Source organism: Helianthus annuus, chromosome 7, assembly GCF_002127325.2.
Source record: "Helianthus annuus cultivar XRQ/B chromosome 7, HanXRQr2.0-SUNRISE, whole genome shotgun sequence".
Taxonomy (NCBI): Eukaryota; Viridiplantae; Streptophyta; class Magnoliopsida; order Asterales; family Asteraceae; genus Helianthus; species Helianthus annuus.
This window is the reverse complement of record NC_035439.2, coordinates 24476831-24548919: the sequence shown is the minus strand read 5'-3', so window position 1 is coordinate 24548919 and position 72089 is coordinate 24476831. Positions and strand designations below refer to the sequence as shown.

At 39.1% G+C, this 72089-nt stretch overlaps 1 protein-coding gene and 2 long non-coding RNA genes across 8 annotated transcripts; all 3 read left to right on the top strand.

The window, feature by feature from the left end:
- Positions 1-7157: 7157 nt before the first annotated feature.
- Positions 7158-7843, top strand: LOC110866603. The gene is made up of 2 exons (XM_022115746.1): positions 7158-7547; positions 7625-7843. The coding sequence occupies exons 1-2, from the start codon at positions 7158-7160 to the stop codon at positions 7841-7843; spliced, it is 609 nt and encodes a 202-aa protein (XP_021971438.1).
- Positions 7844-35618: 27775 nt separating this feature from the next.
- Positions 35619-41077, top strand: LOC110867981. 6 transcript variants are annotated; one of them, XR_004862045.1, is made up of 7 exons: positions 35619-35732; positions 35963-36215; positions 36326-37619; positions 37762-37863; positions 38693-38793; positions 38931-40253; positions 40879-40943. It is a non-coding gene; the product is annotated as an uncharacterized LOC110867981 (long non-coding RNA). The 6 variants fall into 6 exon arrangements; XR_004862048.1 differs by having other exon boundaries at positions 35648-35732; positions 35949-36215; positions 40879-40945; XR_004862047.1 differs by having other exon boundaries at positions 35657-35732; positions 35938-36215; positions 40879-40945.
- Positions 41078-44471: 3394 nt separating this feature from the next.
- LOC110867980 lies at positions 44472-46508 on the top strand. Its single transcript, XR_002552053.2, has 5 exons — positions 44472-44574; positions 44755-44910; positions 45392-45584; positions 45679-45759; positions 46156-46508. It is a non-coding gene; the product is annotated as an uncharacterized LOC110867980 (long non-coding RNA).
- Positions 46509-72089: the final 25581 nt, after the last annotated feature.

Below are 72089 nucleotides of genomic sequence, written 5' to 3'. Positions count from 1 at the left end.
TACTTAGGGTTTACCGTGGTGTCACTCGGAAGCTTTCCCATGCTTCCCCTCATTTGAGTCATCTCCTCCGCTAGTTGGCCTACTTGCTTCGCCAATGCCTCATGTGCTTTGTCCCAAATCTCGTTTGTCTTCTTTATCTCCTTAATATCATTGTGAGATTCTTTTTGCATATTTAGTAAAGCATCCATTTTGGCACTCAAATCGTCGCCACCCGTTTGATTATTCGACCCGCTTCCATTACCGCCTTGATTGTTGTAGTTCCTTTGGTACCCACCTTGGTAATTATTGTCCCTGCCTTGGTACCCTTGATTGTAATTACGTTGGTACCCCCTTGGTTACCACCTTGGCGATTTTGATATGATGACCTGCTTTGATTACCCGGTTGAAAGTTCGGGTTCATTTGATTCGCGGCATTCCCATATCGGAAGTTGGGATGGTTTCTCAATCCGGGATGGTAAGTGTTCGAATTCATGTCATTATTCTTTCTATCCCCGAACACTTGGTTGACTTCCTCGGTGTACTCACCCGGCCCTGTTGGACATTGATCGGTCCTATGGCCAATATCTCCACAATCCTCACATACCGCGAATTGGACCGCATTCACCTCTTTCTTTTTCATACGAGCTATTTCCCATTCTAAAGTGGAAATCCGATCCTTAGAATCAAGATCGGGTAGTGATCGGGAAACGGGATGTTTCTTGGCTCGGTCGGCCGATTCCTTTTCCTTTGACTGTTTGCAATCCGCTCAAGAAATTCCCAATCGTCATCTTCATGATTGCTCAAAAGAGTCCCGTTGCTCGTCGACTCGAGACGATTCCATGTCGCGTCATCCAAACCACGTACAAAGTACTTCACCAATTCCCACTTTTCTATTTGGTGATGTGGGCATCTCCTCATCAATTCTTTAAATCGAGTGAACGCTTCATGCAATGGTTCACTCGATAGTTGCCTAAACGACCTTATTTCATCCCTAGCGTCGTCGGTCTTCGCCACCGAATAGTATTCGTCTAAAAAGGCTTGTTGCATTTCACCCCATGTCCGGATGCTATTCGCTGGAAGTGTGAGAAACCATTGCTTTGCCTTGTCTTTCAACGAAAATTGGAACAAGCGAAGTTTGACCTCCTCTAATGCGAAGTTGTGCCCCCCAATCGTGTTACACATCGACGAAAATTCCGCCAAGTGTGTATAAGGTTCATCATTAGACCTCCCATTGAAATGTGGAAGTATATTGATGTAATGCGGCTTACAATCGAACATTCTTCTCTCGCAAACAATCGGTGAATCATTTTAGGTGACCACCAGTCGAAAGCGGTCATTCACTCCCCATGGAGGTTGTTGACGACGTTGTGGACCGTTAACCTCTTGATCGACCGGCCTTCGGTTGTCCCTTCGATCACCGCCCCTATCACCTCTTCTATCATCTCTTCGATTTCCACCTTGGTTACCCCTTTGGTTACCCCCTCGCACGAAACGAGGAATCCGATTAGGGTTAGCATTGTTGTTGTTGTTGTAAAACCCGTCATTTTGGTTCCTTTGGTTGTTTCATGGTTGGCGGTTATTTTCGTAACCATCATTCCTTCTATTCCCATACCCGTAGTCTTCATCCCCAACATAGTTGGCGTTTTGGTAGCCAAATTCCTCATTTTCATACCCTCTTGCATTGTAGCCATTACCCCGATTCACGTACCCCCAATCTTCGTCATCATTCGCCCGATCATCATAATATCCTCCATCATCCGAATTTTTCGTATGAACACTTACATGCTCCGGCGATTGATAACCGAGAACACTATATGGTTCGTCATCGGGGATGGCGTTCCTCAAGTCGTCTATGTTGAAAAATGGGTCTTCGTTCGCGGGATTGCCACGATCTCGGTTGCCTCGACGGTCGGAATTGACATTCCGGTCATCAAGGTTGAAGGGTAAGGAGGTTTGTCGATGAAGGTTTTGTTGTTGGGGTGTTCTTTGGTTGTTGTTGGGATTTTGGTTTTGGAAAGGTGGTGTAGGTAGTCCAGTATTGTTGTTACCACCCGGTCGCTGTTGATGTATAGGTTGAACATTTTGGGCGGGATTGAAGTTGCTTCGGTATTGGAATTGATTCTGGTTTTGGTTTTGGGTGGAATTTTGGTTCGCCATTGAATCGGTTTCAATGATCGGTGTGAATTGTGGTGTTTGGTTTGTTTGATTAGAAGCAAGTGTTGCTTCTAACCGGCTTGCTAAATTTCTCCTTGTAACTCTTTCAATTTCCGGTTCGTAGACTAAAGGTGAAGTCCTCCCGGAGTTCCGCGTATGCATGCACTACCTGTAACCTGCACAAGTAACACACCCCGCGTAACAAGGAAAAAGACAAGATACAAGAAAAGAAATTATGCAATTTAAACAGTTAATCACACAAATTCAAACAATATCCAAACACAAAGCGCACGCACTCCCCGGCAACGGCGCCAAAATTTGATCGGAATGTCATGCTCCGGTCAAAGATAATATTTATATTCCCTATTTACCCTTAACAAATAGCTAGTGGTAGCAAGGGGTCAAACCACGAAGAGTATGTGGTTTGTGTGTGGATTCGATTGAATTAAAACAAATGTCACAATTTATGAAGCTTACTAGAATGTTTTTGTATTTTTGTTTAACTGAGAGATGTGAATTTAATCTAAAGAAATTGGTGTGATTGAATGACAACTAAAAATTAACGATTGCACAAAAATTTGATTAATAAACAATAATGAGAAAAAGGGTTCACACCCGGTTTCGATAATTGTCAACCTAGGGTTTCTACAAGTTTTTAGATCCAACTCAATTGCATACGATTAGCGGATTTAGTGTACCGTGACTTAGGTGCCAATAACTATCAACGTCCCGAAGAACGGACAAGAATGTACTTTATAATCAACACAAGTAAAACCTAACCACGATAATGCACAATTACATAAAACCATTTTGTAAAGTCATAACTTTTAACATCGTTTGACAATTTATGAATTCGCAACAAATGTAACACTATTATCAACGGTTTCAAAAATCAAACACAATTTGTCACAAAGTTGAAGCAATAAACAATTCGAAACCCTAAATTAAACAACTACCTGCGCCGGGGTGAAACCGAGATGATTAACCGCTCATGGTTGAAGAAGCTTGATCACCGGATGAATGGAATGCGAATTGAATCATCTTGAATCTTGTGAAATGGTAGAAGGATGAGGATTAGGGTTTTGGTGGATGATGATGGTGAAAGAATGATGGTGGAAGGATTAGGGTTATGGATGAATTATTGGTGAGATGGTGATGATCTTCGGTTCTTGATGATTCGGATTATGGTGATGATAGCCAATGGAATGGTGATGATTGGTTAGTGATAAGTGGCTCCAAGATTCAAGTTAAAAACCAAGAAATATTGTAACTCCCGACTTGAATGACCCCCCACCAATAGAAATCGAATTCTACCAACAAAACACAAAAATTCGCGCAGCAAGAAAGTACTGCCCGTCGCCGACGGGTCTATACCCGTCGCCGACGGGTTCGTCTGATGTTCTTTTCTTCCGACGCTCTATGTTGCTGGATACGGGATTTGTGGCCGACGGGACTTTCTGGGGCCTGTCCGGGACGGGTGTACCCCCGTCGCCGACGGCCTCTAGAGTACCAATTCTCCAAACTTCGATTCTTGCACTCCTGGTTGATCCATAACGAGTCCTGGTGCTCCGGTTTTCGACCCGGTGACCCGTAAAGCTCCCGAAAAGCTCCTTAAACTTCGTTAAACCTGCATAAACACAAATCTAATTAAAAGTAGGCCATTCAAGATTAAAACTCATATAAAAACATAAAGTTACACAGTAACGAACACCGGTTTTCAACCACGCATCAGTGTCTTAGGCTTTTCGACTTTAGAATCAACAGAACCATGGGGCGAATCCGAGTTGGTTTGGATCCTACTAACTATGTCAGGTATAACTCGGGCCATCTGGTCTGCCATTTGTTCAGCGATGAGACCTACGAGTTCTTTCTTGGAGATGGAACTAGTGAGGGAACTCTTCTTGGACTTGGGCTTTTCGAATGAGCTTGAAGATGCCATCTAGAAATTCGAAAGAAAAGGAAAGGACGAGACTTGATCATAATTCAAAATAAGGTTTTGCATGTATAAGCATGTAAGCGTTCATGTATCACGTATAATTCACACAAAGCGTAAGTTTTCAACATGTATTCACAAGTATAATCACGTAAGAATGCGTACAAAGAGTATAAATTTAGTTTGTTCACGAGAATTATTATTGTTTTTGATTGCGAGAGACATGCGAATCATGTAACAGTTTTGAAATGAACGATGTAACAAGTATAAAAATCACATATAAAATGAATCAACATAAAAGAGAGGCTCATAAAACATTGGATTGTTTCGGGTTGAGAAACGTCGACTATACCAAAGTGAATCGAAAGTCCTTTCAAATTAGAGAAACGTGCTTTGGCCTATAGGTAGGATACTCTCGTCAAGAAGTGATTGACGGTATCTTACCCTTCCAGTTACTACACATCTCTAATCGATTAAAGCAATCGAAACTTTGGCGAGATTGAAAATCGAGGAATGGGACTTAATCGACAAGATGCGGGTTTCACCCCTAACTTAGCGACTTCGTACCCTAATGTGGTTGGTACTCGTCAGGTCAAAATATAATTTCGACACTTTAATGAGGGCCCACCAGAGTTGAATTGGAAATTTACCATTAAGATGTGGATTTCACTCCTAACTTAATGGCGTAATTTCGTGCAAAATAAATAATAAGCGGAATGAGAGTCGTTTACCAAATTGTGGGTTTCACGCCTATTTTGGTAAACTTGTCTCGTTTGTATTACGAGTGTCTTCAAGTCTTCAAGTGTATTGGTGAAATGTCTTAGGAAAGACGCATTGTAAGTATTAAGACCAAAGGAAGAGAAAGAGGCAAAGTAGGAAGAATAACATTTTAAGCATGAAACAAGAATGGTAAAAAATGAGGTACCTACTATAGACTAGGTCGAACATGGTAATTCTACCTAATTCCCTATAGTTATGGCCCTGATCCCAATCTGTCACACCCCAACCAATGGCGGAATCATCGGAGTGGGACGAAGAAAGATTGCTCATCACACATAACGCTAATTGTGACAATAATTAAATCAAAACCGTTTTCATTTCATAATTCAAATTGTCATTACAATACATGGAATTCAAATAACAACAAATAAAAGACAAATACGACAAGTTCAACATAACATAAATATTCAAATCTAGTGATTTCTTGGGCGTGTTTCTAGTCATCCCTACTAGATTTCATACGATCATCATCTTCAACCTGTAACATGTTTAAAATAAAGTTCAATGCAAAAGCAAAGGCGAGTATACAGGTTTTCATACATAGCATAAAAATAAGTTTAAACAATTCCACATGGCAAGCTAGTCGAACACGATAAACATAATCAAACCAAGATGAAACGCAATAAACTCTTAACATAACCCAACGTTCACAGGCGGTATGTTAATCCTATAGCGCTATATATGTCAAGAAGAAAATTGAAGTGGAAGTGAGTTAAAACTCACTTTTTGTAGCTGGAACTTTCCGAATTCTTGCTGAAAACTCAGCTATGTTTGAGTGGGTTTTTGAGAGTGTTTAAGGATTGAAAAAGTGGTAAGAAGGCTGAGATTAAGTTGTATTTATAGGGGGAAGGATTAGGGTTAAGTTGGTTGCAATTAATAGGATTAGTTGGTTGTTAAACAATAAAAAAAACAACAAACACAGCCAAGGCTACGTTGGGATCTGCCTTGGGCAGATTGTACTTTTTTATTCTTTTTAATTAGTGACATTAATATAGGTTCTATTTGTTACATTTAAAAGCAAAATAACTACATAAGGTAGTTAGATGTCACAAGGTTGTTAAAACTAAATAAATAGGAAAAACAAAACAATTACATTCATACATATATTTGCGGCCGTAGGCTGTTGTCAGCATCAATTTCTCTCTCTCTTTTTTTTTACCATTAGTATGTTAGGTATTATATAATAGGTTAGATAAATTTATCACATGACATCCATTAATCAAATGAAACATTAAGTGGAAGGTTACATTTAAAACAAGACACAATTACTTTTAATAAGTTTGGCAGTCTGATCGCTGCCTTTTTTTTTGTTTTAACATATATAAGGTGTATAATTAATGTATAATATGTATTTTAAATGTACTAATGTTTACATAACAAATAACAAGTCCTAACATGTGTCTTGAACCATGAATTCAAGTGTTTAAAAGCATTCAAGTAGGATTTAGTGTTTGAAGTATTGTTAAGTATATAATTTAGTATCAAAAAAATTTTATAAAACATAGAGTTATATCTCGTAATTGAATAATGAAATGCCTTGTATGAACGGAACGTTTAAGAATCACGAATTCACAATGATTGTTTACGAGTTTAACTTATGTTTACGAGAATCACGAATCAAGTATCAAACAATGTATGTATTAATGTATAAACAATGTATAAATGATGTATATTTCACATAAAAAAAATTCATTTCATCATGATCAAAGTATAGGATTTACAATGGTTTGAAATGAAAAACTATTACAAAGGAAAAGAGTTTCTGAAAACAGAAATACGATACGGACTTTCTAAAAACGAAAAGTTACGAAAAGCAGGGCGTTACAGTTAGTAGCAGTGAAGGCAGGACTGGAAACAAAGGAGGGGGAGCATGACATGTTCAAGATTGCAAAAGCTAGAGAGCGTAGAAGGTAGGACTTAGGAGCATTGAAGTTTTTAAAGGGAGAGGACGGATGCGTTTTGGTCAAAGAACACGACATTAAGATGAGTTGGCAAGCGTACTTCTACAATCTTTTCAATGGCGGGAGAGATTACCAACCAGAAAATGAAGAAAATTATGATTCACCTACTCAAAGGCGACTACGGAATAACGGCTACTGTCGACGTATCACATGGGATGAGGTGAAAACAACCCTTATAAAGACGGGAAGGGCTAAGGCAGTTGGGCCAGATAACATACCGATTGAGGTATGGAAATGCTTGGGAGAGAAGGAGTACATTGGCTAACTATTTTATTCAATCTTATTTTCAAATATGGGAAAATGCCAAATCAATGGAGGAATAGTGTAGTAGTACCTGTGTATAAGAACAAATGGGACGCCAATGTTGTGGGAATTACAAAGGGATTAAGTTGCTAGGACACATTATGAAATCATGGGAGAGAATAATTGAGATGAGAATTCGAAGAGAAACTCAAGTCACCGTAAACCAATTTGGTTTCATGCCAGGGCGCTTGACTACGGAAGCAATACATATTCTAAGGAGATTGATGAAGAAATATAGGGAGAAAAAACGGGACCTACACATGGTGTTCATTGATCTTGAAAAGGCCTATGGCAGTGTGCCACGTAGACTGATTTGGGATAGTTTGGAGAGTAGAGGGGTTTCTGGGAAGTATATAGACTTAATTAGGGATATGTATGTTAGGACTGAGACTAGTGTCCTAGCGCCTGTAGGGGATACTGATTCTTTCCCGGTGGAGGTAGGACTTCACCAAGGGTCTGCTTTGAGCCCTTTCTATTTGCAGTTATCCTAGATAAGTTGACAAAGTTAATTCAGGAGGCTCTTCCGTGGTGCCTGCTTTTTGCAGATGATATTGTGTTAGTTGTTGATAGTAAACAAAGCCTGAATGCAAGGTTAGAAGAGTGGCGAGCAACTTTAGAGGACAGAGGTTTAAGGATTAGTCGATCTAAGACTGAGTACTTGTATTGTGACTTTAGTGGAGTAGACAACGATGAGGACATTCAGGTCACCATTGACGGTCAAGTGGTTCCGTAGGTGACTAAGTTCAAGTATCTAGGATCGTTTGTTCAGAGGGATGGGGAGATAGATAGTGACGTTGCCCACCGCGTCCAGGTTGGATGGTGTAGGTGGAAAGCTGCCACTGGAGTATTGTACGATAGGAGGTTCCCAACAAAATTGAAAGGGAAATTTTATAGGGTTGCAATTAGACCTGCTATGTTATACGGAACCGACTGTTGGGCCATTAAGGAAATACAAGCACGCAAGATGGAGGTGGCAGAGATGATAATGCTAAGATGGATGTGTGGGAGGAGGAGTAGAGGCAAACCCAAAAATTACTTGGAATGAGCGGATTAGGCAGGATTTGCAAAGATTACACCTCTCTGAGAACATGGCTCATGATAGGAGCTCGTGGAGACGTAGGATTAAGGTTAAGGATTTCTAGGAGAGGGTATAATTGTGTTTTTAGGTGCAGTGTATGGTCGTAGATATGTAACTATGTGTATAGGTTGTTTTGTGTTGTTATATTTGTCTTATTTACCATGCACTCTTTCACCACTCATGTTACATTGGTAGCTTCATACACACACACACCTCATGTTCTATTTATTTCTTTCCTGGGTGTTTTGGAGCCAAGGGTCTCTCTGGAAGCAGTCTCTCTATCCCTAGGGGTAGAGGTAAGGTGTGCCTACATCCCACCCTCCCCATACCCTACAAATAGCTTTGCTATTTGTGGGATTTTACTGGGTATGCTTGATTGATTGAGAAGAGGTTACATTCCTTGTGGAATGCTCCATTCCATCACAACTTATAATCAACATTTTTCTTTTCATTCCATTAAAATGATCTATCCCACTTCACCTTCTATTCCTTCGTACCAAACGCTACGTGAGAATTTAGGGGGTGTAGGAATATAATAACGCTTCATATATGCAAAAATATTTCGTATCTTTGAACACTTTTTTTTAACTATTTGGTTGGGTTTTACATGATCATCTATTCTACATCCAACTTCACCAAAACTAAAATTTCTTATAAAATTTCTAAGTTTTGTTTTCTAAGCTACTCAATTTTTCCCACATGTATATTAAGGCACTTGGCGTGGATATTATTGTATATAGTCGATTAACTTATTTATATTTCAAACTTCTCAGTTTGAATGAGTCGAGATTGGGAATTGATTTGTGCATATAAACAAAGCTAATGTCAAACTACTCCACCCTATTTATTTCACCTTCCCCACAGAAGTAATATAAACTATACAAAGAGTCACTCTACATGTTCATATAATATGTATCAAATCATTAAGCAAATTAAAATTAAATATATGATTACGACTGCAATTTGTGTGTATGATTATACCGATTTAATTACACAACACCACATATCATCCACCCTCATGAGGCGTTTGGTTTACCTAAGGTCTTTGGGTATACTTTAACTCATCTTAATATCACCTAAGTGCCACATTAACCTTTTTCTCTCCATTTTCACTCTGACTCACTCCAGGAAATGGTTTAATCCCGTTAACTTCATCTAATCTAATATTTAGAGGTATTTGGTTTTAAAAAGAAAAGAATAATTAATTTAATCATCTGGTTAACATGTTAACATGTAACCCCTTTTAATGCCCTTTAACACAAGGAGGGAATTATATGCAATATCGGTTAACATGCCATGTCATCGTTAACAACTAAATGTTCCCATGGCTTATTATTGTTAAATAATCTGGAATGCAGGGGCGGTTCTTAGAAGGGCTGTGGCAGGGGCAGGGCCACAGCCCGGGCAAGTTTTTCGGCCGTAGTGTTAATTTTTCGTATTTCGGTCGAAATTTTTTATATATACTATGTTTGGCCCGGGCTTGCCCGGGCTTTTTTTAATGCCCGTGTTGAAGGGGTATGGTCCTAGATCTCGCACCAACATGGCCGCGAGTGACCATTACCCTTATCAAAAACCCCCACCGGCAAGAACTTATCTGTGTCCGTGCGGGCACGCGCGAACACAACGGTGGAATCCAATCTGTCAAGTGATGGGAAGACTTACCTTGTGTATGAAAATGGGTGTTACACATAGCGATGCGGCTTAGCACTGCATCCTATGAACATTTTCGTCACGATAAGGGATCTAGGTAACAGCAACAATCACCACAAGTGGCGATGCGGCCTAGCACTGGCGTCCTGCACGTGTCTTGACCAGGGCAAGGACGCGGAAACAACAGCAGTTACCGCAAGCAGCGATGCGGCCCAGCACCGCATCTTGCCCACGAAGCAAGTGGGACTGACACCACAGAGCAAGTGGCGCCAATGACAGTTGCATGTTAGCCCACACGTAAGCAACAGACTGACACCGCAGCAGGACGTGGCTTCACCTCCATGACCGACAAGCCTGACACACCTGCATAGGGGCTGCGCGTTGTCAGTCTAGCCACTTAATTACCCTCCTTCACTCCTCGGCTGTAAATACCCATCCCAGACCAGGTTTGAGGTATCATTTATCAACTCTCTCACTACTACTACTACTATCACAAACTTTGCTTCTTAAGAAAATTATTGATTCTCACGTCGGAGGGTGGTAACAAAGTGCACCACCCACCTCATCCTCCTTGTTACGAGTCACGGTGTGTTTACCTTGTGCAGGAGACAGATCAGCGGACGATCCAGCCATCGATCCTCGAAAAGAAGAAATTAACCCTACTTGACGAGACCAGTGAATTAACCTCTCTTGATTAACCACTGTTTCATCATTGGCGCCCACCGCTACTCTTAGCACTTAGATCCATCCCACTCTTTTCTCAAAGATCATGTCTGATCGTCAAAACAATACTACCGGAGAAAACCTCAACCCCGCAAACTTGGTACCTACGGGGAACATCACCCCAACATAACCAATCGGCCACATAGGCACATCCGCACAGGGGGGCTCTCCCCCAGTGTTCATGCCAGATTTTTCACAGTACGGTTCTGTGATACCCCCAGCAATGGATCTCCATACCTGGTTCTACCAACAAAAGACTGCCCTTGCGGCAGCCTACAACAAAGCTTGCATAGAGGCGCAAACACCTGGAGGACCCACCCCCGCACCATACACACATGCGGCTCGTATCTTGCAATACGAGGGTAGGGAACCCGCAAACCCGGCCTCCCGGGATAGAGGCGAGGAACACGGATCCTCCTATTGCAGCGTCCGCGCGCTCGAAGAGGACGACTCCACATATGGGTCCTGCCGTAGGGGCCCAATACAAAGCCGTATGGGCCCACATGGTGAAAACCGGCGGCAATCAACAACCCGCCGCGGCTCCGGCATTCATAGCCGTCTGGGACCACAACCCCACAACGAGGGGTATAATTTCACCGACACAGATGACCGTACATACGGCGGGGAATCCCACTCGGCTAATAGCCCACAAGGAGGGTACAATTACATCCCTCCCACTCAACCCCGCACTACATACGTCCGCACTGCAAAGCGCAACCAAGCCCAACCCTACAAGCCAAGGTCCGCGGCCGAAAACTTCAAATTCGTACCAGAGATCGCCCACGCCAAACTCATTACAAACAAACTTCCACCCACGATTGGGAAATACGGTGTTTCGTCCGATCCGGACGACCATATGAATGTTTTTACCGGCGCTGGGTGCATGGGCAATTGGAACGAGGCTACATGGTGCCATTTTTCCCCCAGAACCTCACTGGATTAACGAGGGCCTGGTTTGATTCTTTGCTAGTTGGATCGCTGCCTTCATTTGAACAATTGCAAGCAAAATTTCTTTCTTATTTTAGCCAACAACAACGTCACAAACGCGATTCAATAGATGTCATGAACATCTGGCACGGAGAAAACAAAAGCTTGGAATCTTTCGTTATCCGATACAACAAAGAGTGACTCGAGATTGGCGGGATAGCAGATCAGATGGCCCGCAACCATTTCATCCAGGCCGTCAAAGACGATGAAATGGTCATGACCATCTCAGGCAAGGAGGGCTTGCTAGAGAAATGGGACAACGTCATAGCGGCGGTCAAGACATACGCCCAGACACAGCGGTCTCTCAAACCGCACACTTTCAAAACACAGCCCCAGACGGAAGGTCAATCCTCCCACCAAGACCCCAAACGCAACAACAAGCGCAAACAGGATACATGGAACCGTGGCAACGATTCCGAACCATACGTCCCGCACGGATATTAGCTCGACACAAGGGCAACGATTAATGCCCAACGCGAACAGTGGGCATCGAAGAAGGAATCTCGGGACCGCAATTGGACCAAGATCAACAAGTCTCCAAGAGACGTCCTTCTTACGGACGCACAATTCTTGCAACCGGCCCAACTGATGAAGTTTAAGAAGAACCAGGATCTAACTCTTTACTGTGAGTACCATAAAGACTCGGGCTACTCAACCAACAATTGCATCAGTCTCCGGTTGGAGATTGAGCAAGCTCTAAAAGAGGGGTAACTACAACACCTGTTGTCAACTGTGCAGAAGCAAACCAAGCGCATCACCCCCCACGACGAGGGCACCTACACAGGCAAAAAGACCATTTATGTGGCCGCAACCCACATGATGCATGGGGCCGTGGAAGGCCGCGCAAGGCGGCAAGAAGAGGGGATAATGACTGTAAGGACGAACAGGTCGTTTTCCCCAAATTCTGAGGCGGACCGCGTGACAGGCGCGCCGTCGTCATCACCAGCTACCTAGCTTATTACTGCACGGAGCGGTTGTTCATCGACCTGGGCAGTACCTCCGACATTATCTATGAGCAATGTTTCAACCAATTCGATTAAGAAGATAAAGATCGGTTGCAGCCGGTAGACTACCCGTTGGCCGGATTCGCTGGTGAAACCATATCCCACCTGGGCCAAATCACATTCCCCGTGCGCCTTACCAACGGTAAGCACACGCGGATCGAGGAGGTAAATTTCATGGTTTTACCCCACACCTCCTGATACGACGTACTTCTCGGGTGGGAATCTGAGGGCGATTTTAACATGATCACGTCCGTCCCCCACTCTGCCATCGGTTTCCCAACCGAGGCGGGGGTCAGGATAATTTATGCCCGCAGAGAAGTAATGTCCACGGACGAACTGCGTCCGACCAAGACGGCAAGGCTCACCCCAACACCGAACCAGAAAAATGGGTACTTAACGCAAGGTACCCCGAACAGACGGTGACATTGGGTCACGCCTTGTCTAATAGCACAAGAGCGTGCCTGAAGCAACTCCTTTTCAGGAATCAAGACATCTTCGCATGGACATCCACCGATATGACAGGTGTCCCACGTGAAGTCGCACAGCATTTCTTGAATACCCTACCAGGTATCAAGTCGGTGATACAAGGCCAACGCCACCTTGGATCCGCAAAGAAAGAGGCGATGAACGAGCAGGTCAAAGAACTGCTCTCCGCAGGCATCCTGCAGGAGGTCAAATACCAAACTTGGTTATCCAACCCAGTCATGGTAGAAAAAGCGACCGGGGGCTGACGCATGTGCGTCGACTACAAAGATCTCAACAAAGCCTGCCCAAAGATTGCTACGCACTTCCGGAGATCGACGAGAAAGTCGATAACCTCGCCCCATTCCGATGGAAGTGTTTCCTCAATTATTATAAAGGCTATAACTAAGTGCAGATGGCAATCGAGGACGAAAACAAAACGACATTCCGCACCTCTACGGGGAATTACTGTTATACAAAAATGCCGTTTGGGTTGCACAACGCGGGCGCAACTTATCAAAGATTGATGAACGACACCTTTGGTAATCAAATCAGCAAAAGTGTCGAGATCTACATGGACGACCTAGTCGTCATGAGCATGGAAGAAGATACCATGCTCAAAGATATTGAAAGAACATTCCAAACTCTACGAAGCGTCAACATGAAGCTCAACCTAGAGAAATGCCCGTTTGGAATGGAAGAAGGAAAATTCCTTGGATTCATAGTCACCAAAGACGGATTTAAGGTCAACCCGGAAAAGGTACAGGCGATCGAGCGCATGCCATCGCCTTCCACAATAAAGGAGATGCAACGACTAGCCGGCCGATTAGCAACGTTAAACAGATTCTTAGCCAACTACGCGGCTAAATCTTACCCCTTTATCAGTACTCTGTGCAACTGCTTAAAAAAGGAACAGTTCCAATGGACCGCAGAGGCAGAGAACGCTTTCCGGGAAATGAAAGAGTGTTTGATCCAACTCCCAACTCTCACTGCACCACGCAAAAAAGAGCCACTTATCTTGTTGCTATCTGCCGCAGACAATGCGTTGGGCGCGGTACTCATAGTGGAATGAGAGGGAGTTCAAACACCAATCTATTATGTCAGCAAAATGCTTAACGATCGAGAAACAAGATACTCCATCATGGAGAGGTTGGTACTCGCACTAGTACACGCATCCAGACGGCTACGCTGTTACTTTGCAGATCATGTCATCACCGTGTTAACCAACTATAGGATCGGGCAAATCCTCTCCAAGCCCAAAATCTCTGGGAGACTAGCAAAATGGGCCATGAACTGGGCACGCACACATTGATTTACAAATCGCGTCCAGCAATCAAAGGCCAGGTTTTAGCTGACTTCGCCGCGGAAGTACCGGCGAACCGCATTCAAGAATGCGAAGATGAACAGACCCCTACACCTCCACCGTCCTCATCAGACATCTGGGCACTATACACCGATGGTGCGTCCAACGAGGACGGTGCAGGTGCAGGTCTGCGACTCGTAAGCCCTGATGGTCAAGAGCTTACTTATGCCATCCGCCTCGATTTCAAAAGTACAAATAACGAGGAAGAGTACGAGGCTTTACTAGCTGGGCTGTGCTTGGCAGTCAAGCTCGGCGTCCAACGCTTGGAAGCACACGTTGACTCATTACTAGTTGCGGGGCAAGTCCGCGGTTACTATGCCGTGAAAGGGGATGTCATGATCCTCTTCCTTGAGCAAGCCAAGCAACTGAAATCACGATTCACCTCCTTCAATATTCGCCATATCAATAGGAGTGAGAACAAGTCCGCAGATGCACTTTCAAAACTCGCATCCACCAGCTTCCAACATCTGGCAAAGGAAATACGTATTGAGATCCTGCAGAATCCCTCAGTACCCTTGCGCCAAGTTAACGTCATCCAATACGGTGTAACGTCATGGATGACGCCAATCATCGCATACCTACAATCAGGTGTTACCCCCGAGAGCAAAGGAGAGGCACGCAAGATACAATATAAGGCGTGTCATTATCAGATGGGGGACGATATTTTATACCGCAAGTTATACTTGGGGCCACTCCTGCGATGCGTCGACCCTCAAGATGCCACATATCTTATCAGAGAGATACACGAAGAAATATGCGGCATACACGCGGGACCGCGCATGGTAGTGGCCAAAATCATGAACGCTGGGTATTACTGGCCCGACATGCACCTGGACGCGGTCAAAATCTTGCGTAAATGTTTCAATTATCAATGAAACGCACCAAAAACTTTGCGCCCAAAGAACAACCTGGTCCCCGTCACCACCGCATGGCCCTTCTAAAAGTGGGCAATCGACGTGGTGGGACCCTTTCCAAACGCACAAGGTGCGGTGAAGTTTATCACAGTGGCTGTCGACTACTTCACCAAATGGGTAGAAGCAAAACCACTAGCCTCTACCACCGCTGTGATAACAAGGAAGTTTGTCTGGGAACACATCATCTGCCGTTTCGGTCTACCAATGTGCATCGTAACCGACAACGGCACCAACTTTGCTGCCGATGATTTCCAAAACTGGCTGAAGGAACTAAACATTGAACACGTCTTCTCATCAGTAGCGCATCCGCAAGCGAATGGCCAAGTTGAGAGCATCAACAAAAGTTTAGTCGAAAGCATAAAGGCACGGTTGGGAACAGCCAGGCGCGACTGGGTCGATGAACTCCCAAGTATCCTATGGGCTCATAGGACTAACCCGAAGACAAGCCACGATGAGACACCCTTCAGCCTAGTCTATGGCTCCGAGGCGGTGATCCCCGCTGAAATGGGTCTCCCTTCACCTCGAATGTTAGCTGTCAACAAAATTGACAACAGCGACGAGCACAGGCTTGACTTGAACCTCTTGGAAGAAAGGCGTGAAAACGCAACAATCAATGAGGCCAAGTACAAAACAAAACTTGAAAAATACTACAACGCGCGTGTCCACATTTGCACATTCAATCCGGGAGATTATGTCCTTCGCGACAATGAGGCTTCGAACACGGAACGCCCGGGGAAACTTGCCCCCAAATGGGAAGAACCCTATCTCATCCAAGAGGTATTGGGCAAGGGCGCGTGCAAGCCACAAACATTGGAAGGAGACCCTATCGCAAGAACATGGAATGCACAGCAACTGCGACGCTATAACATGTAAGCCACGTTTACATTTTCTATGTAACCTACTGGCCCACAGGCCATTTGTCAATAAATAAATGAACAATTTAATGCAATATTGTTTACTCTTTCTATTACAAATGCGTGTTCCACTTTGCGGTATCTACAAAAACAGATTAGCAAAATCTTCATTTGTGATACCCATAAAAAGTGGCAACCACACACAAATATTGTAATAGGCCATCAAAGGCACAACATCGATGTTTATCCGGCCGGATACGTACATGCGGTTTTCTCAAAAACCTAAAAACAATTCTTAGGCCCTAACGGGATATAAACGGGAATTGACTGCTACTTACACGACAAAGGTGTACAATGTACTCAACCGCGCTCTACAGCCAACAAAGTCATTCATATACTTGCATATCACCTAGACATGTAAATGGCAAATAATGACTTAGTATTATTTACATGCGCCTGAAACATTGGCCTTAAATAAACACTATTTCACTCGCGCTCACACAAAGACAAAGTAAATATTCTTTATTTATACACTTTGAGCCACGCGTACTTGCATGTCACCTAGACATGCAAATCGCAAATTTGGACTTAATGTTATTCACAAATGGCCTTAAACATTGGCCTTATAAAACATTAACTCGCATACGTTCAAAAGCAAGAAGTAAAAACACTTGTACACATTGAGCAAAAGGATAAAACTTTATATCCAAAAGATTTCTATACCTATGCGGTGCATAAGAAATTCTACATGAGTTTTTCTTTAACATTTACATTAAAAAGGCAAAAGAAGGCACGCAGGCCCAACCTAATCTGCTTTTGTACCACTGGTGCCCGCATCATCCTTTGCACCACCAGCGGCTTCATCCTCCTCCTCTGGTTGGTCAAACAACAACCGCAAACGGTCCACATAATCTTCCGCCTCCAAACATTTCTCAATATCTTCAATGGCGGAAATGGACAAGTTATTGTATGCATCAACCGTTGCGGCATAAACAGCTTCAATATCTATGCCATGGAACCCCGATCTTTCATCAGTAAATCTACTCTTAAAAAATTGGTTCACATGGGAAAGGCACTCGTTTTAGCCAGCCTTAAACCCAGCCTGCCGTGCACGATCTTTAACCTCATTAACGGCAGTCGCGTTCTCAGGCGCATCAAGAATGGTTCCTATAATCTGCAAAAATACGAGTGACAATGTTAACACAGGCAAACCTAAGGATGAGAAAGGCACCAGGTACTTACATGCCCAATACCGTGGTCACGCATCCAATCACGATCTGCCTTAAGCAGATTTAGAGAGGTACTCAAACCATCTCTGACCTCCGCAGCTTCCTTTGCCCGCGCTTCAGCTTTACTCGCGCGAGCAGTCACCTCTTCAAGGATGGTCACCCGGTTCTGCACTTCTACCTATCAACAACAAGCGTAGACAAGTATAAGCAGACAAACAATTACACTTAAGAAACAAAGAAACAACTCAAGTATAGTCACAGTTTATACCTTGAGTTACTCGACAGCTTTGTTCAGCTTACTTCGGTTAGCATCCGCCTCTTCAAGCACCTTGGCACCGTGTGCCTCCGCCTCTTTTACAGCCGCTTCAGCTGCGGCCTTCTCCTTTACCAAACCAACGTTTGCGTCCTTGAGATTGTTCAACTCCTTGTGAACACGAAAAAGTTTTTCATTCTCTCGAGCACAAGCTTCCCTCCAACCCTTGCGCTCATCAGAAAGCAATTTTGCAAGAGAACGGACCTGTTTAAGGCTGGCGGTTGCGGCCTAAGTCTCAGTCTGCTTCAACTTCTCAAAAGCAGCTCTATCTTTTTTTCAACTGCTCTGCACCCTCCCGAGCAGCCTTCACCATCGCCCCAGCTCCAGCCCGCAGCCGAGTAGTTTCCTCCTCCCCGCGAGCTAAGACTTTGTAGTCTTCCATAATTGCATTCGCAATTATGGAACTTCCAACAAGCATGGAAGACAACTGGTTTATCCGGTTCTCACGAGGCAAACCACGGGCGTGAAGAGTCTCACGAGGCATAACATTCCAAGGGGGCGGTGGAAATCCAAACCCCGGTTTACCACATAGGAGCAGTAATAAAACGTCAATTCAATCTCCTCAGGCTGAATGGAAGGTTGATCTTCAACCCCCATACCTGCAGCAGTCAAACCGGATGGCTTCTCAGCAGCAGGAGACTTCGGCTTCTCAGCAACAGGGGACTTCGGTTTCTCACCCCCTGGCTTTCAGCATCATGCGGATCAATTAAGTTGTTGGACGAATCCAACGTATCCGCACTAGTTTCACCCGCGGTCTTCTTCGTGGTGTCCTCTGCTTGAACATATGGCGGAGTAACCATCTCAATAGAAGGACTTCTCCTATCCTCCTTCTGGACTTCCACGTTCGCCGCTTTCGGAGAAGACGGAGGGGTAGCAAACAAATGGACCGGTTCTTTCCGGGTTTCTACACAAAACAAAGAACATCTATCAATTACAACTGGGACAACAACACTTGTATAAATAATAGATCAACTTACCAGTTGTAACCGCAGGTGTTGACTTCGGGATCGCGGTCCCTCGAGTTCTTCTCAACTTAGGAGCTTTTTGCCCACCGGCAACAGGGGCATCTCCTTTCCTTTTCTTATCATCAACGGGTTTAGTACCCGCTGACGATCCACCCGCAGCCGCAGCACCACCTGGAACACCCAAACCTTCAAGGGTGTCAGACACTACCACGTAATCGTCGTATTTGCGTAAACGAGTACGAGAGATACCTGCCACCTCCGGCAACAAAGGAGGAACAACAACCGGCTTGTGCGGTTTCTTTGATTTACGAAACCGCTTATCACCAATCTTCTGCACGGGCTGTTTGGGAACACCCGCGGCAGCAGGGTCTCCTAGGGCCCCCAGATCTCCTGCGTGTTTCCATCCAAAAACAATCATCAAGGATAAGTTGTCTAAAAACAATAAAGGAGGAATAAATCAGTATACCTTTGCCTTTCGGCAGCTCCGCCTCCAGCGCGTCCCGTTCAGGCAACCGGAAATTATCACAAATGGTGCGGTTGAACCCTTCCTCACCATCCGCACAAGCTACCACCACGACTTCGCCCTTGAAGTCAGGGCAAAACATTCTCCACAGCGGAGCATCCTCTGACAACACATTTGCAAAGCACAGTAACAAAAAAAAGGAGGAAAGTAAGAAACCGCACAAGGAAAGGGACACTTACCACCACTTTTTTCCCGCACCACAGGCCTTGCTTTCCTGCTCATCCTGCCTAACAACATCCGCAGCACCCACAGCCTCCAACTTAGACCAACCAATGATCCACAGATTTGAAAACCAGTCCACCGTATCTGCTCGGGGGACACTAATGTTCTCAGTTATGATCGTCCCCGTCACATTTCGAAACTGCAACTTTGCAGCAATAGCAGCTGCTTTAACATAGAAGAACTTTGTCTTCCACTTCGTCATACCCTTCGGAGGGACTATCAACTTGGGGGTACCCTCCCGTTGACGGAAAGAGAAGAAGCCCAGTGACACAGACAACTAATAAAATTGCCGGAAATCTCCGACGATGGGTTCTATACCAAGAGCACGAAACTTGTACTCGAAGTTTCGAACTCTTGTCATCCCTAATGGACTGAGTTGAGATATATGGAGTTTGTAGTACTCCAAAACTTCAGCCACAAAATTGGTCAAAGGCAACCGGAGATTACAATCTCCAAAGAAATCGGAAAACATGGTGACATACCCGCCGGAGCATCACCGGCGGTGTCACCTTCTGGGGGATAGGTAGCCCCATGCTCTGGAGGCATTTAGATATCCTTCATCAAAGTCTCGAATGTCGACCTTGACCACCTCAAAAATGGCAAACTCTTGCCCGGAGCATTAACCTCAACCTCCTCCTCCTCCTCCTCCTCCTCCTCCTCCTCCTCCGTCGCCACCGGCGACGATGGTTCAGGGTTTTCCGCCGAAGCAGATAATGGGTTCGATGGTTCAGCCATTGAGAAGAAGAAGAAAGAAAATAAACAAAGGAGTGCAAGAAACTCAGAAATCTCAACGAAAAATCAAAGAGTTTGATCGGAAAAGACGAAGGAACCAACTTTCTCTCATCGGAAAAATTTTTGAAATTTCGAACAAATGAGAGGAAACCCCAAACAGTTTCCCCTTTTATACTCATCGCAATAAATGCACCACGGAAACCGAACAGACGTGCACAAAAGAAGCCAGTTATGCGGCGCCATGTGTCCAGCAACGGTTTCTCTGATGGTTACCACGCGCGCGTGGCCGCCCACGTGCCTGACATTACTAGACTTTTACACTTCTGCTACAGTGCAATAATTACCTTGGGCAGTGCAAACGTCCTTTCGTTTCAGCACATGCCAGGTAAATCCCACCAACTTCTACCAACCCGCACGTGCGGTCTACAACGTTTACAAACAGCGACAAGTGAAGAAAATCTCATGTACGCAGCATGCGGTTTTTATGGTTTCTTAAACCATAACGTAGACCGCATGTTGTTTTTTACATACCCCTCAAAATAGAAAAATATATATATACACTATGTAAAGGGGAATAACCAACACCTTCATAAATCCACACCCACACGTGGAATATGCGGAGGTGACACTCACGAGCCCGCATAGGTTTGTCAGATACTCAGAACCAACAATGTTCTTTGGACTGCGAAAACCGCTTCTCAGGAACAGGCAAACCGCATTACCTTAAAGCTTCTTCAAGCTTCAAATCCCTCGTGTCCGGTTCACAACCACAGAGGGGACGCAAACAGCTTCTCCATAGGGAAAAGGATAAGTATGATGAGCGACCGCACATTAGCAACCCAGACTCCTGATCCTTCAAGAGCTACATCCAAGTGGCACGCTCCTTTAAAATGAGTCTTTTGTTACAAACCGCAGACACTCATGAGTCACTGCGGCTGCATGTAACTATGCTAACGGTAGCTACGGAAGAGCCACGACTAAGTCATCACACGGATGAGCAAAGCTACTTCAAAGAAAACTGCTCTACAACTCCGTGTGAAGGAAAATGGCTACAGAACGAATGCGGACGAGTTTCACCTAGATTCCTAACTACCCGGGGTGATCTCATTGAGCAACAAACCAAGTAACAGTGGTAACAAGTCTGCTTCTGACTTTGTTTGCCCACCTATGGGCCGCATAGAATAAATAATGGTGGGCACTAACATGCCTATGACCATGTTTATTCGCCCATAGTTCAACTGAACGATTCACATTGTTCGACCAAACACGGCCAACAATGACACAAACTCCCCCACATTGTTCGACCAAACATGGCCAACGATACAAGGGAACGAGGTAACCGCAAAGTACGTGCAGTTACTTGAGAGCTAAACTGGAAGAAAACGAACACCCCACAAAATAGGGATCATCGTTCCATGTCCAGTTGATGAACATAAAGCGCCAGCAAGGCACTTAAAGCATTGCATCCGCAACCGCAAAGGTTACACCTAGAGTTGCAGACACTGACATCTTCAGTCACCGTCTCAAAGGTTGGTTCGGCACACCAACAGGTGGCAACCAAACCTTATAACATCAGAAAAAGGTAGACCACACTACCGGATCAAAATTCTCGGCTGAGAATTCCGCATCAGACAGAAAATACTCACCGGTACGAAAGAGACGTCACACGACTCTACCAGATCCCCAGCTTGATTTACTTGAAGCAGGAGCCACCGGTCTGGCCTAGAATCTTCTCCACTCCAACTTCCACAGTACCCACTCGACCTCATAGTCCAGTATTCCTCCCACATGCAACTTGCATGAGGAAACAACACTAGACTGGGGGACTTGAAGGGGTATGGTCCCAGATCTCGCACCAACATGGCCGCGAGTGACCATTACCCTTATAAAAAACCCCCCACTGGCAAGAACTTATCTATGTCCGTGCGGGCACGCGCGAACACAGCGGTCGAATCCAATCTGTCAAGTGATGGGAAGACTTACCTTGTGTATGAAAATGGGTGTTACACATAGCGATGCGACTTAGCACCGCAACCTATGAACATTTTCGTCACGACAAGGGATCTAGGTAACAACAACAGTCACCACAAGTGGCGATGCGGCCTAGCACCGCATCCCGCACGTGTCTTGACCAGGGCAAGGATGCGGAAACAACAGCAGTTACCGCGAGCAGCGATGCGGCCCATCACTTCATCCTGCCCACAAGGCAAGTGAGACTGACACCACAGAGCAAGTGGCGCCGATGACAGTTGCCTGTCAGCCCACACGTAAGCAACAGACTGACACCGCAGTAGGACGTGGCTTCACCTCCGTGACCGACAAGCCTGACACACCTGCATAGGGGCTGCGCGTTGTCAGTCTAGCCACTCAATTACCCTCCTTCACTCCTCGGCTATAAATAACCATCCAGACCAGGTTTGAGGTATCGCTTGTCAACTCTTTCACTACTACTATTATAGTACTATTACACACTTTGCTTCTCAAGCAAATTATTGATTCTCACGCCGGAGAGTGGTAACAAGGAGCACCACCCACCCCATCCTCCTTGTTACGAGTCACGGTGTGTTTCCCTTGTCAGTAGACAGATCAGCAGACGATCCAGCCACCGATCCTCGGAAAGAAGGGATTAACCCTACTTGACGAGACCAGTGAATTAACCTCTCTTGATTAACCACTGTTTCATAACGTTTCTTTCGGCCCTGGCACGTTCAACGGGCAAGATCCGCCACTGCTGGAATGTGGCAAAGAATTGAAATATAAATGAATTGGAATGAAAAATTTGGTTTGGTTTATAAACTTATAAGAGGATTTAGAGTTAAAAAAAAAATTACTCCTTTAACTAATTAACTCCCCCTTCCACATTCACTCACTTTGTCTCCCTAAAAGTTGCTTAACTTGAATCTCTCCTACTCTATCCTAATCATAATAGCATTTGTTAAAGCACAATTAAACGGAAAAGGAAACATGATCCCAAGTGTCAAGATGAAATTAGGTGTCAAGACCAAAGTAGATGTCGAGACAAAAGCATGATCGTTAATGCACATCAAAGTAGACGTAGAGACCAAACCAGTTGTCATTCAAAGCAAAGAAAGATGTACCACCTCTACTCTTGCCCATAAATGTGAACCAATACATGTATGTGCCCTCTGTCATTCATTATTTTCAAAGAGATAATATATCACCAAATTTATTATTTTCAAAGAGATAATATATCGCCCTCTGTCATTTATTATTTTCAAGGAGATAATAAATCACCAAATTTATTATTTTCAGAGAGATAATATATCACCAAAATTGAGTACAGGTGCAAAAAATATTCAGTACGGGACCGGTAGGTATCGGTATTTAAAGGTAAAAATCGGTAAAGGTACCATACCGGTACCAAAATCGCTAAAAAGTGTGTACCAAATCAGTACCGAATATAATTTGGTAGGGGAAATTCAGTACCGGTACGGTACCTGGCATTAAATGCTCATCCCTAGTGAATGTCGTTGGTTTGCTAGATTTCACCAAAGGGCAAGGTCACCAAAGATTTAGAAACTCTGACTACTTGGTGTGGAGGAGGGTAGTCCTCAAAGGATACCCCGCCACGTAGGCGTCTACGTAAGTGGGTGCGAGGATGGGCCTATAGGGGATAGACTTAGGGTGTAGAGGATAGGCCTCAAATATATATATATATATAAATATATATATATATATATATATATATATATATATGGTAAGGATAAATTGAAAACCCGGTTGAGTTAACTAAACCCTGAAAACCTATTAATCACCATTGATCAAACTAAATGAATAGGTGAGATTAAGTTTGAGCCATGTCCTTCTTTAGTTCCACTTTTCAGTATTTTTTTAATACACTGATTGTACGTTAAGGGTAATATGGGAAACATATTTTCACCTCTTACAAGAAAGACAAAAAGACTTCAGACCTCTCAAGATGTCATTTCCCAATGTAAGATAATATCAAAAAAAGGTAAAAAGTACAAATTCATCTTTCCCTAGAACTTGAAAAACAATCTCTTTCTCTCTCATAGTTGTTTTCAAACCTACACCATAATTCATCTTTCCTACTCTCTCTCTCTCTCTAGTATCGACCCTTTTTGTTTTCATTTTCAAATATATATGTAACACTTAATTCAAAATTTAATACCTACTGCATTTATTTTATATACATAATAAAAACTTGAACTATATATGTAAATAATTACAAGCAATAAAGTCATTTTTATCCAATGTTTGCAAGAATCTTGATCGGTATCTTCATAATCACTTACATCACTACACTCACATTATTTTTGTAACACAAAAAATGTAACAGTGTATATGACAATATATTTTTGTAACATATTTTTTTTGGTTTTGTTACATGTGTTACAAAGAAACGTAACATATAATTTTTCAATAATCAAATGTTACATAGAAACGTAACATATAATTATATTTTTTATGTAACACAAAAAATGTAACATGCATTTTTTCTTTAATTGTTACATTTTTTATGTAACACAAAAAAATGTAACAGGCATTTTTGCTTTGATTGTTACAAAAAAAAATGTAACGGGCATTATTTATGTAACACAAAAAAACGTAACTGGCATTATTTATGTAACACGAAAATGTGTAACAATGCACTTTATTTTCAGTAACATACATTATTTATGTAACACGAAAAAATGTAAAATGCATTTTTTTCTTTGATTGTTACATTACGTAACTAAGATGCAAAGAATTGTTACATCCAACAACACTAGATTTTTTAGATTCAACCATAAAATCAGCAATAAAAAAACAACATATCCAGAAAACAAGAACTTAATAACATTAATCTTCTTAAACAAGAAAATAAAAAAAAGTTGCAAATCTACAAAACACAAAAAATTGCAAATCTGGATGACCTTTTAGATCTGGAACACAAAAAAAATTCAAATCTGAAAATTACAAAAAAGTGAAGGATCTACAAAACACAAAAAAATGAAGATCTACAAAAACACAAACATACTTATGGATCCGGAGGATCTTATAGATCTGGAACATCATGTTCAACATCAAACATCTTTTGGATCATCTTCAACATCAAACCGTCATCTGAAACATCATCGAACATCTTCAACCGGATCTGGAGCATCCTTTGGATCTGGTAGCATCTTCCCGGAGCATCTTCAACCGAAGCATCTGGAGCATCTTCAACCGGAGCATCTGGAGCATCTTTTTTTATTCGGATCATCTTTTTTGTTAGGAGCATCTGGAGTTTTGGTGGTTGATTATGAAGGATTTTGATAAGAAAAAGAATTTTTTTTTGTTTCAGATCTTAGATCTGGAAAATGGTTATCTATAGAGAGAGAGAAGTGTGTGGGATGAGATAGAGAAATGTGAGAGTGATGAAGGTTTCTTTTTTTCACTCCACTCTCTGGTTCGAATAAATGAGATGTGAGATGATAGATATGAATATCTAAAAAGAACAAAAGAGAAGATATTAGAAAGATGTGAGAGATACACAAACAATTAATTAAAAGCATGAGAAGAAAAAGCAAAGTTGAAAAGTCTGCATGTGCAGACACATCACATGATCTCAAAAGGTAAGAAAGAAAATGACGATCATGCCCTTATTTCCTCTCAATCTAAATTCAAACGTGGATCAATCTTAGCCACATGTGAGAGTTTTCAGGGTTTACTCAACTGGAGTGAGTTTTCTCATTATAGTTAGCCTATATATATATAGGGGAAGGTTCAAATGAAAACCACTAGTTATTGTGAAAACTCGAAAACTAATTAAAAAAAGCCTAAAAAACATACAAAAAAAAATTTTTTTTAATTATTTTTTTTTGCAATCAAAATTTCGCAGGTTTTTTAATATAAAAAAAAAAAATTTGTGTAGTGCACATGTGTAATACTGCACATATGTATGTGTACTACACATGTGTATTATTACACATGTGCACTACACAATTTTTTTTTTTTTAAAAAAAGTTTTTTTTATATATAAAAACTAGCGATTTTTATAAAAAAAATTGAAAAAAAAATTTTGTGTGTTTTTTAGGCTTTTTTTAGTTAGTTTTCGAGTTTTCACAATAAAAGTGGTTTTCATTTGAACCATCCCCTATATATATATATATATATATATATATATATATATATATAGGGTAAGGTTCATGCGAGAACCACCCTTATTGCGAGAACCGCGAGAACCAATGTGAACACAAAATAAAATCTAAAAAAAATCAAAAAAGCACTCAAAAATTTTTTTTTATTTTTTTAATATTTTTTAACAAAAAATCGCTATATTTCGTTCCATAAAAAAAAACTTTTTTTTTTCGAGTAACAGTTATCCATGCACATGTGCATATGTATCATTACTTCAACAAATTCGGTAATACATTATCAGGAATAGACAATTGCACTTTAATTTACAATACCATTAGTAATACACTACTTTTTACATTACCAATATTCAAAATGCACATGTGCATAATTAGGTATAACCATGATATAACGTGTTTTGGTACAAAAAGTTTGTGATTTTGAATGGAGAAGTAGACCCATATACATGTTTTTTGGTTAGTTATATCTAGTGGTTGATGGTTTGGTTATAGTTGTCAATTTTTTATGTAATATGTTGATTGGATGGTATAAATGGTGTTTACATACATGTAATAAAGTGAAAATATTGTTAATGGTATTGTATTATGGATGGTAGGAGGTAATGGTATTGTATTATGGATGGTAGGAGGTAATGGTAGTGTATTATGGATGGTATGATAGATGAAAGGGAAAGTGTATTCAAAGTGGTGTACCAAAACACCTTATTTCATATTGATACATATAATGCACATGTGCATTTCTAATATTGGTAATGTAAAAAGTAGTGTATTACATATGGTAGTGTAAATGAAAGTGCAATTGTCTAATATATGTAATGAATTACGGAATTTGTCAAAGAAATGACAGAAATGCACATGTGCATGCTTGTGTATTATGGATGGAATGATAGATGAAAGAGAAAGTAGTGTACCAAAACACCTTATTTCCTGTTGATACATATAGATGCACATGTGCATTTCTAACATTGGTAATGTAAAAGATAGTGTATTACACGTAGTAGTGTAAATGAAAGTGCAATTGACTATTATTTGTAATGAATTACGGAATTTGACAAAGAAACGACACATATGCACATGTGCATGGATAACTGTTACTCGAATTTTTTTTTTTATTTATTTTTTTTATTAACAAAATATAGCGATTTTTTCAAAAAAAATAGTAAAAAAATAAAAAAATTTTTTTTTGGGTTTTTTAGATTTTTTTAGGAATTACTGTTTGTGTTCACACTGGTTCTCGCTGTTCTCGCAATAAGGGGTGGTTCCTAACGGATCTTTGTCCTATATATATATATATATATATATATATATATATATATATATATATATATATATATAGCGGAGGGTTCAAATGAGAAGAATTTTTTTGTAAGAAGAAAAAAAAAAGAAGTTTCAACCAATAACAATGCTTCATTTTAATTCATTTAATATTTGCATTTAATTTTAATATAAGAGTATATTGGTAAACTTACATAAATTATTAATTTGTATTCTTCCTCTTTAATAACTAACTAAATTAAATTTGTAACTCCTTTTCGAAATATATACTTTTTCCAAATTAAAAAAATAACTTAATTTAAAGTGTAGAATAAATTACTAGTTGTGTAGGATAAATTACGAGTTGTGTAGCATATATTTCGGGGCGGTAGGATAAATTTCGACTATGTAGGATAAAATTTTATAATGTGTAGGATATATGTAGGAAAATTTTGATGTGTGTAGGTTTGTAGATTATATGTAGGATAATTAATGATTAGTTAACTAATTAATTAAAGAGAGAAAAATTAATTATATGAGTTATAAATGAAATAGTATTTTACTGATATACCCTTTCTTCTTTTTCTTCTCACATTAAATTTCTTCTCAAATGAACCTTTCCCTATATATATATAGGGGGGATCGCTAAAATGAAAACCACCTCTAGTTGTAAGAACCATGGGAACCACTTTCTGGCCCTTAGATCAACTAGATGGATGGATGTGATTAAAAGTAGTTAATATTAATATTAAAAGTTTTTTGTCTTATTATGTCTTTAATATTATAATCCAAAAGGGTATTTAAGTAAAATCACTCTATTTTGTCTTTTTATATATATTAATTTTAAATTACCTTTTTTGTCCTATTCATTAATTAGTTTTTTAACTTAATTATTTTTTATTTATAAACAGATTTTTTTTTGTAAAACAATTTTTTGAAATCAAATTTTTATTATAATTTTTTTAATTTTTAAGATTTTTACGCCCGGCCTTTTCACGCCTCGTTTTTTGACGCGCCGTTTTTTCGCCCGGCTTTTTCACGTGTCGTTTTTTCAACACGCCGTTTTTACGTTTTACGCCCCGGTTTTTTACGTTAACGTTTTTTACACGCGCCGGTTTTTTACGTTAACGTTATTTACGTTTTACGCTCTGGTTTTTTGCGTTTTACGTCGCGGTTTTTTACGTCAACGTTTTTTTACGTTAACGTTTTTTTACGTTTTACGCGCCGGTTTTTTACGTTAACGTTATTTACGTTTTACGCGCCGGTTTTTTGCGTTTAACGCCCCAGTTTTTTACGTTTTACGCGCCGGTTTTTTGCGTTTAACGCCCCGGTTTTTTACGTTACCTTTCTTTACGTTTTACGCGCCGGTTTTTTACGTTTTTACGTTTTACTAAAAAAAATTTACGTTTTACGATTTACCTAAAATCTTTTAACGTTTCACGGAAAACTTTTTACGCTTTACGTAAAAACTTTTTACGTTTTACGTTTTTACGTTAAAAAGTTTACGGTTTAACTTTTTTTTTTTACACAAACGTTTTTTTTCGTAAAACTTTTTACGTTTTACGTTTTTTCGTTTTACGTTTTACGATTTTACGTTAAAAAAGTTTACGTTTTTACGTTTTAAGTTAAACTTTTTACGTTTTACGTTAAAAAAGTTTACGTTTTACGTTAAAAAGTTTACGGGTTTAACATTTTTTTTTACAAAAACTTTTTGACGCAACACGAACACACCCAGAAAACGCAAACTCGGTAGGTGTCTCAGATAGATTGTTATCGTCATCGACTAGGGAAAAAAAATATAAAAAAACCAACAACATCAAAACAAAGTGTATCTCGAAAAAAAACGCGGTTTGGCTCAGATTTTCCGATTATCAAAAAGGCTGCAAAGTGGGGTTGCAGGTTCAAAAACCTACCCTCCGCCGTCCTTGCCGCGCCATCGTGATCAAAATATACAGTTTTTTTTTTGCATCATCGCCACCCTATCGATCATATCAAAAAACCATCAGATTCAACACATCAAACCCACATAGTTTACTGTTCAAAATCACCATAGAATCAAGAACACATATCAAACACCCACCATTTTTCATAGAGAGAGAAACACATATCAACTACCAAAAAATCAAAACCCTATCATCAAAGATTCAAAAAAGCACCAGCAAGCCATTTTTTAACAGATCAAACCCTATCAACTGCCACAAAATTTCAAAATGAGCCCAAAAAATTCAAGAACACCCACCAAAAGAACACCCACAAAATTTCAAAATCAGCCACAAAATTTCAAAATCAGCCCAAAAGACATCAACAAATCCAGCAAAAAACAAGCAGAAAGCTTAACACTAGCTTATCCGTCAATCCTCACCACCACCACCACCGTCTCCGTCAATCCTCCACACCACCACCGTCGCCGTCCCCTTTCTCTCCACCACTGCCACAGTCGCCGTCGAAGTTGCAGGTGGGGTTTGTACCCACCGCCGTCTTCCGTTGCAGGTGGGGTCTGTGGGGGGCCGGAGTTGCAGGTGGGGTTTATACCCACCACCGTACAGCTCCGGCGATTACTGTATAGAGGGGGGGTGTTTGGCTGGTGGTTGTCGCCGGAAAACAGGGGGCACCGATGAGATAGATGAAAAATATGAGATGTAGTTGAATTTTAAAGAGATGAGATGTTTTGTTGACGTCGCTGACCGGATCAGAGCTCTCCGATCTCCTTCTCCGATCTTTCTCTCATCGAGATGGTGGATTTGAAGAGAGAGAATATGGAGAGATTTAAAAATGTCTGGTATCATAAATGGAGTTTTATAAGGAGATATAATAAAGTTTTGAAGAGAGAGAATATAGAGAGATTTAAAATGTCAGGTATCATTAATGGAAGAGAGAGAGGGGGATTTGATGTTTTGGGTAAATGACCAATATACCCTTTCTGTTGGCATATTCTGATTGGTTGAAAGTTGTTCTCGCGGTTCTTACAACTGAGAGTGATTCTTATTTTAGCGGCTCCCTATATAGGGGTAAGATCAAATAAAAAGTTTATTTTGCCTAAGTAGGATGAGAAGGAATCTTAACCATTAATTTTTCAAATCAATGGCTAAGATGAAAGTGTAGAAGAAAGGAGGAGTGCAAAGGTATCTTGGGAAAATCCTATTTATGAACTTTCTCTCTCCACATGCATATTCCACCCCCATTTTTTAAACGTTCATAACTTTTTTATACGACATTATTTTTTCATAAAAATTTCACCGTAAAATCGAGCGTCTTTTTATCTTTAATTTGAGTACCATATTGCTATATAAAATATGAAGACTAAAAAACTCATTAAAATGTGTTGTATTTCTATGTCGTATAACATTTTTTTATGCTGGATTTTTGTACTATATTTTTGTACTAAATTTTTTGTGCTGGATTTTTTTGTCTTAATTTTTTTTTCAATTTTTTGTGCTGGATTTTTTTGTACTACATTTTTTTGCTGAATTTTTTCGTGTTATATTTTTTGTACTAGGTTTTTTTGTGCTATATTTTTTTGCACTACATTTTTTGTGCTATATTTTTTTGTACTAGATTTTTTTTGTTGTATTTCTAAAAAACAAAAGAGGTGCCAAATGTCATTTTCACACCTATTTATAAGGACTAAAATGCCCTTTGTTCCTACTTATTAGGAGTGCCACATGTCATCATCACAATCCTTCTTAGACTACTTAGGCAAAATCCACTTTTTAGTGGATCTTTCCCATATATATGTATATATATTTATATATATATATATATATATATATAGGGGATCGTTAAAATGAAAACCACCTCTAGTTATAAGAACCATGGGAACCACTTTCTGGCCCTCAGATCAACTAGATGGATGGATGTGATTAAAAGTAGATAATATTAATATTAAAAGCTTTTTGTCTTATTATGTCTTTAATATTATAATACAAAAGGGTATTTAAGTAAAATCACTCTATTTTGTCTTTTTATATATATTAATTTTAAATTACCTTTTTTGTCCTATTCATTAATTAGTTTTTTGACTTAATTATTTTTTATTTATAAACAGATTTTTTATGTAAATCAATTTTTTGAAATCAAATTTTTGTTATAATTTTTTAATTTTTAAGATTTTTACGCCCGACCTTTTCACGCCTCGTTTTTTGACGCGCCGGTTTTTCGCCCGGCTTTTTCACGCGTCGTTTTTGCGTTTTACGCTCCGGTTTTTTACGTTAACGTTATTTACGTTTTACGCGCCGGTTTTTTGCGTTTTACGTCCCGGTTTTTTACGTTAACGTTATTTACGTTTTACGTGCCGGTTTTTTGCGTTTTACGTCCCGGTTTTTACGTCAACGTTTTTTTGCGTTTTACTCACCGGTTTTTTACGTTAACGCTTTTTTACGTTTTACGCGCCGTTTTTTACGTTAACGTTATTTACGTTTTACACGCCGGTTTTTTGCGTTTTACGCACCGGTTTTTTACGTTAACGTTTTTTTACGTTTTACGCACCGGTTTTTTACGTCAACATTTTTTTTGCGTTTTACGCACCGGTTTTTTACGTTAACGTTTTTTTACGTTTTACGCGCCGGTTTTTTACGTTAACATTATTTACGTTTTACACGCCGATTTTTTGCGTTTTACGCATCGGTTTTTTACGTCAACGTTTTGTTACGTTTTACGCGCCGGTTTTTTTACGTTTTACGCACTGGTTTTTTTACGTTTTGCACGCCGGTTTTCTTACGTTTTACGCACAGGTTTTTTTACGTTTTACGCACCGGTTTTTTTACGTTTTACGCACCGGTTTTTTACGTCAACGTTTTTTTTACTTTTTATGTTTTTAAATTTTACGTTTTATGTAAAACTTTTTACGTTTTAAGTTTTACGTTAAACTTTTTACGTTTTACTTTTTTAAGTTTTACGGTAAACTTTTTACGTTTTACGTAAAAGTTTACGGTTGAACTTTTTTTCCACAAAAACTTTTTTACACGAAAACTTGTTTACGCAAAGACGAACGCACCTATAAATCGCAAAGTCGGTAGGTGTCTCGGATATATTTTTATTGTCATCGACGGGGGAAAAGAATATAAAAAACCAACAACACCAAAAAAACAAAAGTGTATCTCGAAAAAAAAAGGGTTTGGCTCAGATTTTTTCCGATAATTAAAAGGCTGCAAAGTGGGGTTGCGGGTTCAAAAATCTACCCTCCACCATCCTTGCCGTGCCATCGTCATAAAAAAATACGTTTTTTTTTGCATCATCACTGCCAAGAACGATCGTCAATATCAAATGTCGGCGAAAAAAAGTTTCAGTCGGCACAACGGGGCACCCCCGGCACCAGCGGGCACCACGGGGCACCACCGGGCACTATCGGCAACCGCTGTACAGACCCATCATGTGAACATAATCAAAACAAACAACTGTCCAGGTACCACCGACATCGATCCAACAGAAACAATCAAAGAAAAACCCAACAAAAACATAATCAAAACAAAACAAGCTGTACATACCATAGCTCCAACAGAAACAACACAAGAAGTCTGGCCAGTAGCCACCACCCAAACAACACAAGAAGTTCGACCAGTAGCCACCACCCCTAAACAAACACCCTCTTCCTCCACCCCCCCCCCCCCAAACCGACATCGATCGCACCATCGACACCTCCCACCACAATCAAGAACACCAAACTTTTGGAATCAAAGAAACCCAATCAGGAACACCAACCACCTCCCACCACAATCAAAGAACCACAATCAAGAATCACAAAAACCCAAAATTCAAGAACACCATCTTTCGCCGCCACCACCGCCGACCAACCACCTCCCACCACCGTCTTCCGCCGCCGACCAACCTCCCACCAATCGTCAGTATCACAGTCACACCACCATCAAAAAACACAAATAAAGAATCCCAAAACCAACATAATCAGAATCAGAGAATCAAAGCATACCAAACCATCATAATCAGAATCAAAGAAACCCCAAACCCAATCAACCCCCAACATACCAAAAAAACCCAGCAAGGCCGCAAAAGAGTGACCGGAGAGATGGTGCTGAACGGTGGCGGAGGAGACGGTGACAGTGGCGGATGAGACGGCGGCGACGACGACCAAGGTTTTATCAGATCTGAGCAAGGTAACTGCCATCGTTGAGGGTGCTGGACTGTGGTGGTTGTTGGTAATCGGTGGAGGGGGACGCTTCTGCCGGAGAAACAACGGGGGTCGGTGACCGGCTGTGTTTCTTGGCCGTGAAAACGAGAGAGAAGGGTGCATGAAATGGTTGTGCGTGTGGCTGAGGGAGGAGGAGGATTTGTGCAGAGGATTTTTGGGGGTCTTTATTTGTGCAGAGAAAATATTGAAGAAGAAGAGATTTAAATGAAATATGAGAGAGGAGAGAGGAGAGAGGAGAGAGGAGAGAGGAGAGAGGAGAGAGGAGAGAGGTATATTAAATGAAGAGAGAGGAAAGATATGACATTTGGGGTAAAAGACTAAAATACCCTTTATGTTGGCGTAATATGATTGGCTAAGAGTGGTTCTCGCGGTTCTTACAACTGGAGGTGGTTTTCATTTTAGCGGCTCCCTATATATATGTGTGTGTGTGTGTGTGTGTGTATAGGTGTGTGTGTAAAGAAGAAAGAGGTGGCCCGTCTTGGGCGTCGAGGGGCTGCCGGTGAAGACGGGGACGGACCTAGGGGCGGTGTGCGGGGTGTCGCCGGCCCTAGGCCACCCCCATACCGTCTAGTTTTAGAGGAACGAATGTAGAAGGTTGGAACAAATAAAAGGGTTTTTGATGTTGAGAGTGGGGGGTAACGAGAGAATTTCTAGGGTTTTGTTTGTCAAAGTACATAAATTCTATTTGAACTTAAACATTCCATTGAGTTTGTGAATAACCTTTAGGGGCTGTTTGGCAATTTTTGAATGGTTAAGTGCTGAACCAGTAAGAGATCTGAACCATTAAGTGCTGAACCATTAAGAGGCAGTATAATGCTTAACCGTTTAGAGGCAAATGTCTGACCAATTCAGATTAGTGGTCTTAACCATTCAGACTTAGGGGCTGTTTGGTAGCCTCTGAATGGTCATTAAGAGGCTACCTCTTAATGGAACCATTAAGAATTTTACCAATGAGAAGGTAGAAGAATGTGACATATGATGATTTACCATTCAGAGGTTACCTCTTAACCATTCAGACTTGAGGTTACCTCTTATTCATTCAGAGGTTTTAAACCATTAAGAGGTAGCATCTGAATGGTCATTAAGAGGCTACCAAACAGCCCCTTAGTACAATGCTTAACCATTCAGAGGCAAATGTCTGAACTATTCAGACATATACTCGCGAAACAAACAGTGTAAACCATTAAATGCTAAACCATTAAGATTTTTGAACCATTAAAAACCTCATTAAGAAGTAAACAAACGGCCCCGTAAATTCCTTATGTTTATGAAGCTGCAAGGAATTAAAATCCTAATTGTAATTTCAGTTCCAAATTTCTCTTTAACCAACGAAGCATGTTTTTTTTCAATTTCAATTTCGTTGAATTTCACGTGCCTAATTAGCATAATCAATGAGATTGAGAATTCACGTGTGTGTTGGGTACTATGCCTATGTACCTTACTAGTTTCACATCTAATTTTTTTTTTTAACGGCCGTCGGCCGATAGAAAAATTTATTCATTGTAACAAGACGCTACACACCATAATTACAAGAAAACATTCACCAAATCAGATACGAGATTACATAGCTTTTAGCCAAAAAAAACCTAAACCGACACCACTCTTCTCATGTTATTACCATCTCCTTTGACCGACTTTTAACCCACAAGTATGCCATTGACTTCACCTCGTCCAGAACTTTTGTGGTGCTTGGTAATCCTTGCCCGAATGTAACCTCATTTTTCATCCTCCAACTACACCAAAGTGCAACCAAAACAATCTATATATATTAATAAATGAGATGATGTGGGCTATGTGTCTTTGAATGGTGAAACGATTTTGATGATGTGGCAACCATTGATTTAGTGGAGATTGATTTTGGGAGGGAATTGATGTAATTCTCTATAAACAAACCAATTTTGACAAAACACAAACCAGAACCAATGTTGGACGCGGGATCCGGGAGAGTTTGGGTCGGATATATGGGTTTTTATTGCACCGACTCACATTAAATTCGGATACTATATATTGTTTTTAACAAACCCTAATGCCTTCACAGCCACAGTTTTTGCTCATCGCTCTGTTCTTCTCCCACCGATTCAAACCCTAATTCCGATTGAAGATCAGGTTATCAATCATTCTCTAATGTTTCTTCTTCCTTTTATCAATCTATTTAAGGTTTTTCTTTCTTCTGGAGGTTTCTTTTTCGTTAGTGTTTCCTTCTGAACGAAGATGTTTGAGGTTTTTTCATTCATACATAATTTGATTGGGTTTTATTTCATCTTTTGTGACAAATGATCTAATTCAATGACTCAATTTTGTTATGATTTAGGGTTTTTTAAGTCTCTTTTTTACAGGATTCGTCGGTGGATGATTGGGGGCTCATCACCAGACGCCGAAACCCTAAGAGGGTGCCATCAACTCCGCCGCCGAATAGCCATTGTTGAGCAGGGAATGCAGTCTTCAAGATTAAATAATAATAGTTTAATGATCGGCTACAATGTTGTGAACTAAGGACGGGCCATTGTTAAACTAAGGACGGGCCAGTAGATTCTTCTGGACAAGTTATGTATACAAAAGGATATGCGGATCCTAAATATATTAAAACAGGTAACACTATTATAACTTCAGTATTCAAGATTCAATAATAATAGTTTAATGATCGGCTACAATGTTGTGAACCAACTGATGTAACAAATGATTTACCTAATGAACTGAAGGTCACTTCACCAAAAGCAGCAACATATACAGTTTCGGCGTGGTGCTTCTGGAACTCTTGACGGGGCAGCGGTGCATTGACAAGAACGGTCCAGAGGGTGAGCGAATACTGGTGGAGTTTGCTAAGCCTTTTCGGAACTCTAACGACGCTTGCAAGGAATGCAGTGGCAACAAATGTGATTTCGCTGGTTTTAATTCATGGAAACGACGACGGCTTCATGCATATTAGTGTTCTGTTTGGTTTCTCAGACAGATATAAAGGACGCAATGACTCGATCCGGTGAACAGGTGAAGGTGGCGCCAACTAAACTCAGGGTTACTACTGTCCTTACAGTCTTTATATAATGTTAAATGATTTATTGTTTTAGTTTCAAAAGACTCTTACAGAATAAATATATTCTCTACTCATATTCCAGTGAAAATATGTCTCATGCAATCTAAAGGTGAAGCTTCTATTGTTGTTAACGACGGTGTGCGGCACTTTGTCGGTTTCCAGTCAGTTAACCACCTCGAAAACCAAAAGCCCGAGACCAGGACGCAGACAAACATCCTTAACCGATCAATCTCGGGTCAAAATTTAAGACAACATGCAAGACTTCAAAGAGCATACTCCGACCACAATCTTTGTTATTCTGCTAATAATGTTCAGGCGTCGATGAATCAACCGAAGTTGAAAAAACAGCCGTTCAATGGGGGTTTTCAACTTGAAACCGTGAAGCTCGATTGTTGGTTATAATATTTGATGTTAGTTATGTTTAAACCCATTTACTTGAATGGGTCAATGTTAGTTATGTTTCAACTCAAACAGGTCAAGTTAAAAACATACGAGTTTGTCGGCTTTACGGTGTGCCATTTTCATGTTTCTTTGATTTTTGGTCTGGTTTGTTCTTGGATTTGAGCTTTATGTATCTGAATTTGATTTTATTGCTGGGTTTCTATATAATTATTGAGTTCGATGGAATGCTTTTGCTGTAACGGATTTGTATTTAGCCTCAGATTGATGTTTTTTTTTCTTCTTACTCATCTTATTTTGATTTTATTGGTGTCTTTTGGTTATATTAGGATTCCGGCGAACTGATTGGAGGTAAAACTGGCCAAACATCAGGACGAAAAATGACATTTTACTCTAATTTTCATAGATAAATGTTATTTATTTGTACCTTCCAGGTTGCTGGATTGTTGAACAAAATGTAGTTGCATGCGGAACAATCTGTCTCTGAAGATAACGAATGCACTTTTATTGTGTCGGTTCCCCCTACCAGAAGTGACGTTCTTCATGCATGTGATGTAGCAGAGGTATCGAGTGGAAGTACATTTATTATTACTAATAATGTTGTCGTGTTGTTTAAATCTTTGTATGATATTCAAGCACCAATAACAATGCCTCTTTTTTAATATAACTGACGTAAAATTTGTTTTATTGTAACAAACTCCAAAGGACGTGGCGATTGCTTATGGTTTCAATAAAATTCCAAAGCGGATGCCTGCATCTTTGAAGCCCTTGCTGCTGAATCAGTTCAGTGACCTTATTAGAACAGAGGTACATATTTTGCGTTAGTCGCGTTACATCGTTCGTTTAATCCAGTTCGACACGTTTTGCCATGTTCACATAGCTCAGGTGCTGATAGGTGTTAAGGGCTCGATTCAACGATTAAGTTATATAAAAAATTTTGTTCTAATTTTTCAAGAGCTAACAAATGAATTTTGGCGGTAGTAAATCATTTTCATAGTTAAGTAGTCAGAATTTTATATAGCTGGTCTTCACAGCCGCCTTCGGTAGGCCTTTAATCAGCAGTTAGGTTTAACAGTAGTAAATCATTTTCATATGGTTTTGCTATTAGGGTTAACGAACAAATGGTGAAAGGTAATTGGTTTGGTTTCACTAGGTTATTGTTTTAAGTTTTGATGTATTCCATTCGTTTGCTGAATGAAGTTATCTTATAATAGCATTATGCACTGAAACTTTGTTAATAAACAACCAACATAGCGTGATTACGTGAAAGGATACTCAATCTTTTGGAATATTGTATTGCGTTCATCTGTTTAAACAAAGAATATATTTCCTTTGTTCTGAAGAATAAAGATAAGCAGGGCCATTTTTTCAGTTCTAAAAGATGCATGTGTTCATCGATTGGGAATTGGGAATTTGGGATAATAATACTCTAACATAAAATTAATCTTTGTTTTTATTCTTTTCTTTTCAGAAACTGTTAGGTTGATTAAAAAAAAATAATGCTCATGATGTTTTACTAGGATTCATATCTTCCCCTGTCCCACATTGTTAACTATTGTTATCTTTTCCCTTTATGAGTTCTTGGTCATAGCGTCTCGACATACAAGTTACTAACAACTTCCCACTATGGGTTCAGCTTGGAGTTTTATGCAGCTGAGCTTATAGATGTGTGCCGAGGAGACACTTACAGAGGACTATATGTTTGCTGGATACAATTAGACAGTTGAGGGGTTTAAGGTATGCCTTAAAAACTGTATATAATGTTCTCATAATTCAAACCCAAAATTTGAACTTATACTCGGTTCATATTTTCTTATTTATTAAGTAGTTAGAAATAGTGTCTAATTCCAATTATTTTGAACTTTCTTTTGTAGGAGTCCCGAGATACATATCATTATCGTAAATTTCAACCTTCACCAAAGAGGAGTTAAATCTTTTATAGTTGTGGCGCCCTTGAAGATGAAATTGTAAAAGATTTTTGTTTTTTTATTAAATTATACAGGTACGTAGAAAATGACAGCATTTTATTAAACAGACCTGTGCATCATTGAATGCTATTAATTTTTTTCTGTTTTATCCAAAATTTATATCATTATGGTGAGATATGCCTGATAAACAGTAAGGCCCTTGCAAAATCCATCAATTGTTTAATAAGTACATCAGCCATACTTTTTGTCATTTATTGTTCAAAGTCTACTTCATCGATGGACAAAATCAACATTCAAGAAAAGCATAATGAGATTCTTAATAAAATTGAGCCACACAACTTAACATATAACCATCTTTCTGGAGTGCTAAATCATGTTTTATTGTATGTACTTCTCCTTGATCTGCCGAAAAGGTACATCAAAACATTTTGCCTCCGAGTTTCAAGAACTTAAAGAACCATTGAATATTTTTTATAGTTTCATTTGGTTGTTTTTGTAAAGCTTTTGTTGAGATGAAGCATGTAATTTCATTTGGTTCTTTTTTTATCAAGCAAGTTTTAAGCATTCGGGGACTCTTTGGGTGACATTGTATCCGTTGGATAACTCGACCTGTTCCATTTATAACCAAGCTTTTGTATATCCTTGCATTATTTGATGATTTATGCATCTTAGTAGACATGTATGTGATGTTTATCTGATCTTAACCAAAGAAATGTTTGTACTGTTTTAATTCTTTGATCAAACCTCTTCTTTCTTGCAATATTTACATGACCAAAAGTAGCAGCAGATCAGAACATCCCAAGTATTATCGCTATCTTAACTATATATTGTTTTAACTTTTCATCTCTGCATTTAGTAATCTTTATTCGAAATTTCAAAATTACTTTTTTGGCAATCATTTATCATTTTATTGTGAATTATTGATTAGTGTCTTATTTTTTTAATTTGAGGGTCAACGTGGTTTCCATATTTTCCCTTCCTAAATTTCCTTATTACATATTTACCCAACTCACAAAATCAATTACATATTCCCCTTTTTATTTAAAATTACCTAATTACCCTTGCCTTTGCCCTGTCTATACAATATTGTAACACGCGCCTTCACCAATCGCCACCGGAGTTATCTATCCTGCCGGTTAGGGTTTCGCTTGCCTTCACTAATCACCACCGGAGGTAGATGAAAGAGATAAATCGCCGACATTTGCTGTTCCATTCTATCATCTGCCGACTATTAACCAGGGGCCTAAATAATCTTTGAATTCGATCAAGGTACGTAATTCTTGATTTTGAACAATCATTGTCCGCTTAGATCGCGATTAGGCGTTAGGATTTTAGGGGATATTGTATGACACAGTGATGATTTTAATTCATAAGTGATTTCACGGTATGTGAAGAGTAGATATGCATTGACTAATTCCATTACTTTGGTGGTTGTGTTTTGAGTTTTGACCAATTCCATTCCTTATGTGATGAGTAGATATGTATTACTATACCAAACTGCAATAAAAAGGAAGACCAAATAAAAAGAACGTATAGCTCTTTTTCTTGGATATATATTGAACAATTAGCGCTGAAAAAATAATCAAAATAATATAGATTTTATTTGAACCATTTTCCAAACAAATGCATCTTCTAGACTATAAAGATTACTGAAATGGCAGACATAAAAAAAACTATATGTGGCAGAAATGAGCATATTTGATCACATGTCAAAACGGGTAACTATTAGTTTGGGTCGGGCAACTATCAACCCATTTCCTTTTTAGATATTTTTTGTTTTACTAGCATTAAAATTCAGGTTAACAATTAAAAAAACACAGGTTTGAACATTTCTAAGCGTTTTCTTCTGGTTAGACTCGATGTCGTTGTAATGAAAAAATTGCATGTTATAAAGGGCTAAAGAAAGGATCTATAGTTGGCTACACAATGCATGTGGAAGGGAAGGATTGCAAGGAGAGAGCTAAGAAAACTTAAAATGGTCACTATTGATGTTTAATTTCTTTTTTACTTAATAACATATTCATGTTTGTATGAATTTAGCCCGTAATATTGAGATGCATGTTTCACTTTTACTGCAGGCCACAAGAAACAGGTGCACTTAAAGAGCAAGTGAAGATTGCATTTTTTTAAACTTTGTGTTTTTGTTTTTGTTTGTGTTTTTTCTTTCTTTCTTTCTTTTTTTTTGATCAATTGATTATGAGTATTGTTGTATTGTTATTAGAAAGGGGAAACATGTAAATACTCATTTAATAAGTTCTTTAAGGGTAAAATAGTAATTCAATAATTGAAATTTTAATGAAAAGGGGAAATATGTAATATATATGGTTTAGAAAGGGGAAATATGTAATTGATTTTGTGGGTTGGGTAAATATGTAATAAGGGTACTTAGAAGGGGGAAATATGTAAAAAACTTTCTAAATTAACACCTAAAAGCAACCATAAAGAGAGGACTAGCATAATGCTCAATGGTCAAATGAAGCAATCACTACACAACGATATCACTAGGGGTCAATCGTGTCGGGTTGGCGGACCCATATTATTATTCGTTTGAAAGATTTCAACCCTAACCTGTATACACATGAATTCAGGCCAACCCGAACATGACCCTTTAACCCATTTTTTTCTAAGTGATTGATACATGTTGACCAGTTATAAGTGAGTTTTTGGGCCGTGTCAAGTATTGTCGCCCCTAATCATCACGTCAAAATTGAATCAAGGCTTGCTACGTCATATAATGATCTCAAGTTTATCGTCAATTTCTGATTTTCTTTATTACATCAATTTGTTATTTTAGTTGTGTAAACAATTAACTAAAATTTCATTACTTTTTGTCGGTCAGAACGTGGAGCGTGCTTATGGCTATAATAGGGTGAACAATAGATTTCAAGATGTAACTAATATAATTACTTTCAACCACTGCCCGTTGATGATATGGATGATTCTTATTGTTTTGAAGGTAATAACCATAATTATTGGAAGTAATTTATAAGTCCCATAATTCTTTTACACGAAGTTAGCCTTGATTTTAGCATGAAATGAGCCCAAATATCTATTTGATGCACGGTACAATGTTTTGTACTGTGGATAATGCATGTTATGGGTTGATTTTTGCATCTTATTTGGATCCACATTCAACACAACCGAGATGGAATACATGACACTCTTCAATTGAAGAAACTAATGTGTGTGCTAAAAACTATTATGTATGCTTCAGCTGTGTTTGGTTTGTAAATGTGAGCATTCATCATGGCATTGTTAATTTGTAAATTAGTAATATGAATATAGGTGAATTTTGTGCCTGGCTATTTGTGTTCTACTTAAAGACTCAATGCATATTATAACTTTATGATCTCACTTTCATGTGTGATTAGATCATGAATCTCTATGACACTAACATGAATCGTCAATTTCTAGGGCAAAACTTATAACACAGTTATGATTCAACACTTTAAGAATTGTAGTGATAGCAAGATCTCAAATATTTATTGCATGTTATGTGGTTGTTGAAGCAAGACGCGTAAGAGAGAAACGCCTTTCATGCTGTTGTGGTATTGGTATGGGCTGGTGCTTATAAGTCGTTATCTTTATCAATTTAGATTATTGTTGATTATGATTTGGCACGTAATAAGGGTGGTTGATGTGCTAATTCGATCTAATCTTGCTAAAATCTTTATGATGGTTCACACTTGGTTTCTTCATGGCTGTTATACCCTGGTATGTTGGAGCATTTTTTTTAATGTACGCCAGATTGTTTGCCATGATAAACCTGGATATATTGCATGCCTAATCGCTGTAGAGATTTCTACTTCTCATACCTTGGGTTGTTTGTATCCGTTTAACCCATTTCAAAGGTATTTTATATATCGCTCTCCACATTATCCAACAGCTCGTGAGTATGACTGCATACAAGGCCTTTCTTTTTTGTTTGTTCTCCACTTCGTATTTATGTATTTTAATGAGGTTCTTGAAGGAAAAAGCATAGATTGCAAGTATTCCACACTGATGTGATATTGTCGGCCATATGGTGTTTGCCTCCTCGCATTGAACGAACAGATGTCCCGCATCTTCTGGTTCATTGCGGCACATTCTACACATGATGGACCAAACTTCAACCCCTCTTTTATTTCTTATTGATATGTCACTATCTCTTCTAAAGAGATGAGTGTGATTGTCTTTAGAATTTGTGTTTTCTGTTTCAATAACTTTAATGAGAGTTGGTTTTCAGCCTACTGAAAATAGTATTAAAAAGGGATGTTTATAGGCCTACTAAAAATATTATTTTCACATTTTGCAGAGAGACAGGATTATCGTGCTTCTTATTTAAGATATACAATAGGAAGACAATGGTCTTCACCTTAGAGAAACTCTCCTGCAATATAGCAACTGATCATGTGATTTGGATTTGTAATTGTGGTGATTATACTTCTTATTAGTACTTTTATGTATGTACAAGCCACGTTATGGTGAAAAAATATTTAGTTATATGGGCCCTAATATGTAACAGCGGGTTCTTTTGTTCTTATTGTAAGCTTCTTGGTTGTGTATAAAATTTGGCCTTTCAACAAAATATGGGCCCAAATAATGAAACTTTTCACACATGGCTTTTAAGTTTTACTGCTATTTTAGTTATATGGGCCTTAATATGTAACAGCGGGTTCTTTTGTTCTTATTGTAAGCTTCTTGGTTGTGTATAAAATTTGGCCTTTCAACAAAATATGGGCCCAAATAATGAAACTTTTCACACATGGCTTTTAAGTTTTACTGCTATTTTCTTTAGTTTATGTTATTATTATTAATTAATATGTTTATGATTGGGATTAATACATAAAAGTAGGGCCTCCTAACTTTTGGGAAAGCAGGCTTATAGATAGCCAATAATGAAGTTGGGTCTCTTTTTCTTGCATTAGGGTGAGAGGGGCACTCCTCTCTTAGGGGAGTCCCCTCTCTTACTCACGGCCAATCAGCACGCGCCACGTCAACTTTCCTCTTAAATCCTCATTTTGCACTCAAACGTTGGCATCACTCCACTCACACAATTATTTTTTTATAAAAAAAGAAAAAAATATAATTGGTGGAAAAAGGGTGGACCCACATTGACAACCAATAACCCATTCTCTCTCTCAACCGCGCGGTAAATTATGGATGGTGGCGGTATACCCGCTCGGCAACTGAAGTCACCGCATGGGGTCACCGCATGTGCCCCGTGCACCCTTAGATGTTGAGAATCGGTAAGAAAACTATTTATAGGTTAATATTAAATATTTTAATTTTTTTCTCTATCTTACATATTATCTTTTAATACTATGTTGTTTAAATTTAAAATTTTACTTTTAGATTTACATTTCAACATGTCAGATTTTTTTCGTTTAATGTCCTGAACATAAAACTTCTAAATATTTGATGTCAAAATTTAATGTTTTTTTATTTATTTTCCAATATGGTCAATGTATTGATTTTTTTATAGCATGATAGTTATATGTTTGACATTCAAAATCAAATTGAAACCCTAAATGTAAATGCCGTCCACATGAATACCCCAAAATATTGAAGACAACACCTTTCTAATGTCCGATCCCACAGTTAATCTCAGGTTCGTTCGGTCTCCCCATCATTATTTTCTGTTTTTTTGGTTTAAATTGTTGAAACATCGCTTCCTCTAACATCGATTTGTACACTATATCTATCGATTTGTACACATATTGTTTACATATCGATTCAGGTTTGTGATTCTCTAACTCGCATATTGTTTACACATATTGCCCCAAAACAGGCTTCTTTTGGGTTGTAACACCCCCAATCGGACTCGAGACATGTCTAGGGCACGGGATTGTGGTTGCAGGCTTCACATTCGTCACAATAGGGTTTGAATTGACGATGGATTCTCTAACTCACATATTGTTGCTGTTGTTTGTTTTTTAAGCACATGGTACTTCATAATTTGTATTATACGCTTTGAGTTGTTTTTTTTTTGGTCCTGGTTTGAATTGTTGAGTCCTTAGGGTTTATCATGATTCATTAGGTTTAAATTGTTCGGTCTCCCAATCATTATTTTGTGTTTTTTTGGTGCCATGTATAAGCATTGAAATTGGATGTTAGAAAGGGACGCCCTTTCTGCTGCACTTCCAATTCTAAGAGCCATTGATTTTGTGATTGTTCGGTCTCCCAATCAGTATTTTCTATATTTTTTGAAACACGCCCGGTCAAGTTTATCCGGTTTTTCTAAATATATGGTTAATGATGTTTAATACATTAAAAATAAATTTCTGAGACTTTTAACCCATTTCCTTTTTAGTTATTTTTCATTTTACCTAATTGACCGGTTAGTTATTTTTCAACTCTTGGACTTTCGACCGGATAAAACATAACCCGAGGCGACCCATACCCATGAAAATTCCTATCTGATGCAGGTGAAGGTCATAGAACTAATTGATAACCTGGAAGTTACAAGACATGTGCCCTACATTGGTGGGTTCGGATGGATATCCTTTTCAGGGGAAATTTATCTTCAGCTTAAATTTGGAGAAGATGCTGTTAAGTGATGAAAAGCAATGTGCGGAACACATCATGCTGGTTGACTTAGGGAGGAATGATGTCGGAAAGGTTAGTTTGGCTTTTTTTTTCTTATAATAGTAAGATGCTTTCGTAGTTTATAATTATTTAAAATGTTTACTTTCTTAATGCAACTCGGATGTAGGTAACGAAACCTGGTTAAGTTAATGTGGAAAAGCATATGACCGTTGAACGGTACTCCCATGTGATGCATATTAGTTCCACCGTAAGACACTATTATTTTGTTTGTTGTTTCATGTTTTTTTTCTATTACAACAACAATCTATCGATAATCTTGAATCGTTATGGCTCCCTTTTGGTTCTTAAAGGTGACTGGGAGTTGCTCGATAATCTGACTCAAATTGACCCGGTTTTGATAAATACAACTCAAATTGAGCCACTCATAAATATTGTAAATTGGTTAAAATTGTGACTTATACTCCTGCTGAAAATATGATGTCTTTTGTTATAAAACGAACTGTTATTTTGTGTCGAGCTAGAATGCTTATTGTTTGTTCTTGTAGAATAGACTAAAAGTTGGTTCTTGGTTTCTTTAATTTATTTTAAAAACAAGTTAACAGTTTGGGAATTCTAATTGTTATTTTAATAACATGGGATGCAGATTTAACCATCAAATTGTACAAAAGTGCCCTTCTGATGCTAGAGCATTCAAAAAGTATGAATTTAGATGACAGAATATTGGAGAAGACTTTGATAGACCTGGCGGAGTTGCTTCATCTTGTAGGATGGTATGATGTATATGTCCTAGATTTTTCACACTTACGGGTCAATATTCAGGTTGTAATTTATTGATAACGGGTCAAGCATGTCATATGTAGAAAAGTAGATGATAATGAAACGGGTCAACAATTTGGATGAGTGTAAAATGGGCTGAAAGTTACCAAACTTGTATTTAAATGATTACAGTCTTTTAAATCATCTTATTTAAAAGAGTTTATCTTATTGTTAAAATCATAGATTTGTATAAACATATATGATACAGTAAATAGTGATACATTAAATATCTGTTTTGATATTTAAGTTTGGTCAAGATATGCCAAGCACTTGGTCTTAGAAACTTTATTCATATTCCCTGCATAGCGTATTTCTTTTAAAAATTTGTCATTTTCTTCGGCTCAAATTTTAAAAAGACCCGTATTATTGCTTTATATAGTGACTGAACTTATTTCTTTTGCAACTATTCTAGACGTGGTACTGAATTGGAAGGTAAAACAATGCATGCCCTTCAATGTCAACCTAAGATACCTTTTGAATGTTGTATCAACTGCTACCTAGATAGTAGTTTTAACTTTAAAATATATGATAAGTGATAGCAACAACATTAGGTTGGGATATGAATGCACGAGAGCACATTCTCTGTTTCAAATAAGATTAATTTATATGTAATTAGTCAACGAGTCTCAGTTCTTTCATGCATGATCAATATTTCATGTTTCTAAGTAAGTTTTTTCATGAAATGAAGTGGAACTTATTGACGCAGAAAAGGAAACTAGGAAACAACTAGAAGAGTTTTTGATTGTTAAATGGAAAATGCACTTTCATTCTTTGTTGTTTTTTTTTATTTTTTATACTTATCAAAATTAAATTGTTCTCACCCGTGTATCACACGGGTAGCTAACCTAGTAATTAAATACCAGAAGTTACATCTATATCTATACTTATACTATTTAATCAATTGAGACACATAGCAATCCCTCAACCACTCTCATTGTGTTTTCCCGCCTACATGCTACTCACTGTATTAGGTCGCACGCCGATTATTTTCGATAACCCATTATCAGGAAAACACATCATCAGACCCTTTAGTTCCATTTTTCAAACAGACGAATATCTTTTTCATTACTTGCCCTCTTTTCATAAACACTACCCTTCACCTATTAGCGGTTTCTCTCAATATCAGTACTACGACGATTCCAATGAACATCATTGGTACCTGTATCGGTTCTATCAGAACTGTTACCGATATTCGTTTATATGGTTTCCATTCGAGGTAAAACAAGCATCGACATCCTTTTGGACATATCACGAATTTATTTTTTGGGTTTTCTTTTTCAGTTGAACCGAACCAATGCCGACCAAAATACCGCCGCAATGCGCGGGAAATTGTACTAGTTATATCGACATATATGAAAGGGTGCCAATAGGGTGGTGGTTCATCGGCAAAGGCAAAACCTTTAAATACCTAGGTTTAGGAGGCAGGCCCGACTGAAAGGTAATCTAAATGAGGCAATGGCTTTGGGCCACATTTTATAAAGGGCCTACAATATTTAATAAATTAATTCTTTAATTATATATATGCAATAATCCAAATGATGCTTTTGATCAAGAATTGAGTTATATTTCCGGTGAAGAAACTATGATCTAATTCTGTTCGACTAGGTAACTACTTAGTAAAGAAAGTATGATCTAATTGCATTTGGCTAGGTAACTACTTGAATTGAAGATCTTTATTCGTATAAGGAAACTATAAAAGTAGACATTTTAATACATGTTACCCGCCCAACCTCTCCGGTTTATTTGGTCAGTTATACCGTTAGCCAGCTGACTTTAGGTTATTATTTTTTTTTACAAAAAGGCCCCAATTCTTGAACTCGCTTTATGCCTCGTAAAAGGTTGAGTCGGCCCTGTTAGGAGGAAAGGTCTTGGGTTCAAGTCCCACTGACAACATGGATTAAAAAAAAATCCGTTAAAAAACATATATGAAAGGGTGTCCTCACGTTAATATATGAGTAAATTGTTGTTTTAGTCCCTGTGATTTATTGCTTATTGCTATATTTTACAAAGTTGAAAACTCTTACAATTTACACATCAACGTTTCTATTTATTGCAATTTAACTCCCCTAAACTAACTTCATCCGCATTCATGTTAAATCCAGGTCTTATGAGAGACATGTGAGGGAGATTTTGATTATTAATTCTTCCATCTACGCATTGACCAGATTTACACACAACCTTTATTTTCTTTTCAGGAACTTGAACTATCTTAGTAAATTTTTCCATCTACGCATTGACCAGATTTACACACAACCTTTATTTTCTTTTCAGAAACGTGAACTAAAATCTTACAAACTATATATCCTTTAACTTTGTTAAAAAATATTTCAACCTAACATGAGTTGCTTGGCCAAGAAAAATAGAATGTTCAATGGTTCCTGTTGATGCAACAAATAATAGATCAAGGATAGTAGCTGGGCTGGTTAGGCAAAAGGGTTGAAGGGTTCAACTTTGCCTAACGCAGGTCGTGTGGCCCCCCCATGTTTGCAAGACGTGGAGAGAGGTTCACTAGTTAAATTTGGTTGTTTGCTCAAGATCCTCCACTGAAGTGTTCAGTTTCGGATGTGTGAACAAAAGGAATGTGTGTGTTGAATGTGAAAGAAAGTGACTTGCGTGAAGCAAGTACTAGAGGAGAATGACCAGAGATTTCAGGAATCAGAACTGGTCCTAGAATGTTTTTCACACTTAATGAAGCGTCTAATTTATAGGGAAAGCCATCGCTCAAAGAGGAAGCTGTTTGACTAGTGAACATGCTTGCAGTGGGGGTTTTGCCCTTTTTGGGGTTTAAGCCTTTTGACCTGCGGATAAGAGGCTGTGCTCTGTGGACTCGTGCTACTTTTACGGCTGGGGAGTTTCGTGAAGCAATCAGAGATGTGACTCTCTACTGTTCACGTACTGCTTTATCTCAACTCCTGGGTTTTCAACCTTCGAACCTTTTAACCTTTTAAGCCTTAATGTGTCTAAGTCATTTTATTTAGTCTTGGGCTACCCCCGTCATCAGCCCCCCAAGTCAGAGGTTTTTGGGAGTGAGCCCAAAGGCTTCTGACTTTTGCACATTTGCTTTTATTGCTTAAAGGCTTAAAGGCTTGAAAGCTTGACATCAGTTGAGAATTTTTTGATTTTTTTTTAGAAAACTGACAACTGATTTGATGTGTGGCAGTTTATAGGTCAGCGGTTTTTGCAGAGAGTAGGTTAATGACTGTTGTGCCATCATAACTTCTATTTGGGTTTTATTTTCATCATTCAAGACAAACAACAGTTTTCGTTTTCTCTTCAAGTTTTCTCCATATTTCCTTTCCATCTTTCAGGTTAGTTCCGATTTCCTCTGTTTGCTTTACTTTGTTCTTTATTTTGATCATGGATGCACGAAAGGATCACTCCGTTAGTTTTTCACGCCTCACTCAAGAGGAAGTTGAGAACTTTTGCATTGATTTTGGTATTTGTGACAACTCGAGTTTCCGAGATTTCCACTTTCGCATTTATTGCACGTTCACTGTTTGTTTAGTACTTACTTACACAATTTGTTTGCGTTGTAACTGTATACGTTGTGACTTGATAAAGTGTATTGTGATTGTTGCAAGGTTATGTGTTATTTTATGAATGATTGACAAATACATGAACTTGGTGATGAAACTGTAAATTATATGTGGAGTGGGTATTTTGTGTAAAGAATGATACTTAGGGGTGTTTAGTGGTAGTAGTGAAAACAAAACCAAACCCCTTAACCCTAATCATTCTCACTAATTTTCACCATACGCCACTTCAAATCATTCTCTCTACAATCATTCTCACATCATTCTTGGCTATCATTCTTGGCTACACAAGTTCTCTTGCATCAATCTTGATCTTCCAATCCATCTAGAATCAATCTAAGGTAAATGTTTAATGATTGTTTGTTGTTAATCATTGGTTAATTGATTCTTGCAAACCCTAGTTCTACATACAATAGTTCTGTGTTTATTGATTGATTCTGATTATTGTGAAATGGATATGATTGGTTGTGTAATCACTTGCCTGACACTAAGATGCCTGTTATGATAGAGATGTTGATTGATGATTAGATTACTGCAATGCAAATGTATGAAATTAGGGTTTCTTGATCGTAAGTGTAACTGTTCCATTGATTCTGTAACATGGTTTTGAAATTCACGCATATTGATAACTCAGAGTTAAGCGTCAGGGTTTTGTGAAGTCACAAAGTCCGAATTTTATTGGTATGTGTAATCCGAGTTTTGAACACATGAAGGTCCGAATTTTATGTGAATGTATGATCTGAGTTTTAATTGTAAACACATGGTCCGAATTTTATATGAGAAGCATAGTCTGAGTTTTGATTAAACTCTATATGGTCCGAATTTTATTGTACATATATAGTCCGACTGTTACAAAAGGATATAAGGTCCGAACTTTACACATGTTAGAAAGGTCCGAACTTTATACATATGTTTGGATCCGAGCTTTGTTACTTGATGATCTAGTCCAGTTTGTGCTTGATGATCTTGTCCGAGTTTTAAAGTATGATGCTTATCCGAGTTTTAAGCCATGTATATGGTCCGAGTTTTTAACTAAGAAGCCTTGTCCGAGTTTTATACATGATGCCTTGTCCGAATGTTACGTTTGATGCCTTGTCCGAATGTTTGGTTGATATGTATGGTCCGAATTATAAGAGGAAATGCCTAATCCGAGTTTTTATAAGGGGAAGGTTGTCCGAACTTTATAAGATATACATGGTCCGAACCTTTCAAGTGATGTGTAGTCTGAGCTTTATTAATGTTTATACAATCCGAGTTGTTGAGTTGTTAACAGAATCAAGCAAATGTTGAATGAAAAACACTTATCCTGCCACCACTGTATGTATGTTACTGTATGTTACCTACTGTATGTTGCTGTATGTTACGGTATGTTACCGTGCGATCTTTGGCATGTCAATTGGTAAACAATTATCACACAGAACACAGTTGCTTGGATACCAAAGACTTGTAAACCCTAATTAAATATAAACACTTACATCGAGTTTATGTGCAATGTACCCTAGGTCTTGTGTAACGGACCTAATCATTTATTTACACTAGAAGCACTAACAAACCGAGCAAATCAAGGTGAGTTCACACTCTTACCAAGGCATGGGATTCCCGGGGTTTGGGAATGGGATTGAAGGAATGAGATTGAATAGATACCTGTACTTACACTGTTACTAGACTATCTACCATCGTCCTCGGAATGCTAAGGATACATACGTAAAACCTACGTATACTTGTACTCATCACTGTCCTCAGGTTGCGAAGGACACTTACGTAAAACCTGCATAAACTTACACTCATTACTGCCTCGGGTTGTGACAGGAACTTACGTAAAACCTACGTAAACCCCCGCGTACCACTGTCCTCGGTTTGTGAAGGACACTTACGTAAAACCTACGTAAACCTTGTACGTACTACTGTTCTCGGGATTAAGAAGAACACTTATGGTTACAAATAGTCTAGTGTATATGCAACTATGGGAAGCCCCCACTAATAAAACATACTATCGGCCCAGTAGAGCCACACGTTACGAAACATACTTACTATTACGAACTTACTTACTGTGAACTCGCTCAACTAGTTGTTGACTCTCTATTACATGCCTTGCAGGTCGTTAGGTATACATGGAGCTTGCACTGGGAGGCGCGGTCGTTGTGGACAAGGATCGTGAATGCTTTGATTAAACATTTGACATTTCATACTTTACTTACGATTGGGCTTTTACTCATATGCTTCCGCTAAACGTTGAATTTATACTTATGTTTTGAACACCTTTCATATGGATTGGTTTGGTTTAATTACATTTACTTTTACTATTTACATGGTTCTATATGATTGGTGGTTTGATCCTGGTCAGTCACGCCTCCAAGCGGTGATACTCCGCGTGTGGATTTTGGGGGTGTGACAGATTGGTATCAGAGCCATTGGTTATAGAGAACTTGGTTTTAATAAGGGAAAAACGTTTTTATTAAAACCAGACTATAACCAGTACAGTGCTCAACGATCCACAACGACGCCTCGCTCCACGTGCAAGACTCAACATCCTAGGTAATAAGGTTTATGTTTATTGCCTACATGCTAGAATTACATAGAACTTTGCTCGTGGTATGCTTAGATTACATTGCCTACTATTCGTTATTGCTTGAGAACACTTGTGTGTTTACTCTCTTCTGTCATTGCACTATTCGCGAACCTCTCTCACTTATGTATTATTTGCTATGAAGATCATGGCCGGACGTATTAACTTGACACAAGCCCAGTTGACGGCTCTTATCAACGAACAACTTGCTGCGGCACTTCCAGCCGCACAAGCAGGAGGTATACCCTGCAGTCGTAACTCACACTAGGATCTTTAGATCCTACATTCCTAAACCAACTCTTGTGTTTAACCTTGTCCTGTTCTTATATACACAACAGGTCAACACGCTCAGCCACCTGTTTGCACTTTCAAGAATTTCATGGACTGTCGTCCAAGCACGTTCAGTGGCACGGAGGGGGCAGTGGGACTCCTCCATTGGTTTGAAAAGCTCGAGTCTGTGTTTGAAATGTGTGAATGCCCTGAGGCTCGCAGGGTGAAGTACGCCACTGGCACACTAGAAGGAATCGCGCTGACTTGGTGGAATGCGCAAGTCCAACTTTTAGGATTGGCAGCTGCTAACGCTACTCCTTGGAATGATTTCAAGGAGCTGATTAAACGGGAATACTGCACACGCGACGACATTCACAAGTTAGAAGTGGAGTTCTTTCATTTGAAGATGACTGGGTCGGAAATTGAGGCATATACTAAAAGGTCAAACGAGCTGGCCGTTCTGTGTCCAACTATGGTTGACCCTCCTATCAGACGCATTGAGTTGTATCTCAAGGGGTTGGCACCAGAAATTCAAAGCCATGTGACATCGGCCAACCTTGCTAACATCCAGGATATCCAGCGCCTTGCTCATCGTCTCACAGATCAGGCAGTGGAACAAGACAGGCTGCCTAAGCGCATCAGCGCTACTGCTACCGTTACCACTTCTGCTACTCCTGCTACCCCCAGTGACAACATGAGAAAATGGGAGGGGGATTCCAGCAAAGGTTCAGCTTCAGTTCAGTCTCAGGTGCAGCAGCGGAAGACTAACAACTATCAGAGCCCTAGTCAGCAATCTTCGGGCAGTCGCAGGCAGGGTGGTTATCGAGGGAACCTCCCAAGGTGTAACAATTGTAACAGACACCACAATGGCCAGTGCAACAAGGGTCGTTGCCAGAGGTGTCTCAAGATGGGTCATGAGGCCAAGGATTGTAGGAGTCCGCGGCCTGCGAATCAGAATCAGCAGCAACAGCAAACACCACAGAATCAGCAACAGGGCAACAAGGGATGTTTTCAATGTGGCGCTGAAGGTCACTTCAAAAGACACAACCCTCAGTTAAACCGAAACCAGAACAACAACAACAACAATAACCAACAACGGTGGGAACAACAACAGCAACGAAGCTAGGGTACGTGCATTTGTGCTGGGACAGGGTTATGCCAGAAATGATCCCAACGTACTTATGGGTAAGTTTCTTCTTGACGACTTTTATGTTACTGTATTGTTTGATTTGGGTGCGGATACAAGTTATGTGTCTTTGAAAGTTAGCCAAATGTTAAAACGTGCACCAACTCCCCTAAACACCAAACATGTCGCGGAGTTAGCTAATGGTGAAAGTCTAGAGGCCACACACATAGTTCAGGGTTGTAATCTTATCCTCGCTGGTCAGACTTTCTCCATCGACCTCATTCCTATAGTTCTGGGTAGTTTCGACATCGTCGTTGGTATGGACTGGTTATCCAAGCAGCAAGCAGAGATCCTATGTAAGGAGAAGATCATTCGTATTCCCCGTTCTGGTAAAGAACCTCTCGAAGTTCAAGGCGACAAGAGTGGTGCTGTGGTTGGCATCATCTCCTTCCTGAAGGCTCAGAAATGTTTACGAAAGGGTCACACTGCCATTTTGGCACTAGTTACTGATGCATCAACGAAAGAGAAAAGAATAGAGGATATCCCAGTTGTACGCTATTTTCCTTAAGTGTTTCCTGAAGATTTACCTGGTCTACCGCCTCATCGCCAGGTCGAGTTTCAAGTCGAGATAGCTCCTGGAGCAGCACCTATAGCTCGCGCACCGTATCGTTAAGCTCCAACTGAACTAGAAGAACTGTCAAAGCAACTACAAGAGCTCTTGGATAAGGGCTTTATTCGTCTTAGCTCTTCGCCTTGGGGAGCTCCAGTGTTATTCGTGAAAAAGAAGGACGGTACCTTCAGGATGTGCATAGATTACCGCGAACTAAACAAGGTGACAGTGAAGAACCGCTATCCTCTGCCACGTATTGATGACTTATTCGACCAGTTGCAAGGGTCGAGCTACTACTGCAAGATTGATTTAAGGTCAGGTTACCACCAGCTGAGAGTCCGGGATGAGGACGTCTCCAAAACAGCTTTCAGAACTCGCTACGGCCACTACGAGTTTCTAGTCATGCCGTTCGGGCTAACGAACGCGCCTGCAGTTTTCATGGATCTTATGAACAGGGTGTGCAAGCCTTACCTAGACAAGTTTGTGATAGTTTTCATTGACGACATCCTGATCTACTCCAAGAGTCAGGAGGAGCACAAGCAGCATCTACGTCTTATCTTGGAACTTCTTCGAAAGGAAAAACTGTACGCTAAGTTTTCAAAAAGAGACTTCTGGCTTCGTGAAGTCCACTTTCTAGGCCATGTGGTAAACAAGGATGGGATTCATGTTGATCCATCCAAGGTAGATTCGATCAGGAACTGGCCTGCACCGCGTACACCAACGGAAATACGCCAATTCTTGGGTTTGGCGGGTTACTACAGATGATTCATTAAAGACTTCTCAAAGATTGCGCAGCCGCTTACTCTACTGACACAGAAGGGTGTCACCTATCGCTGGGGTAATCCCCAGGAAACAGCTTTTCAGCACCTAAAGGATAGGCTCTGCAGCGCACCTATTCTCTCATTGCCAGAGGGCACAGATGATTTTGTGGTCTATTGCGACGCGTCGATTCAGGGTCTTGGCTGCGTATTGATGCAAAGGGATAAAGTCATTGCCTACACTTCGCGGCAACTTAAAGTTCATGAACGGAACTACACTACACACGATTTAGAGCTGGGAGCTGTTGTATTCGCGCTTAAGATATGGCGACACTACCTGTACGGTACCAAGTGCACTATTTACACCGATCACAGGAGTATCGAGCATATCTTCAAGCAGAAGGAATTGAACATGCGGCAACGTCGATGGGTTGAACTACTGAACGATTACGAATGTGCCATCAAGTACCATCCAGGCAAAGCCAATGTTGTGGCTGACGCTCTCAGTCGAAAAGATACTTTACCTAGGCGCGTGCGAGCACTGCAGCTTACTATTCAGTCTAGTCTTCCTGCACAGATACGAGATGCTCAGGTAGAAGCATTGAAACCAGAAAACGTCAGGGCTGAAGCCCTATGCGGCTCAAGGCAACGATTAGAACAAAGGGTAGACGGCGCCTACTATGTAACAGGACGCATTTGGGTTCCACATTATGGCAACTTACGCGAGCTGGTAATGGATGAAGCTCACAAGTCTCGCTACTCGGTACATCCAGGTTCGGACAAAATGTACCACGATCTTAGAACTACGTACTGGTGGCCTAGCATGAAGGCCCACATAGCAACTTACGTCGGCAAGTGTTTGACGTGTGCGAGGGTCAAGACGGAGTACTAGAAACCCTCAGGATTACTTCAGCAACCCAAGATACCGCAGTGGAAATGAGAGGAAATTTCCATGGATTTTGTTACTGGCCTGCCTAGGTCCCAGCGTGGGAACGATACTATTTGGGTGATCGTAGATCGACTCACAAAGTCTGCTCACTTCTTGGCTATCAAAGGAAATGACAAGTTCTCTACATTAGCAGACGTATACTTGAAAGAAGTTGTTTCAAGGCATGGAGTGCCAACCTCTATTATTTCGGATCGGGATGCACGATTCACTTCGGAATTATGGCAAGCAATGCACAACTCTTTTGGCTCTCGATTAGACATGAGCACAGCTTACCACCCTCAGACAGATGGGCAGTCTGAGCGCACTATCCAGACTCTAGAAGACATGCTTCGGGCGTGTGTTATCGATTTCGGCAACAGCTGGGAAAAACATCTTCCGTTAGTGGAGTTTTCGTACAATAACAGTTACCACACCAGCATTCAGGCCACTCCATTCGAGGCATTGTACGGACGTAAATGCCGGTCACCTCTCTGTTGGGCAGAGGTGGGGGATAGTCAAATCACAGGTCCAGAAATGGTAGTTGATGCTACTGAACGAATTGCGCAAATACAACAACGCATGGCGGCAGCTCGTGACCGTCAGAAAAGTTACGCTGATAAACGCAGAAAACCGCTCGAGTTCCAAGTTGGGGATCGAGTGCTACTCAAAGTCTCACCCTGGAAGGGTGTAGTTCGTTTTGGTAAACGGGGCAAACTCAATCCGCGGTACGTTGGACCGTTCGAGATCATTGAAAGAATAGGCAAAGTGGCCTACAAACTGAATCTACCAGCTGAACTCGGTGCAGTTCACAACGTATTCCACGTGTCGAATCTGAAGAAGTGTCTGTCAGATGAGACCCTCATAGTTCCTCTGAAGGAACTCACTATCAACGAACAGTTGCATTTCGTCGAGGAACCTGTTGAAATCACGGACCGGGATGTTAAGGTCCTCAAGAACACTAGAATACCTCTTGTACGAGTTCGTTGGAACTCCCGTCGTGGCCCAGAGTATACCTGGGAACGAGAAGACCAAATGGAACTCAAGTATCCCCAGTTATTCGGAAACCGTGCAACCACTACTGAGGCTGAAGCTACTATAGAATTTCGGGACGAAATTCCAAATCAACGGGGGGATGATGTGACACCCCAGGAAAACCAGTAAACGATACAACTTAACTAGCTTCCTCAGTAACCGCATGCTAAATTTCGGGACGAAATTTCTTTCAAGTTGGTGATAATGTGACAACTCGAGTTTCCGAGATTTCCACTTTCGCATTTATTGCACGTTCACTGTTTGTTTAGTACTTACTTACACAATTTGTTTGCGTTGTAACTGTATACGTTGTGACTTGATAAAGTGTATTGTGATTGTTGCAAGGTTATGTGTTATTTTATGAATGATTGACAAATACATGAACTTGGTGATGAAACTGTAAATTATATGTGGAGTGGGTATTTTGTGTAAAGAATGATACTTAGGGGTGTTTAGTGGTAGTAGTGAAAACAAAACAAAACCCCTTAACCCTAATCATTATCACTAATTTTCACCATACGTCACTTCAAATCATTCTCTCTACAATCATTCTCACATCATTCTTGGCTATCATTCTTGGCTACACAAGTTCTCTTGCATCAATCTTGATCTTCCAATCCATCTAGAATCAATCTAAGGTCAACGTTTAATGATTGTTTGTTGTTAATCATTGGTTAATTGATTCTTGCAAACCCTAGTTCTACATACAATAGTTCTATGTTTATTGATTGATTCTGATTATTGTGAAATGGATATGATTGGTTGTGTAATCACTTGCCTGACACTAAGATGCCTGTTATGACAGAGATGTTGATTGATGATTAGATTACTGCAATGCAAATGTATGAAATTAGGGTTTCTTGATCGTAAGTGTAACTGTTCCATTGATTCTGTAACATGGTTTTGAAATTCACGCATATTGATAACTCAGAGTTAAGCGTCAGGGTTTTGTGAAGTCACAAAGTCCGAATTTTATTGTGTATGTGTAATCCGAGTTTTGAACACATGAAGGTCCGAATTTTATGTGAATGTATGATCTGAGTTTTAATTGTAAACACATGGTCCGAATTTTATATGAGAAGCATAATCTAAGTTTTGATTAAACTCTATATGGTCCGAATTTTATTGTACATATATAGTCCGACTTTTACAAAAGGATATAAGGTCCGAACTTTACACATGTTAGAAAGGTCCGAACTTTATACATATGTTTGGATCCGAGCTTTGTTACTTGATGATCTAGTCCGAGTTTGTGCTTGATGATCTTGTCCGAGTTTTAAAGTATGATGGTTGTCCGAGTTTTAAGCCATGTATATGGTCCGAGTTTTTAACTAAGAAGCCTTGTACGAGTTTTATACATGATGCCTTGTGCGAATGTTAGGTTTGATGCCTTGTCCGAATGTTTGGTTGATATATATGGTCCGAATTATAAGAGGAAATGCTTAATCCGAGTTTTTATAAGGGGAAGGTTGTCCGAACTTTATAAGATATACATGGTTCGAACCTTACAAGTGATGTGTAGTCTGAGCTTTATTAATGTTTATACAGTCCGAGTTGTTGAGTTGTTAACAGAATCAAGCAAATGTTGAATGAAAAACACTTATCCTACCACCACTGTATGTATGTTACTGTATGTTACCTATCCTGCCACCACTGTATGTATGTTACTGTATGTTACCTACTGTATGTTGCTGTATGTTACAGTATGTTACCGTGCGATCTTTGGCATGTCAATTGGTAAACAATTATCACACAGAACACAGTTGCTTGGATACCAAAGACTTGTAAACCCTAATTAAATATAAACACTTACATCGAGTTTATGTGCAATGTACCCTAGGTCGTGTGTAACGGACCTAATCATTTATTTACACTAGAAGCACTAACAAACCGAGCAAACCAAGGTGAGTTCACACTCTTACCAAGGCATGGGATTCCCGGGGTTTGGGAATGGGATTGAAGGAATGAGATTGAATAGATACCTGTACTTACACTGTTACTAGACTATCTACCATCATCCTCGGATGCGAAGGATACATATGTAAAACCTACGTATACTTGTACTCATCACTGTCCTCAGGTTGCGAAGGACACTTACGTAAAACCTACGTAAACTTACACTCATTACTGCCTCGGGTTGTGACAGGCACTTACGTAAAACCTACGTAAACCCCCGCGTACCACTGTCCTCGGTTTGTGAAGGACACTTACGTAAAACCTACGTAAACCTTGTACGTACTACTGTTCTCGGGATTAATAAGAACACTTATGGTAACAAATAGTCTAGTGTATATGCAACTATGGGAAGCCCCCACTAATAAAACATACTATCGGCCCAGTAGAGCCACATGTTACGAAACATACTTACTATTACGAACTTACTTACTGTGAACTCGCTCAACTAGTTGTTGACTCTTTGTTACATGCCTTGCAGGTCGTTAGGTAAACATGGAGCTTGCACTGGGAGGCGCGGTCGTTGTGGACAAGGATCGTGAATGCTTTGATTAAACATTTGACATTTCATACTTTACTTACGATTGGGCTTTTACTCATATGCTTCCGCTAAACGTTGAATTTATACTTATGTTTTGAACACCTTTCATATGGATTGGTTTGGTTTAATTACATTTACTTTTACTATTTACATGGTTCTATATGATTGGTGGTTTGATCCTGGTCAGTCACGCCTCCAAGCGGTGATACTCCGCGTGTGGATTTTGGGGGTGTGACAGTATTGGTCTTGAGTTCAGTCCGGTTGCACCGACTTGTGATAAATCTATTGATCAGTGTCCCCCTGGTTCGATTGCCCTGTATTGCCGACATTTTGAGTTCTCCAACCTTCGCCATCCCTTTTCACTCTTTGTATTGAATGTTTTGGAGTATTACCGTGTTTCTTTTGGTAAAATCCATCCGAAGGGTATGGCTAGGGTTTTGCACTTCGAGGTTCTATGCCGTGCCCTTGGTTATGATCCTTCATTGTTGCTTTTTCGTCGGTTTTTTTGTTTGGCAAAAAACGGTGATTGGTTCACCTTTGAAACATCCAAGGTTGATACTTGTCTCATCTCTTCCATGGTTACCACACTTGGTACTTGGAAAGATCGTTTTTTCTGGGTTTCTGATTCTATTATCCCCTTCAAAATGGTGTGGAGGCACCCGAATGCTGTTCTCAATGAACCGAAACCCTCTGAATCCGATTTGAATGACGCTTTTCTTAAAGCCATCCGAGAGTGCCCTTCAAGGGTTCGTCCCTTCACTGAACATTTGCTAGTTCTGTTAGGGGTTAGTAAATTGTGGGAAAAGGCCAATCGGGATCCGGTTCTTATGAGGAATGGCCAGGGTATGTTTTTTTTCCTTGTTTCTGCCTTTTTTAAATGTCTTTGTTTGGTGATTTATTTGTTTTTGTAACAATTTGCAGTTATGTCTGCTTTGGACTTTATCAAGAGTGACGATACTTCTGACGTTGTTTTTACCGATGCCCAAGCCGTTGAAGGGGATGATGCTGTTGCTAGGGGTGTAAAACAGAGGTTTGAGGATACTGGGTATGTTAGTGTCTCCAATGTTAAGGGTTTTTCTAAGCCTGCTGCTCCCAAGGCTTCAACCTGTCGATCTACTCGCCGTTTGCTGAAGGGTGCTCCTCAATCCACTTCTTCTGAACCAGTGGAGTTGAGTGATGATATTGAGGTTTCTGAGGGTCAAGGTGTTGATGTGGATGTTGAGAAAGAGAAGAAATTGGTTCTTCATGGCAAGAAGAAGACTCCAGCCAAGAAGGTTATGGCTACTCCTGTTCATGCTTCTTCGAGTAGGGACGTTGAAGGGTTGGATCCTGATGAGGTTTATGTGCCTGGTTGGTCTGTGAAGCTTGATGACAGTTTTAAGGATGCTGCTGTTTGTGAAGATGTGCTGAGCCACATTGCTCCTCCTTCGGTTCATAGCACCATTGCTGAAATGGATGATGACATGATGATATCCCGCATGATTTTGAGTACTTGCAACCTTGCTACCATGCTTCCTCAGGGAATTGCTCGTTTTCGTAAGAGGATGCATGAGTATGAAGAATTTTCTAAGAAGAAAGAGAAAATGAAATCTTCAATGGCTGCAATGAAGAAAAAGATTAGTGGGTTTGCTGAGAAGGAAGAGGTCTGGGTCAAAAAGGTTGGTGAATTAACCAGGAGGCATGAAATTGAGTTGGGTGATCTTAAGAAAAGCTTTAAGGCCGATCGGTTGAAGCTAAAGGCTGATAGGGAGGCTTTGTCTATTCAGCAGAAAGCCTTTGATGAAGAGAAGGAAGGCTTAAAAGCTTTGGTTGCTCAAGCCACCGGTGATAACCAATGGCTAATCGAGCAAGGTTTCCAGCAGGTTGTTACTTACCTTCTTCATTCCAAGGAGTTCAATTCTGCTCTTGGTGAAGTTTATACTAAACTGCTCAACTTGGGGAAACATCAAGGCCTTATTGCTGGTTATAAGCTTCATGAGTCTGGCCAATCTTTAGACAAGTCTCCCTTATATCGTCCTGAAGCTTCTGAGGTCTTCAAGGGTTTTGTTGAATAGATGGAGAGGCTGACCTACCCGTATGTTAATCAAGTTTCTACTTGTTTTGGTAAGCCTCTTACTGTCTTGCAGGAGCTAAAACCGGAGGGCCTTAATGAAAAAGTTTGTGCCGAAGTCCTTGGTTCCCTTTCAAGAAAATGATCTTATTCGGGACCTTTTCAGAAGGATCCGCTGCTTCGAAGGATGCAAGCTTGGAGGCTTCAGCAGTTGGTGGTGATGGCAGCTTGAAAGCTAAGAAGTCGAAGAAAGCAAAGAAGGTTAAGAGTGATGGTTCCGGGGCTTCCAAACCTTCTACTGATGCTTGATGGACATTTGTAGCTTTCTTAGCACTTTTAAATACAATTTGTGGTTTGTAACACTTAACTTAAACAATTCTAGGTTTCACAGGAACCCTTAAGGTTCTTGTTATGTGGTTGTGGTTAGGCCTGTATGGCCGTTTGAACAATTTCTAAGTTTACAAGTCGCTAGGGCTTGTTTTAACTTTGTTTGGATGCTTGAAAGTTTCTAAGGCTTCCTTTATTATGCTACTATGTTTGACTATATGTCTTGTGTTATGTTTTTTATGCTTGTGCCTATTTTGTTAAGGCAGCTTGGTTGGCTTCAAGCCTTCAAGCTTTCTTGCTATCCCGAATGTAGGTTGAAGCCTTTAAGGTTTCTGGTTGTCACGCATTTAGCTTGGAGCCTTTAAGGCTTTTTAGTTTCATGTTTTGGTTTATGTTTTTGAGTTTTATAACTTTTCTTTCAAGTTGTTGTATTGTTCATTAGGTTATTTCTTTTTTCCTTGTAACTTTGTCTTTGTTGAGTTTGTGTTGCCTTTATGTATTTTATACCTTAAAGGGTTCAGTGCTGCAGTCACTTAGCCTTGGTATTTTTAACAAGAAGGCATAGCACCTATCCTATTCAATATTTTTCTTGTTTTCATTTGATTTCGTAAGCCTGTTTGTTGATTATTTATCCAAGGCTTAAGGAACTTTTGATGTAGGTTGTTCAAACCTGTCTATGAGACAACTTTGTTTTCAATGACGAGTCTCATGGAGTTGTATTGATTTAGGAACTCACCCCTTATATAGGTTCATTCAACCCTTGAACCTATCATATCATAATGTCGTCTAGATTTGCAGCAACTTGTTAGCGTATTGAGATATAAGAGCAATGCGAGTCGTGTGTGTTGATCGAAGTGATAGCAAAAATCGAATAATCCTCCACAAATTTAAACACATAAACAGGTAATTACACATAAAACACATAAAATCGACGAATCGTCAGAGTCGGCAGTTGCGGGCTCAGAATCGAAACACATAAAATCGAAAGATAGATTGTCTGCGGCTATCAGACATCGACTACCCAAAGCGATTCGACTATTCTCAATAGACTTGTCGTCACTTTTCGACTTTCGGGATCGTGTTTCTGCCTCGATTCTTGGGCATTCAGCACGTATTCCCTAGGTCATACTCATGAGTTCAGGTCGTTGGAGTCCGTCGAGGCTTTGGTGAGATGAGCAAAAGTCGGAATAAGTTGCCAAGGTTAGGGTTTCACCCCTGGCTTAGCAACTTCTTCCTTGTTTTAGTGAAATTGAGGAGATTATTCATCAAAATATGGATTTCACTCTTGATTTGGTATAATTCTCCTTGTTAAACAAGCGTTCGTTATCGAAAAATATCAAGAAGTCATTGATGAAACAATATTGACCAAGCAATTTAGTCGAGAGTTTGTGGTTTTCACACCTAATCCCGACTGAGTCACTTGTCGTTGTCTGAAAATTTCGAGTGCGGTGATGATGAGAATTAGTAGGATATATAGCACATAAGCTTGGTCTGTTGGTTCCTAACTATAGTCTAGGTCTCTAAGACTTCGACCCGGACTAGGTCGAGTTTAGCCTAATTCCCTATAGTTATGGCTCTGATACCAATCTGTCACACCCCAACCGATGGCAGAATCATCGGGGCATGGCATTGAGCGAAACAGATTGTCCAGAAGTTTCCATAACAATTATTATTACTATTCAATTTATATAATACGTCCCATACCGTACCTTAAATAGCAAACAAATTATTACAGATAACATCAAGTCAAATATTCTGTTCCGACAACTCAGATTTAAATATAAAAATTGTTCAAATGCTTCTAGAGACTCGATCTGCAAGATCTACAGACAAATATGCTCTAGACGCTTATTCTAAGCTCGCCTTCCTAGCAGATAAGCATCCTAATTGCCTGTCACATACGTTAAAATAAAGTCAATACATATAATGTAAAGGTGAGCATACAAGTTTGATAATAGCATATAGAGTTCGAAATAATTTACGCATAACCAGCATGTACACAGAGGAAAACGAAGCATGTTAATTATCGACATGGATCTATCGATACCAATGATTGCGGGTTGACTGCCCGAGGCAGTTTGCAATACATGATTACCACCATAATCCATGCAAGTAATTGTCCTTAACAACCCCTGTGTGAACGGGTGCTGAGTCCAAACTATAGTATTATCGTCGTTAAGGCAGGTAGACAGCATTCCACGTGTAAACATAACAACAAGCATTCATTTAGTCACGTAATACATGCGGTAACGGTTAGCGCTTGAAATAATTGAGTAGTGTGTTCGATTGTGATTTAGAATAAGTAACGTATGTAACACCCAAAAGTGCTAAAGCAAAAAGGGTTCGAGTATACTCACAGTGATTGATGGATTGAAGGGAGCATTTGAGAGTAGGGTTAGCCTGAATAGTTCGATAGTATAACGATAAGCAACGCGTAAAACGTAAACAAGTGTTGGAGGGTCAGACAGCCTGGCCGATCAGACGGTAGGTCCGATCAGACGACTGGATCGTTCGGTTAACCATTCCGTTCAGACAGTCTGTCCGGTCGGTCAGTAGGCCGATCGGATGGACTGTTCAAGTGGATTGTTTCTTCCCTTAAGAAGGATGTGTTTATGTATGATGGTTTGACCTTTTGAGGTTTTCGTTGTAGTATTTGAAAACATTGAAGTATGCTTACCTTTCAGGTCGATCGATCGAACAGACCGTTCGATCGGTCGGCTTAACCGATCGGTTAGGTACTTCAACAACAAGTTCTTATCAGGGTATCACCTGGTCGGATGGCTCGATCGATCGGGTGGCACTCCAACGTGTTGAACAAGTTGCAAATTGATTAAGTGTTGAAGCATAGTATCTCATGATCCGAAGAGTAATTCAAATCAGACCGTAGTCCAATCGAACAGCATTTCGTTCAATACTAGGCTTCATGAAATTGTTAAAGTGTGGGGCCAAGTGCTAGCCGATCGGTTGACCTGGTCGATTGGCTGGCTTGTCTGATCGGTTGGGCTGTCCGTTCGGACAGTCAGCCCGATCGGTCAGCTTCCTGACCTGGTCGACTTGTTCGTCTAACACTTGGATGTTTTGATTGTTTGACATTATATCGAGGTACTTTGACAACGAGTTGAACCATAGAACCCTCGTTCTTACTTGTTTCCCCTGCTCGGACAGTGTTCGGAACGGAGATTTAACGTTTAACCCGAAATCGGTGAACCTCGTGGATAGAACCCGAATCTTGAATCGCACAACTACTAGGATGATAAGTGAGTCGGTTCAAATTTCGTTTCTACTGGTTTGAAGGCATTAAGTGTAAAAGAGTTGAAAGAAAGTTGGAAAACCATCTTTCAATCCTTTTCACCGAAAAATGTTCAGATCTATGAAAGATCATTGCTTGCTTATGTGGAAATCAGCTAGATCCAAGTTATTCTTGGTGGATTGATGCCAAAACATGAAGTTTTTCAAGAACACCACGATGACATCATCCTAGAACAATTGTGTCTTGATGATTTCACGGTTAAAAATCAAGATTTGAAAGATAGAAAGGTGTAGGAGTGTGTGTAGATCAAGAAAGTACAAGATTTAGGATGAAATCTTACCGGAATTGGAAGGAATCTGAGAAAAGAAGGGGAGCACGAGCTGGTCAGTCAGAGCTTTCCAAAAGTGGTAAGCATGACAATGACAGGGGTATTTATAGGCTTCCAAAAGAGGAAAGGGCTGGCCGATCGGTCAGGCACCTCGATCGGACAGCCTGTCCGATCGGACAGCAGTCCGGTCGGCTGAGAGCCTGATCGTTCAGCTGCCTGATTCGAGCGTTCGATGCGACGATTTTTGATATTTCGATTTCGATTGCGATTGATGAGAATACGATAGAGTTTCCTATTCAAATTACTTTTAATCCCAACCACTATATCCAGCATACAATCACCTATATCTTTGTAACAACTCTCGCTAAAATTAATACTTAGTATGATTAATTAATCAGTTAATCAATATTAATTAAGCTAACAAGATTAATTAAGCTAAGTAAGGTTTATTAAAAATAGATATATATGGGGTCGTATAAGAACGTTTAATATTAATAATAAAATATATTATTTTTTTCCTTACTCCGTTTTTAATGAAACTTAGGTTAAAACGTAGATAAAAATATGCTCGTTCTAAAGACATATTCGTCGTTTTATAAAACGTTATATTTTAAAAGTTATACGAGAAAAACGAGTGAAGCAGCTGAATTAATATATATAAGCAAGCTAGCTAGCAGGTCAAGCAGGCAGGTAGGTAGGTCAATCTATCCCACATCGACAGAAATATGTTGAGGTGCTTGCTTGCTTGCTATAAATAAGAAGCTTAGGATTCATTTTTCTTTGCTCATTTCTTTTCTTCTTCTCTCTATACGTTGGTGTTCTAACCAATAATCACCGATACGATATTCTGTTCGGTCGATTCAGGAACCAACTAACGGAATCCAAAGTATTATACTTTGTGAGTTCGTTAAACGGAATCCAAAGTACTATACTTTGTGAGTTCGTTATACGGATGCCAAAGTACTGTCTGAATAAGACTACACTTTGTGAAGTTCGTTAAGGTTCGAATCTCGTAACTATCGTTGAGGTTTGATTTGGGTTTTACACAAATACGTATTCCATTCTGTTAAGCTATATGTTTAACTACCGAAAATACTCCCCACCACACACACATGCGAATCACTAATTAGTATAGCAGGGTGCTGCTACGATACAGGGTATTAACTCGATCGCTATTACGATTCATTTTCCGACCGATCAATATATCCAATGGATGTTTAAGTGCCACCCACATTAGGGTTATACTTTGTCGTTCGTCGTTAAATCGATGGATGTTTAAGTATCGCACTTTGTCGTTTGTTGTGAGAATTTGATCTCGTGAGTTATCGTAATTGTTGTATTAAGTTACCTACCTAGTTCGTGTGCACTCGGTTACAAGGCTAAATCAATAGGCTAAGCTTTGCCAGTATAAATCTGCAATATATCAAGGCTTATCTGTAGACTAAACTTTGGCCGTATGAATCTGCATGTTTATAATGTGAGTCATTCTTCTTTTTAAATTGTTTTCTCACAGTTTGTGAGTAAGTATTACAATACCTCAAATTATTTTCAAGGTTATAATTACAGGGATTAAGTCTTTGTAATCACCAAATTACAGCTGGTATGTGGGGTATTGTGCACATTACTATTTTTATCACTCTAGGTGAGTGAGTATCACTCTAGGTGAGTGAGCCGTCACTATTTGGGGCGACGGGACCCAATAGTGGTATGACCACAGTCACAGATCCGGTCGAGTGACAAATACCCATTCTTGATAATTGGTTGATAAAAACATTGTAATTGCTCTTAATACTGTGAATTATAACAAATCTGTTTTTATAAAACCTGAATGAACTCACTCAGTATTTCCCGCTGACAAAACCTTTTTAAAACGCGTTTCAGGTAATTACAGTAGATTGGAGTAAGGATTAGATCCAGCACTGAAGGACTTCAAGAAGTGGCTTATTTCATTAATCAAATCAAATTAAGAAATATCGTTTTTATATTAAAAGCTACCTTTGTAAAACATGGGTTTATCCCATCTATTTAATAAATAAAATCCGGTGTTTCTAAACTCTGATATTTTTCCTAACTCACGGTCCTGATGAAATTTCCGCTGCAATGTTTTTCAAAATAAAAATAATCACCGATACCACTGGACTGCTCACGGCACCCGATTTCGTCCAGGGTGGGTCGGGGGTCGTGACAGAAGGTGGTATCAGAGCCACTGCTTTAAGCCTATAAGTGTTGTGATAATAATACTTAAGCTTAAATAAAAAGAGTTAGGAGATTTCTATTAAATGGTAGCACAGCTGATAGCAGTTAGACTTGAACATAAGAAAAGATGCCTTAGTATAAGCTAAGCCACTGGTTTACACAATTAGGTGTTATAATAATACCTAAGTGAAACGGAGAATTAGAAACTTAATATTATCTGATAGCACTCCGGATGGTATTTAGACTTGAACTTAAGAATTTTGCCTTAAAATAAACTTTAAGGTAAATTACTTATATATGTATAATATAATGGATACTGGTATGACGGTTAGCAGGCAATAGCACTTAATTGCTATTTATTCTTGCTTATTGATATTATTTGGTCTAGAATAAGATATGTTATGGGAATACAAATTTCCTTGATTCTGGATAAAAGCCCTAATAAAAGAGGCACTTTTTGAAAAGATACTATTTATGGGAAATAGAAAATTTTCTCCGGCAAAACTGGGTATAGAGTAGCAGACTCTCCAGCTTGTCCGGACATATTGAGATTACCGCTCCGGCGCGAACCGGATAAGACGGGGTAAATGATATGTCAAATCAGTGACAAGATTTCCCTAAATAGTATCATGACCAAATACCTGAGTGGTTCTTGGAAATATGAATCTGTTAAATACATTGACCTTATAAAGGGTATGTATATTACAGCATGTGAAATATTTGATTATATAAATAGGATATCTATAAGGAAATTCCAAAAAAAAAAAAAACCATAAGGATTGATAAATTGAAATAAAGCACAAGCATCCGTGTCTAGAATTCTTTATCAGGAATCTCTTTTCCAATATCAAACATTATTTTGTTTGATCATTTACCTCGTAACTCATACAATGAGAACCCTTTAAAGATGGGATATCATCGAAAGTATAAAAATTTACAATGCACAAGTAAGAAACATATAAAGTTGTGCTAATGCACAAGAAAACACATGAAACTTAAAATATACATCCACAGACATATATCACACACGACTTTCCAAGGCAAGACCTTTGAAAAGTATAAATTGGGCACGATGACACCAATACTAATTCTGTCAGTAGAAAACTACTAATAAAAAGAAGCACTTTGCCACGTGATCCTACAAACGATCTACATTTCGCTGAGGTACGTTGGAACAAGATTTCACAATCATCGGTGCACAGTCTAAACTAAGTCATAATTATTATCACTGAAAAAGGAGTCACATACCTTTGCAAATCCCCTATTCCATTTCAGTTCATTCGACATTCCTTGATAATGGCACTTAACAACGGGTATCACACAAAATTCCAGATAAAAGTTCTTATATTCCTTTCGTAGCAATTCTAACTTCTGCCTATAATAAGTTGACTTTCGTGTTCTTTTAATGGTCATCATACCATAAAGAATTCTTTCATAATAGCAAATATTGATCCATTTCGTTTCTTGGTAAATCCATACGATACACATGCAGTATTTGTTGCGCATGTGGTTCATTTGAGTTATAAGACCCTAGGAAGGCTTCATTCCAAATTATTGTTTTATCCAACCTCAAATATCATTTCGCTATACTTGATCTTTGCATTGTAAACCGCGTTTTGCAAAATGATTACTCTTTGATATTTGATCGATAAATTTTTTTTTGAAAAACTCGATTTTCTTTTTGAAGGTTATACATGGTTTCTGTTGTGATCATGTCCGAACTTCCTTATTAAAACTCGTTTTATCCAAACCCAGTTAACTTGCTCTCAATACGTAATCAATTCGAAGTCCCATATGATGGATTGAAACCATCATATTCAAAATAGTCCCAACAAGCACTTCAATTCTCTTGAACCATAACATGCTTGTTTAGTCTTCGAATTCATCAAATCATTTCTTTGATCACGATCACTTTGTGATGACATTTTCATCAAATCATTTCTTTTAACACAATTATGTGCTAAGATAATGATCCACCATTTCATGTCCTAATTCCGTAGTCATTACAACCTCAATCGAGCCTTTCGTGATATTTCTTACCTTATCATCATTGATCGAAAAACATTATATAAACTTAATTGATTATATATAGAAACTTACAATATAGTATTCCTATATTTAAACCATTAAGGTAAAGAATTTATATTTTTACGTATAAAATTTTGTTTGCAGTATATTCTCATTTAAGTTTATGCATTTGTTATTGGTAATTAATATTAGTTTTATTATTAGTAATAATATATTAATAGTAATAGTGTTAGTATTATTTTCAGATACTAGAGTTATTATCAGGGGCATGTATTGAATAGCCTAGCCTTAATTAGGCATGGACTGGCCACCTATGCTTAAACAAGGCAGCACTAACCAATACCCAACCATGATAATAACCAGTTAAGGAGAAGACATATTTTCATAAAACAAATACAAGAATTAGATTAACGAATAAAATTATTTAAATAACTATCCAAGTAGTCATGGACAAGACATTTTATAAACAATTGTTCATCTTGATTAATATTCTACAACTATTAAATACTTATAGAAATATTATTTTATAATATATGTATTTGAATATATTAAAATATCAAATGTTATTTACTCAAGTCAATATTTAAAGTATATTTGGTATTAAAATAAACCTTTATTATTTTACTTCTATAATTTAAAATATCCTGTTATAAAATCTTATAGTTAAACATACTTGATTTTAAAAATGATAATCATAAGTTCTAGGATATTGGATAAACATATTTATAAAAATATATATCATTATTTTGTCAAAATTACCACGGGTTTTGATATTTTAAAACTCTCTATATTTATTATTTTACTTTATGATAACATAAAAGGAAAAGATATTAAATATCACCTATCTTTAATCAAAACATTTCTGCAATTATGTATTAAGACAAAAATACACTAACTCTATTGTCTTTTCGTATATCCATTCAATTCACTCATCTCAGCACATCATTTTTCTCATATCATAATTTAATATCTGACAAAAACATTTTCATGTTTTCATTTTATTTTGACCCGGTGAATCTTAAGTCTTCCTTAGGTACCAATCAAGGTAAGTTTTCTTCTGACAAAGAATTTTACTAATTCCAAAAAGTTCTTCACATTCATTTTAAGAATCTATAGATCATATATCTTTTGGCTTGAACCCAATCACCTTGAAAAAAAAATATACCATTTCATCTTATTCGTTTGAACATTTCATCTTTTGAAATATCCAGAAAGCCTCCTTGAAACTCTCAAATTCGAAAACAATAAATTTATTCGGTCATCATTGAATTCTTTACAAACCCTTTGCAGCGTCCGAATAGATTTGTAGCCTGTGCTAAACCCTATTCATACGCTATTCGTTTGATTTGTCATATTCTTTGTACAATTATGTACTCAGATTACGATATACTAAATTCTATTGTCCAGTACCATTTAAGTAAACGATATTGACTTTCGGATAATCATTGACAAATCATTTTCCATACTTCCATTCACAAATAGATATTTATCAATTCAGAATCTCCCCTAATTGATCAAAGTAAGTTCATTTCGGATATTGAATCCAATTGTTTCTATAAATCATTTCTATTTTTAAAATTCATACCCCTCAAAATATCTTTTGATTCCATTCCGCGATACATTGTTTCTCTTAATTAGAAGAAGAAACATAACCCAAGAAAATATCATAGTCCAAATCTCGAGGACGAGATTTTATTAAGGTGGGGAGGATGTAACAACTCTCGCTAAAATTAATACTTAGTATGATTAATTAATCAGTTAATCAATATTAATTAAGCTAACAAGATTAATTAAGCTAAGTAAGGTTTATTAAAAATAGATATATATGGGGTCGTATAAGAACGTTTAATATTAATAATAAAATATATTATTTTTTTTCCTTACTCCGTTTTTAATGAAACTTAGGTTAAAACGTAGATAAAAATATGCTCGTTCTAAAGACATATTCGTCGTTTTATAAAACGTTATATTTTAAAAGTTATACGAGAAAAACGAGTGAAGCAGCTGAATTAATATATATAAGCAAGCTAGCTAGCAGGTCAAGCAGGCAGGTAGGTAGGTCAATCTATCCCACATCGACAGAAATATGTTGAGGTGCTTGCTTGCTTGCTATAAATAAGAAGCTTAGGATTCATTTTTCTTTGCTCATTTCTTTTCTTCTTCTCTCTATACGTTGGTGTTCTAACCAATAATCACCGATACGATATTCTGTTCGGTCGATTCAGGAACCAACTAACGGAATCCAAAGTATTATACTTTGTGAGT

Excerpts from the sequence above, each read along its gene's own strand:
- LOC110866603 (XM_022115746.1), top strand. The coding sequence starts at position 7,158 with ATGGGACGCCAATGTTGTGGGAATTACAAAGGGATTAAGTTGCTAGGA. Across the intron at positions 7,548-7,624 it reads CTGATTCTTTCCCGGTGGAG|GAGGCTCTTCCGTGGTGCCT; the intron begins GTAGGACTTCAC and ends AAGTTAATTCAG.